This window comes from Hevea brasiliensis, chromosome 16 (genome assembly GCF_030052815.1).
Source record: "Hevea brasiliensis isolate MT/VB/25A 57/8 chromosome 16, ASM3005281v1, whole genome shotgun sequence".
Taxonomy (NCBI): Eukaryota; Viridiplantae; Streptophyta; class Magnoliopsida; order Malpighiales; family Euphorbiaceae; genus Hevea; species Hevea brasiliensis.
This window is the reverse complement of record NC_079508.1, coordinates 41,518,616-41,590,704: the sequence shown is the minus strand read 5'-3', so window position 1 is coordinate 41,590,704 and position 72,089 is coordinate 41,518,616. Positions and strand designations below refer to the sequence as shown.

The window sequence follows — 72,089 nt, the reverse complement described above, 5'->3', positions numbered from 1 at the left end:
ATAGCATGGATCGATTGGTATACCAATTAGAGACTACAGATTGCAATACTGCCCATATGAATGATCATTGATAGACAATATCTGTCTGATATGGTTATTTTATAGGCTTTATACCTGCTTGTTGACCATTGTGCTCGATTTGATTTCTGGCTTTATGCATGTCCGCTGGCCTTGTGCCTGACCTAACTGATGTATACATGATAGACATACAGACGTCTAACTAGTATACTATTGCACTCATTTCATATAGGCATTTTAGGGTAGTTTTACATCCATTTTGCCCTTATATTTTAGTATATTTTATGTTTTTAACTTTATTTTAGCTTATTTGTTAACTTTAGTTACTTTATATTTGATTTTTGTAATTTTGTCATTTTTTATAGGTTTTTGTGGCAAATTGAGGGCCAATGAGTGCATTAGGAATTGATTTGAAGAAATTTGGAGTCCCTTAAGCATGAAGGAAAGTTGAAGAAATCAAGCCTTGGAAGATTTAGTTGGCTAAAATTTGCTTGAGACTTTGCTTATGATGTTGCTCAGGGTATGTCATATTGCTTAACCTTCAGCCTAGGCAAGCCGCAAGTGAAGCACAGCTTAAATCCAATACATTCAAGCTTTCATCCCAAAACTTGCCAAGATTTGCTTAGAGTCCTGCTTAAGGTGCAACTCAGGCCAAGCTGGAAGTCAAACATGAGCAGAAAAACTCATTTTATCCCAAACCTGCCAAGATTTGCTAAGGGTTTGCTTAACCTTAAGCAGACAGTGCATGCAGAGGCTGAAAATTGCTGAAGATGTTGCTTAGGGTAAGCAGTACCCTAAGCAGACTGCCCAGAATGTGAACAGCTTTGCTGGCCTAGATATTTTTACACCTCATTTTCTATCCACTCATTGGCTCTTATCTATTTTTAGGGCAACTTTTGGGACCATATAAAAGCATCATTTTCTAGTTTTTACCACAAGAAGAAGAAGAAGTGAGGAGAAAGGGAGAACAACGAAAAGAAATGCAAGAAAAGAATAGGAAGGAGAAGGAGCACGCCATTTCTGCTAGAGAGCTACTGCTAAGTGATGTCCACCTGCAGTTTTTCAGAGTTTTGGGCTCTCTTTCCCCTAGGTTTTTCTATTCTTAGTCTATTTTTATATTTCTTTTGTTAGTTTTATCATTTCCTCTTGTAAATTTTATCATGATAGAATAGTTTTTCTAAGATTTCAGAGTTGAGTTATAATGTTTTGAATTTATTTGTGGATTTGGATTGGGTTTTATCTAGATTTATATAAATATGAGTTTTAATTCTTTTCCTTGTGTGCTTTAGGACTTACCTAATATTGGATCCCATTAGGTCTAGTTTTTAATCTTTGATTGAAGGAACGAAAGGTGAAAATTATTGATAGATAATCAAGGATTAGAACTTGAAATCACCTAGATTTAGAAATAAACTAGGGTTTTAAGAGGATTTATTGATTGGTTACAAAACTTAATAGGTTTTAAATTAATCAAATATCGTACGAAAGTAGGTTTGGTTTTCTTAAAATACTCTTTGGTTTGCTTGAAAAAGATATCAAAGGATTTTAGAATCAATCACCTTCAAACTCTATTTTCTTTTAAAATTGGATGACCCAAGATAAATCCCAATAGATTTTATTCATAAACCCCAATTCTGAAATTATTTTTACTATCAAATAGTCTTTGTTTTTGGTTGCCCATTATTAATTTAGTTAATTTTTGCTTAGATTAAGATTTTATTTACATTACCTATTGCCTATTTTCTTTATTTTGTATTTAAATTGCTGTATTTAGTTAATTTAGTTCTTACAAATTGCCATTAGTCTAAATAATCGAAACAACCATAGTCTAGTACTCAAACACAATTCCTCGTGGAAACGATACTTTGCTTATCACTTTATTACTTGATACGGCCTGTATACTTGCGGAGACACATCAAGTTTTTAGCACCGTTGCCGGGAAATTGTTGTTTGATATTAGATGATTTGGTTGTTTGGTTAGTTTAGACATTTTCTTTTTAATTTTCTTTTATTATTACTTTACTTTGTGTTTTTCTTTTTAAAATTTTCTTTTATATTTCTAATTTTGTTTCCATTTGCTTATGTTTTGAGGTATTTCGAAATGTTTCATGTACAAGTCTTCACAAGTTTTGCTTAATTGTACTTGGAGCCCTTTTATGCTGCTTGGGGAAGATTAAATGATATGGTAGAGAGATTTTCCAACCATAACCTTTCAAATCAGTCTCTAATTATTTATTTTTACGATGGTTTGGATGAAGCGACAAGAAATTGGGTAGATTATGGAGCTTGGGCAATAGGTGATCATGTTCTTCAAAGAGGGCATGAGGATGTCATTCATTTGTTGAATGACATGGCGGATTTTGATTACCATTGGCATTGGGACCCTTCACTGTAGGGCTGGAGTCACCAATATCCCCTATACGATAACTAACCTAATATTTCACTCCAACCATTTGAGTTTGAAGAAGAGAAGGGAGTAGGACATGAAGAGGCAGAAGATAAATTTGAAAATCTCTTTAACTAATTATTGAAGATTCAAGAAGACCAAGGAATGAAACTTAAAGAGATGGTAGCTAAATTGGATGATCTTGAGACATCAATGAAGAAAAATGAGCTATCAATCAAGATGATGAATAGACTTTATAAGGAGGAACTAAATAATCAAGGTGGGGACAATGGGTTAAGCTATGACATTGCTTCATGGGAATTTGAATCTGCAGAAGAAGTGGAGCCTCAATCAGAAAAAGAAAAATCCCTTGAAGATGAGTTACCAATAGAGTTTCCACAAGAAAATGAGTTACTTGAAGAAGAAATAGGACTTAAAGTTGAAGAAACAACTCTTTTATCCTTGGAGAGTCATTAGCAGAGGGCTTATATGGAAATGAGTCAAAAATGAAGTTGGTGGTTAAGGAAATTGATAAAACCATTAACTTGAGCTCATTGATGGATCTTTCACATACACCACCAGAAGACCCTTTCTTCTCATGGATACCTCCTTCATCATTTTATATCCTCCATGAGCTAAAGCTTTCTTCATCCTAAGCATGTGATTTAACTCCAAGTGTTGTTCATGCTACATGCAAATTTGCTTCAAATCTAGCCAATCTAGAGGGCACTTTAAATCAAGACCCATATGTCATATTATATGATAATTATTATGGAAGGAAACCGCTTTTTGATTGGCATATCTGAATGGGTTAAGCTAATGACCTTAAACAAGCGCTTCTTGAGAGGCAACCCAAGTTTACTTTTAGTAGTTTGATTGTTTTCTTGTTGAGTTTTTGAGTTTTACCCCATTCAACTCAAAAATGACATTTGTTTATCTTTTGTAGGTTATTTATGAGGATTGGGCAAATTGAAATTTGTTACAAAAGACAAGAAATGCAATGTAGCTATTTAAGGGAAGAAATTCTGCACTTTTGTTTCTCTGTGAACAGTAACTTTCTTGAATTTGTGTCTCATTGCTGATATTGGAAAATTGAGTGATGATACATGTTCAAATATATGTCTTTTTGTATTTGGTTGAATGCAACTTGAGTGAGGATTAATTTTGATATTTTGGACTAGTTTGAGCTTTATTAGAGTGCCAAATTATGTTTGTTGCAATTTTGAATTTCTGGTATATATGGTATTTTTGTTTGAAAGTAAATTTTCATGTTATTGTTTATATTACTTTAGGTGTTGCTGTTCTTGTTGCTGATATAGTTGTTAATGTAGATTTTGGTGCCTGATGTGAATTTCAGCTATTGATATTGTAGATATAGTTATTGAATTTCAGTTTTAATTGTTCTGGATTTAATGTTTGCATAATTTTCTTGCAGAATGTGCTTGAATTTGAGCTGCTTAACTCTTAAATTTGCATTTTCAGGATATGTTTTACTAGTTTTTGGAAGTTTTTGGGTTGAGTTTTAGTATTCTAGTGTAAGTGTGCATTGGGTATATGCTGGAGATCAGGATAGTCCTTTGGTAGCATTTGGAATGTTTTTAGTGAGCAAAATCTCTGTTTGTAAATAGACCAGCCGAAATTTGCTAAATCCTCTGCAAATCTTGCTTAACCCTAAGCTATATCCTAAGCTATATCCTTTGCAAATCTTGCTTAACCCTAAGCAACAGGTTAAGCAATTTCTTAAGCAGTGCAAATTCATACATTTGGGATACTTTTTCACATTTTTCTCTCTAAAGCTTCATTGTTAATATCATTTTGAGCTTAATTTTGGAATTCTTGAGCTTATATTGATTTAATCCCCAATTGTATATATATTTCATTAATTGATTAGTTCACACAATTTTGCCCATCTTTGCATTCATTTTAGACATTGAGGACAATGTCTCATTTGAGTTTTGGGGTGAGGGCAAAATTTTTGCAAAATTTTTAAAGTTTTTTTTTTATCATTTTCACTCATTTATTGCATTTCATTCATTCATACATAGTAATCCCATATACTTATACTTATACTTATACCACACATATGTCTATACTCATACACATACACTTGCATATAGCTTTCATATAGATTATACTTAATTTTAATTTGATTTACGCATTCATTTTAGGACCATACATATCATAAAAATAAATTTTTACCTTGTCCTTTGAGGATTGAGAGTTGCTTTGAAGAGTAATTGAGCTTACTTTTAGAAGGGTTTGATGGATTGAAAGTTCTGGATAGGTGCAAGGTTATTAGATTCTTGCCTTAGTTTATATCTTCTTAGCGAAGGGCCACCCAATTAATTGCATTAACTTTGAGTGCCTAGAGAAAACTTTAGGGCAAGAAGTAGCTAATTGATGTCTCACTAATCCTAGAACAATTCTTTTAGACCTTTTGAGGCGAAATCCTAGCATGCACTTGAGAAAGAAGTGATCTAGGCATTCTTTGGATTTTAAACCCACATTTTAGCCTTAGCCAACCTCACTTTAAAATTTCCCTTTGGAACCAATTTGAGCCTACATTTATCCCTTTTATTTCTTTGGAACCCACATTAATGCCTAGCCATAAACCCAAACACTTACCTACCCTTCATGAGAATAATTCTTTGAGTGATAGATACACTTAAATAATAATAATAATAATAAAATTAAAAATATATATATATATATATATATATATATATATAAAAGAAAAAGAAAAAAATATATAATAATTAGTTGGGTGAAGTGACTAAAGTAAAAATGCTAGCAAATTCAATTATAGGATGTAAAGTAATTCACCACCTAAGTACACAAAGAAATGAGTTTAGAGGTGAATTAAAAGGGACAATTATAATTCAAAGTCAATGTTATTTATGTATTCTCTCCAAAAGCTTCAAAATTATATGCTAGCATTAGTGAATAGTTGTAAAGTTCCTTCTCCCACTTAATTCTTAAAAAAAAGAAAAAAAAAAAGAGAGAGAAAAAAAATTGTGTGTCTTGATCTTTTAACAATTTGATTATTCTCATGTTTTGTTACCTTTATCATTTTTTTTGTTAGCCACATTATCACCCCCTTAGCCCTATTACAACCCTTGAAAGTCCTTTTGATCTTTTGATGGTGTTTTGCTACATCAGTGGAGATTGGAATAGGAGAATTGCCTATGGGATTGGGATATCATTCATCCATTCATTTACTTCCATTATTATTTGAGATACTTTAGTTTATGGATTGCTCTAAAGTCTATTTAGGCATGATTATTCTTTGTGATTGATTGGTTTGGGCTTAATGATATGGATAATTGACCCAAGGCTAGGCGGTGATAACTTTGATAAGAATCGAATTCTTTATACCTTGAAAGTGGGTATATAATTTGTTGGTGGCTAAAGGTAAGCTTGAGAGCTTGAATAAGTAGTTTTCATGAATTTAAGAGAAGGTACCCTAATTGCATTAATTGTTTTTAATTTGCTTGAGGATAAGCAAAGGTTTGAGTTTGGGGGAATTTGTTGCACTCATTTCATATAGGCATTTTAGGGTAGTTTTGCATCAATTTTGCTCTTATATTTTAGTATATTTTATGTTTTTAGCTTTATTTTAGCTTATTTGTTAACTTTAGTTACTTTATATTTGATTTTTGTAATTTTGTTGTTTTTGATAGGTTTTTGTGGCAAATTGAGAGCCAATGAGTGCATTAGGAATTGATTTGAAGAAATTTGGAATCCCTTAGGCATGGAGAAAAGTTAAAGAAATTAAGCCTTGGAAGATTTAGTTGGCCGAAATTTGCTTGAGACTTTGCTTATGATGTTGCTCAGGGTATGTCATATTGCTTAACCTTCAGCCTAGGCAAGCCGCAAGTCAAGCATAGCTTAAATCCAATACATTCAAGCTTTCATCTCAAAACCTGCCGAGATTTGCTTAGGGTCTTGCTTGAGATCCTGCTTAGGGTAAGCGGCAGTGCTTAAGGTGCAACTCAGGTCACGCTGGAAGTCAAACATGAGCAGAAAAACTCATTTTATCCCAAACCTGTCAAGATTTGCTGAGGGTCTGCTTAACCTTAAGCAGACAGTGCATGCAGAGGCTAAAAATTGCTGAAGATGTTGCTTAGGGTAAGCAGTACCCTAAGCAGACTGCCCAGAACGTGAACAGCTTTATTGACCTGGATATTTTTACACCTCATTTCCTATCCACTTCTTGGCTCTTATCCATTTTTAGGGTAACTTTTGGGACCATATAAAAGCATCATTTTCTAGTTTTTTACCACAAGAATAAGAAGAAGTGAGGAGAAAGGGAGAACAACGAAAAGAAACGCAAGAAAAGAATAAGAAGGAGAAGGAGCATGCCTTTTTTGCTGGAGAGCTGCTGCCAAGTGATGTCCACCTGCAGTTTTTCACAGTTTTGGGCTCTCCTTCCCCTGGGTTTTTTTATTCTTAGTCTATTTTTATGTTTCTTTTGTTAGTTTTATCATTTCCTCTTATAAATTTTATCATGATAGAATAGTTTTCTAAGATTTCAGAGTTGGGTTATAATGTTTTGAATTTATTTGTGGATTTGGATTGGGTTTTGTCTAGATTTATATAAATATGAGTTTTGATTCTTTTCCTTATGTGCTGTATGACTTACCTAATGTTGGATCCCATTGGGTCTAGTTTTTAATCTTTGATTGAAGGATCAAAAGGTGAAAATCATTGATAGATAATCAAGGATTAGAACTTGAAATCACCTAGATTTAGAAATAAACTAGGGTTGTAAAAGGATTTATTGATTGATTACAAAACTTAATGGGTTTTAAATTAATCAAATATCACACGAAAGTAGGTTTAGTTTTCTTAAAATATTCTTTGGTTTGCTTGAAAAAGATATCAAAGGATTTTAGAATCAATCACCTTCAAACTCTATTTTCTTTTAAAATTGGATGACCCAAGATAAATTCCAATAGATTTAATTCATAAACCCCAACTCTAGAATTATTTTTACTATCAAATAGTCTTTCTTTTTGCTTGCCCATTATTAATTTAGTTAATTTTTTCTTAGATTAAGACTTTATTTACATTACCCATTGCCTATTTTCTTTATTTTCTATTTAAATGGTTGTATTTAGTTAATTTAGTTCTTACAAATTGTCATTAGTCTAAATAATCGAAACAACCATAGTTTAGTACTCAAACACAATTTCTCATGGGAACGATATTTTACTTATCACTTTATTACTTGATACGGCCCGTATACTTGTGGAGACACATCATATACTCTCGTGTATCCAGTCTTTATAGTTTTTGTAGGTTACTTGGGCACAGATATGAGTAATAAGCTTTAAAATTAAATAATTAGATGAAGAGATCACTGATATGAATTTAATAAGACTGAATATGAGATAAATGACCTGAAAAGATCCTGATAAATTTATTTATTCCCAAAGTTTAACAAACATGTAAATGAATCAAAATGTATGAAATTTATATTTCTTTATGAAATTATACATGAAATAATTATCCTTGATTATTTAGTTATTTTTACTTTAATTTATGCACCATTAAGCGTTATGCTTAGCGCGTTGGTTTTACCACGCATAGGTACTGGAGACCATCAGCAGCAGGAGCAGCAGTAGTAGCAGTGCTCACATAAGGATTTGGTTAGATCTGCCTTAGTGTGGGTGTCACCTCAGCATTTTAATTTTGGTAGGGCCCATGTATATTTAGATTTCGCATTTTGATCATTGTACATAAATAGGATGTAATTCATTTTGGTATTGTAAATAAATTGTAAATTGTTATATATAAATTTTATTATTGTAAATGAATTTTATATGAATGAAATGAAGTATTTATTTTACTTGAAATGATTGTGAACAATGATGTGACGTGAATTATGATGACATGATATGACATATAGAAATGTGAAATGAATATGAATTGTTTTTTATAGGTAAATAATGGAACCCGCCATACGCTAATATAACAAAGGAGATTCTGTCCAAGTCTCTACAAAAAAAAAAATATTTTACACATGGGATAATATAAATAAATGGATATTAAATTAATAATATACATGACAAGACAAGATAGGGTGTTTTGACACCGAATGTGGCACACCTTGCTCGGCTACACTGTAGACGGGTAAGGGGCATTACAACGCATGTAGCATCTTTAAGAGTTTTTAAGTGTTTTCATGTGTTTAAGATGTGTTGGTTAGGTTAAATGAGGTTTTGAGTGCAAAAGAATGTAGTTTTTGTAAGTTTTAACAGCTTGGGTTTCTGTAGAATTCAAATTGGGAATTCTAAAAATTCCCAAGTTCAACTACCGAAAACCATAGTTTTGGTAATAAGAGTTGCTGATGCTTTTTAGGAGTTTTTGATGTTTAAGACTTTAGTAGTTAAAGTCCCATACTTCGAATACTGTAGTTATTATTGCCCAAAAAAGGCATTTAAGGCTTGGAACTTCAGCAGCTGAAGTTCCTTAATTAGGCAGCCAAAGTTGGTTCTGCCAACCTTATTTCTCTTTTTGTCCTAATGCTCCAAAACTTATTTTTATGATCCAAAAAGATCTAGAATAAGATATTTGACATGTATATAGATTTTAGAGTTTTGGATAACTCATTAAGGTTCAACTTTTATAGGATCGAATTTAAAGGACTCAAGAAGCCAAGGTTAAGAGAATAGCAACCGTTCATGTCTAGTGGTTGATAGGTTACAAGAGGTGAGCACACTAATCCTAATAAATAGAAACTCGTTTAATTGAACTCAAATTCATTCTCACGTATCATTTCATGATTTATTAGTGTGTATGTATCTAGAACACGAAATTGCTGCATTATTGCATATTTATTATTGATGCACATGGGATGTTGGATGATCTACTTATTTCCCCTATGTTATGGATATGCTAAGTGTTATGATCATGCATGATGTTTTGTGGTAAGGCCAGGTGAGGCCAAATAAGCCTTTGGCTCGCTATTATGAAAGAGGAAGACTTGAGGAGCTTTCTTATGAGTCGAGCACTTTGGTTATGTTATGTATTTAAGAGAAAGTACTGAGAAGAATCTATATGAGCTGGGCAACTTGGTTTTAGGAAATCATTAGTGACAACTCCATCTTATGTGAATTGTTTATGATGTGAAAAACTCATGTGACTAATGCATTGCATATGTATGAGATGATTAATATGATAAATGTACTGGTTTGTTTGCTCACTAAGCTTTTTGAAAGCTTACCCTTTTCCCTTAACTATAGATCCAGAGTTACAGGACTAGATTTATCTATTGGAAGAGGTAACACAGAGTTTTAGTTAGCTTTTGTATGTTGAGTTTATAGTTTGGACATGTAAAAAATCTAAATGGTTAGGCACTATGCTTGGATTCAAAGTTTTGTAATATGTATTGTTTAAATTTAAGATATGTATGTATGTTTATCTTAATCTTTAAGCACACTCAATAATTATCTATGAATGTATGTAAGAATTACACTTTAACATTTATGAATGAAATGAAAGGTTCAATTTCTAAACCATCTTAAAAGAAAATGATTTATGCTCTAATGTAAATGCTAAAGTATGATTGTTTATGAGTTGCTTAGGTTTTAGTTTATATGAAATGAATTATGTTTAACAGGTTTTAGGCTTGCTATTGATTCCAACAACCTTAAGCTGACCCATTCCCTAGTGTCAGTAATGGCTCCTAGTTGGGTCGTTACAACTTCATACTAAATTCCTTTTAAAATTAAATCAAAATTTCTTACTAATATATATATAATTAATCTCTATTAATAGCTCCAAAATCTACATTCTCATACTTTAATTTTCTTCATTCTCAACCTAATATTTAAGACATAAAACTTAAATCTAATCCTCTCCATATAGAAACATCAACTCTTAATTTCACTATCAAAGAGCACACACCTAATAAGCTAGGAAGCTACATTTTTATTAACCTTAGAAATTTATTATTTCAAAATAAAACTTTACATAATAATCTAACATAAAACTAATCTCCCTCATATTTTCATACCATAGAAAATTACCATAAAACAAAGGGATATTAAATTAAACTTTAATAATTTAACAAGAAGGGAAGAAGAGTTTACCCATTTGAAAGAAATTACTAGCCCTTGTAAGTGGGAAATGAGTTTTAGTCCAAATGGTTGTTCAGCTAATAGTTTTATGAGTTTATGGGTTGGTTTCAAAAATGAAAGTAAAAGAAAGAAGGAAGAAGACAAACATTTTTTTTTCTTTGCTAACTTTGACAATTGTTGCCTTTGCTCAAAAATGGGAAGAAAGGTCCATGTTATGGCCCTTTAAAATGCTTCTCCTTCTTTTATGGGATGGGCATAAATAGAGCCCTTAGTCGAAAATGGAGAAAAATATATAAGTTTATCTTCCCCCATCTTTGTTTTAAGTCTCTCTTTTCTTTTCCCAAGTCTCTAAACTTGCTAATTGAGAGTTTGATTAGAAACTTGCATGCAACTTTGGCCTTTTGTTGGAAGTACAAGGAAGCTAATGGAAACAGAATTATGATCTAAGATTGGGAAAGGAGATTAGCATTAACTTCCTTGCTCAAGCTTGGTCAACTAAGACATAGACCTTTTTTCCTTCAAGTTTTTACTTTTCTTTGGTTTAAGTTTGGTAGGCCTGCATGAAAAAGAAAGAAATTCATTAAAAACCCTAGACTTGTTTCTTTGGGACTTTGTATGCTAATGGTTTAAAATCTTGTTTTGAGTTTGTCAAGTTTGAGGTGTGTTTAGGCCTAAAATGGCTAGTTTCCTTTGATGGATCTAAGGGTTTTATGCTAATGCTATGTTTAATGTTAGGTTAAACCTTGAAATCAAGTTCATGATGGATGTATGTGGACTTTGAGCTTGATTTCAAGTTGTTTTAGGCCTTAATTATGTGTTTTTTTTTTGTTAGATCATGTTTGAAAGCCTTGAGATGTGTTTTTGGGCAGTTTGGAGTGAGTTGTTGCAGATTTCAGACTTAGAAATTCTAGAAATTTCTAGGTTTGGTTGCTGAAGACCATTACTTCAGTAGCCAAAGTGGCGACAATCTCTCTGGAAATTTCTAGGTTCGGCTGCCAAAACCTAAGACTTTAGAAGCTACAATCGCCATTGCCTAAATAAAGCATTTCAAGTTTAAGACTTTGGAAGTCAAAGTCCCTAACTTTAGCAGTCAAAGTTGGTTCTGCCAGCTTTAATTTTCCTTTTGTTTTCAGACTCTAAAATCCATTTTTATGATCCAAAAGAACCCATATGATGTACATTAAAGGTCCACTACATGTTTTTAGAGAGTCTAAGATATAGAATTAATATGTTTGATGCTTCACCACTCGATCAGAGTTGGTGATCAAGGTTTAAAGAAGTTGAGCCTTAAGTTAGTTTGATATCAAGGTCTAGGGAATAAGAGTAAATAACTAAGTACTACAAGTGATAATAATAAAATGCTTAGGTTAAATTCAAATTCCATTTAATTACTTTAATTACTGCTTTAAGCATAATCATGCATCATGAAATATATTTGATATTAGGGTATAATGCATTAGAACCATACTTGATGTAATTGCATATATGTTTATAATGTGTGGTAGATTATGGATGACTCACTGACTCTCAGATAGTATGTGACATTATTTTATGTATATTATGGATCCAAAAATCTAAGCGAGGTCCCTACGAGGCCCCTGGTACATGGCACATGTCATGTTTTAAGCAAAAGTTCTGAGGAGCCTCTGTATGAGTCAGGCACATTGGATATATTAAGCAAAAGTCCTAAGGAACCTCCGTATAAGCTGGACAAATTGGATTATAAGGGAGTCACAGGTGACATGACTACCATGTTTGCATATGTTTGATGATTGATGCATTCATGTGATTGACAACCATGTGTATATAATTAAAAGTATAAATAATTGCTTTAAGAAGTTTATGCTTACTGAGCCTCCCAACTCACCCTCTACCCCAACCAAAATAGTTTTTATAGGTAGCAGGAGCACAAGAATCTAGGAAGGGTTATGGCATGTTAGAAGAACAGATGCTGTAATAGTATTAGTGATCAGCATGTATGCACAATTGTTTTAATAGTATAGAAGTATGTATTTATTTCCTATCTTGGTATCATGTAAGTTGAATGTATTTGATGTTTTATGGTTGTATATTTTAGGTTTGTAATGTAGGCATGTATGTCTATTGTATGATGGAATGAAAATGTGCTTGCCAATAGGTTGGTATAGATGCATGTGTCAGAGAATTGTTTCCTGTAGAATGAAATGGAAGAGCTTAATAATGTTTTATAGTTTTAGATGTAATGGAATGTGCTGTCCTAGGAAAGTAAATAAATGTTTAAGGGATGTGAAATGTATAAGGATAGGACCAATCAGTTAGGTCCTCTTTATAGCACTTTGATGAATGTTGCATAAATTATGTAATAATGGAAGAATGAAGTAGTGTTCTATTAGTCACACTAAACTTGGAACGTGAAGTGAAAGTCTACTAGGGTATTCAAAGAACCTCCTTAGTAATTAATACCAAGGGCAGACGAATGTTTATAAAGAGGTAGAGTTTAGTGTGATTAGTAGGACGCAGTTAAAAAATAAATGTTATGACCAAGTAAAAGAAATTCCTGAGAGGGACCATCCTAAAGTTTATGTTTAAGAGAGGCTGAACGGCCATAAAAGAGAAAAGTAAGCAAAGGTTTATATGCATGCTCTTCTTAGGGAAATAAATCTAAGAAATCTTTTATTTGACAAAAGAAAGTTATGTGATTCATAATAGTCTTACAAATGATACAGAAAGAGCTTAACTATACAAGTAAAACAAAGTATGGTAAGGAAAAAACCCAAATCAGAAAAAAGAAATTTCTATATTATACACTAAATGTTTTAAGCTCTTTCTGTTGAGTCTAGGCCTTAGGAAGGAAAGAACCACCCTTAGACTTCAAGGAAAGTTTATACAGGCCCTTAGAAGGTCAAATTTATTAGCCTTAGGCTTGGTCCGAGTTCAGACAGCCTTAAACTGACCTGTTCCCTAGCAACAGTTATGACCCCATGGTTGGGTCATGACAAATTATTCTTTTAATGAATAATGAAAATTAATAAAAAATGGAAGAATGTAAAAAAATTCTTGTAATTGAAAGAGTTATAGTGAATAGAGATAGAACCAAGGACTTAATTGAAAAGTGCTTGGCAAGGAGGGATTTATAGAGTAGTTGTCCACCTCTAAATTAATAATGAATAAAAAAAAAAAAAGAAAGAGAGAACATTAAGAAGTCATTCCCACATCTCTCTCTCTAATCACCATCATCTTCTTTCTTCCTTCCGTCCTTTCTTTCTTCCTCCTGAGAACTGAAACTCTCTCTTTCACTATCTAAATTTTATCTTCTTCCTCTATGAAATATCTTATCCTGAAGATTTCATCCCAATACCTCATGAGTGATTGAAAAAAAGTAAAGAGGGGTAAATGGGGCATTTTGAATTTTGGCCAAGGTGAGGGTCATTCCTTATTTAATTGTTCTCTCTTTTCTCTTCTTTACTTTGCTCTCATGATTTTAAGTATTGGTTAAAGGTGCACATGGGGGGCGAAAGTCAATAAGCTTCAAGACGAAATTCAACTTAGGGCTTTGAAATTTAGAAATGTGAATGGGTTTTCTCTTTTCCTTCCTATTAAAATCTCCCTTAGTTGTCTTATTATTTTTTATTCTATAATGATTTTAGAGATGGGTATGATGAAATTCATAACTTGAGTAGGGATCATGAAAAATCAATTGTAAATTTATAAAAGTAACTTTTCTTTGATGGGGTAAGATTAGGTAATGTGAAGAAATATTAGGCTAGGTATTATGAGAAATTTTGATAAGATAGTAAAAAGTTTACACTATTGTAAAGAGTTGAAAATTAAGCCATATTATGATTCTTTTAATTGTTCCTTTAAGATTTTTGTTAATTTTTCCCCATTATGCCTAATATGTGAAATAGGAGAAAGTTTTTTAACTCTCTTGTAGTTATGTATAAACATGAAATTTTGAAATTTTATAAGTGAGACTGGAATTATTAGGAATTATTATTTTGAATATGTGAATTGTGATTCAGCTCTTCGGAAACAAAAAAAAAAAAGTTATGGATTTAGTGTGTGAATAATTATGTATCGGATTTCAAAACTTAGAAATTCTTACCCATTCAAATTCTTGGATGTAAAAGATAAGTTTAGTTTGTTGAGTTGAAATAGAAGTATACACACACACACACACATACATATATATACTTTGAATTCTGTGATTATGTTTATTATGTATGAGATTGGTGAAGAATGAAGTAAATTTTATGATTTGGTAGTGTTGGCTTTGTGAGTTAGAAAAGTTGTATGTGAGACTTCTCTATGAAACAATTTATTTGATAAAGTTGTGTTGATATAGTAGAATTTACAAGTAAAATAAATTAGTTATGATATGTATAATAAGGGTAACACTCCATTTTCTCATATTTATACAAATTTTGTTGGAAATATGCATTTAATTGCTCATGATAGATTTTAAATTCTATTTCTGCAAATTTCCAATTATGCTATGAAATGATAAAGCACAGTAAATGATTAAGAGTTGGTTTACTTGTGTTATAAGGGGATATTTAAGTCTCCACTGTTTATCATTATAAGTCATATTAGTTAGTTTATCTACCTTTATTAGTAGTAGTGGAAAGATTATGTGTTTCCAGTATTCTATTGTTTAAGATATTTTTGCTTTATGTATACTCTCGAAGGTTTGGATCCAACACCTTAATTGCTTGCTTCTAAGTGAGTTAGTCTCAAAAGTGGTGTATTATAAGTGTGGAATATGTGTTAGTTGTTAAAAATTTAAGAAAGCAAAGAATCTGGAAAATTAAGGTAGTTAAAAATGCATTCGGATAAAAGTAGTTAGAAAGAAATGAAACAGTTAGCTAAACTTTAAGTATTGCATAATTAGCTCCAGCAATTCGTTACCTAATTTCGCTTTTGCCAGATTTGTACTTTGAAAATTTAAGTTTTTGAAATAGGCTTATGAAAATTGTTTTAATCAATAAAAAAACCTTTTCGATAACATAAAAACCATTTCCAAATAGTTAAATCTAAAAAATAAATCATGGTAAGCCTGTTTCGGCAATAATTCTCTCAAATCTTGGACAAAAGTCCTATGAACACAACTCATATATGATTCTATGGCCCAGCTATAATTTTAATATTATTTTGGTGGCCTAGCCATAATTTTGATTTTATTCAGGTAACCTGCAACGCTTCAAGTTGCTTTAGCACTAATGACACAACTAAGATTTCACCTTATAATATTTATTCTTTTCAAATCAAATCCAAACATGTCTATCACTTATTAGAAGATGTTTGGATGGATGTATAGGTATAAATTAAATTTAGATCTGATATGCAAATTTTATCTTCAAAAGCGAATTTAATGAAGGTAAAACTTTATAGTCTATTTTATGATGTCTTAAATTGAAATTTATTTTATCAAATTGAATTGAAATAAGTTGAAAGCTAGGATGTGGGATGAATTAAGAATTTATGGAGATTACAGTTGAGCTTATGATGAAGTCAAACTATATAGACATTTAAGGTTAACATTTATTGCATTTTGTTAGCATTTAGTCTCCTTTTGTGTTTATTTTTATGTGTTTTTATTATTATTTTAGAAAACATATCAATCCAACTCAATTCATTGATTTTTATATTTTATCAGGTGTTTTTATGTGGTTCTAGAATCAAAGATGAGTTTGGAAGAGATTTGGAGGTCAAAACATGAAGAATACAGGGCCAGAAGCATTACACGGGTCGTGTAACCTGTAACTTGCCTCGTGTAACTTCCTGGACCCCGTGCAACTTTCTGGACTGAAGAAAACTTGAAAAACAAAGTGGCAGAAAGCTACACGGGGCATGTATCACTACATGGCCCGTGTAAAGTCCCCTGACAGCAATTCTGATGTGGCTTTTCTTGTTTCCAACCTGACCCGGATTGACACCTAAGGCTTCTAGGACTCTGAAATTAGAGTTTTTAAACCAGATATAAATATAGCAAGTCAATAATTGAAAGGGGGAGGAGAATTTACATTCAATTATGCACATCAACTTCAAGAGAGGCAAGAGAGAAATAAGATCTGCAAGATTACTAGAAGGGATTTTTAGCTAAAGTTCCAAAAGTCCAAAGCTGCAACTCTCCTTCTGGGTTTTTTACTCTATTTTCTTCTCATGTCTTCTCTTTATCTTTTTATAAACTTGATTATAAAACTCACCATGCGTGAGTAGTTTCATTATTCTAGGGTTAGGGATGTAACAATCTCAATTTAATTATGGATCTGATTTGATTTTATTTAATATATTGGGGCTTTTGTTCTTTGATTTAATCTCTTGTGTTCTTAATGCATGCTATGTGTTGGTACCCGCCTAGCTATGATCTAAGATACTAATTAAAGAACTGAAAGTTGAAGATTAGTATTAGAAAATCAGGATTTTGAACTTAGAAAATCTGACCTAGAGATAGATAAATGACCATTGTGGAATTCCAAAATTAATTAAAGATCTTAAATGATTTTAATTAATTTAATCACCACGAAAGTAGGGTTTAGGTTATTTAAAATACACTTTGAGTGCTTTGAGAGAGAACTTAAGATAACTTAGGATTAATTTCCATCAAAGTAATAATCTTCCAATTATTGAATGAATTAGATTGATTCTATAATTGATTGAAGTGTGAACCCCTAGCTTTAGAATGTTCTCATCCATTGGTATTTTAGTTTAGATAATTGTTTTAAACTTTATTTCTTTTAGCTTGGATTTAAATATTATTTCTTTATAACTCGATCGTCTAGATAATTAAAATCACTATAGTTATTACTCAGCATGGTCCTCGTGGGAACGATACTCTACTCATCACTTTATTACTTGTTAGTGATCCGTATACTTGCGGTGGTTGTAAAACTAGCAAACAAGTTTTTAGCGTCATTGTTGGGGATCAGTGCTTGATATTAAACGATTAGTGATTTGATTACTATAGACATTCTTATTTCTTTTATAGTTTATTTCTTTTTTAATTTTATTTTTACTTATTTTTCTTGTGAGGTATATTGAGATGTTTCATCAATAAGTCTTCACAAGTTTTCTTCAACAACACAATGAACCATTTTACAATGCTTGGAGAAGATTCAATGAATTGGTAGAGCAATTTGTCAATCATAGTCTTTCAAATTATGAATTCACTCTCAATTTCTACAAGGGTTTGGATGAAGTGACAAGGAATCGGGTAGATTATGGAGCTTGGGCTACTGGTAATCACGTTTTTCAAAGAAACCATGAGGATGCCATTCACTTGTTGAATGACATGACAGAATTTGATTACCATTGGCATTGGGATCCTTCACTGTAAGGTTGGAGCCACCAATACCCCCCACACACCTATCAACTTAATATTTCACACTAACCATTTGAGCTGCAATTAGAGAATAGAGTGGGACTTGAAGAGGCAGTAACTCTATTGGAAAATTTTAACAATCTAATAGTAAATAATGAACTATCACTTTATGAGGAGGAATCAAATGAACAAAGTTGGGAGAATAAAGAAGCTTCATAGGAATTTGAACCTTAGAAGAAGTTGAACCTCAAGAATAAAATTCCTTTGAAGATGAGTTACCAGTAGAATTCCTAGAAGAACATGAGTTATTTGAAGAAGAAATTAAACCTAAAGTTAAAGAAAACAACTCCTTTATTATTAGTGGGTCATTGGAAGAGTGCTTACATGAACACAAATCAGAGATTAAGGTGGTGGATGAAGAAATTAATGAGACTATCAATTTAAGTTCATTAATGATGCTTACACATGCACCACCAGAAGACCCTTTTCTATCATGGACACCTCATACATCATCATATGTCCTCCATGAGCTAAAATAGTCCTTATCCCAAGCATATCATTCCAAGCCATTTGTTGTTCATGCTATGTACAATCTTGTTTCAGATCTTGCCAATCTTGAGGGTACCACAAATCAAGACCCATATGTGGTGTTACATGACAACTACTATGGACGAAAATCACTTTTTTATTAGCAATTCTAAAAGGGTTCAAGCTAATGACTTTAAATTAGTCTTCTTTGGAGGCAATCTAAGTTTTAAATTTAATCTTTGTATTTGTATATTTATTTTATTTTATCAACCTCCAAAACTTATTTCGATGTTTGTTCACTTTGTAGGTTCGAGAAGCACTTAAAAGGAGTAATGAAGATTAAACTCGCAAATCTTCGAGGGAAGGCACACTTTAAGGGGGAGTATTCTATATCCATTAGCTTTTCCTTTATATTTATGATGTTGCTCTTGACCTGATTGTGATATCTTGATGACATTGAGGACAATGTCAAATTTGAGTTTAAGGGTGCATTTCATGCATTGCATTCATATATTGCATTTCATTCTGCATCACTTTATTATGTCTATATTATATTTGTGTATTAAAAATCTAGAAAATTTTTGCAAATTTTAAAAACTCTGGACTTTTTTAAAAGGCTTTTAACTTAGAATTATAACTAAAACCTTGATAAGCTAATGAATGGACTCTCTAGGAATGAGAAATGAATGTAACTAGATGGGCAAAAAGGCTTCAATATGTTGCTTGTGAAAAACTAAATCACCTAAGTGGAGTTAAACTAGTTAAACCCTTTCATAGCCATTAATCTGTCACATTGAACTTGCAAAATTAGGAGAAAATTTTTGAAATATAAGCAAACCTAAAAATGCCTCACCAGCTCTAGAACATGTCTCTTGGACCTATCAAAGCAAAATCCTAGCATAAGCTTGATGAAGAGATGATTAAGGCATTCTTTAATATAGTCTCACGAAGCTTTGGCCACCCCTAATTAAAATATATATATCCTTTATAACCAACTTGAAGCCTATATTTATCCCTTAGAATTTATTGCTTACTCATATTATTTACCTAGCCCCTAGCCTAAACACATACCCTACACTTTTGAGGAAGCTAAATGCATAAGTAAAAAGTATATTAAGTGCAAAAAAAAAAAATGGAGAGAGGATGTAGAACTCAAGAAAGAGTGCAAGTGTGCATTTGAAATCAAAGAAAAAGTTACCTTTCCAACCCAGCAAAAGCAATGAGTTTGGGGGAGAGGACAAAAGGGACATAAAAAGAGAGAGAGAGAGAGAGAGAGAGGGAGAAGAAGAAGAAGAAGAAGAAGAAGAAGAAGTCCCAAGATAAGTATCATGGAAGCATGTTTGGCACTATAAAAAACTAAAAGCCCCTTCTCTCCATATAAAATCAATAGAATAAACTTAGTATACTTGGTATTTTATGCATACATGCTATCCTGATATTTGCATTCCCCAAAAACCTTTCTTTAGCAACCAAGTCATTATCCCTTTAGCCCCATTACAACCCTTTTAAAGACATTTTGATCTTTTGAAAAGTGTATGCTACATTAGTGGAGATAGAAAATTGAGATATGCCTATGGAGTTGAAATTGAGTCACTTCATCACAATTATCCACAATAGAGGTAAATTTAGGGGAGCAAGTGTTTCTCAAGTCTATCCTAATAAAACAAGTTATTTAAAGCTTATTAATGGCCTTGTATATAGAAATAATTAGTTGAAACACCATAAAGGGGGTGAGGTTTTAGCAAGCAACTATTAAGGTCTTTATGTCTTGAAAGTAGGAATTTGGTATGAAAGTTGAAGAGTGTTCAATTATGTGCTAGTTAAGTTTTTGGTTATGTTTTTAAGTACCCCAATGAGTTTTATAAATTTTTATTTTGCTTGAGGACAAGTAAAGGTTTAAGTTTAGAGGTATTTGATAAAGTCAAATTATATAGACATTTAAGATTAACGTTCATTGCATTTTGTTAGCATTTAGTCTCCTTTTATGTTTATTTTAATGTGTTTTCATTATTATTATAGAAAACATATTCATCCAACTCAATTAATTGATTTTTATATTTTATTAGGTGTTTTTATGTGGTTCTAAAATCAAAGACGAGTTTGGAAGAGATTTAAAGGTCAAAACGTGAAGATTACAGGGCCAGAAGCATTATACGGGCTGTGTAGCCTGCCCCGTGTAACTTCCTGGACCCCGTGCAACTTTCTGGACTGAAGAAAACTTGAAAAACAAAGTAGTAGAAAGTTACACGAGGCATTTATCACTACACAGCCTGTGTAAAGTCCCCTGACAGTAATTATGATGCGGCTTTTCTTGCTTCTAACCCAACCCGGATGGACTCCTAAGGCTTCTAGGACTCTGAAATTAGGGTTTTTACACTAGATATAAATATAACAAGTCAAGAATTGAAAGGAGGAGAGAATTTACATTCAAAGAAAGAATTTACATTCAATGATGCACATCAACTTCAAGAGAGGCAAGGGAGAAATAAGATCTGCAAAATTGCTGGAAGGGATTTTCAGCTAAAGTTCCAAAAGTCCAAGGCTGCAACTCTCCTTCTGGGTTCTTTTACTCTATTTTCTTCTCATGTCTTCTCTTTATCTTTTTATAAACTTGATTGTAAAACTCATCATGCGTGAGTAGTTTCTTTATTCTAAGGTTAGGGATATAGCACTCTCAATTTAATTATGGATATGATTTTATTTTATTTAATGTATTGGGTGTTTTGATCTTTGATTCAATCTCTTATGTTCTTAATGCATGCTATGTATTGGTACCCACTTAGCTATGATCTAAGATACTAATTGAAAAGCTAAAAGGTGAAGATTAGTATTAGAAAATTAGGATTTTGAACCTAGAAATCTGATCTAGAGATAGGCTAATGACCTTTATGGAGTTCCAAAATTAATCAAAGATCTTAAAGGGTTTTAATTAATTTAATCACCACAAGAGTAGGGTTTAGGTTAATTAAAATACACCTTAAGTGCGTTGAGAGAGGACTTAAGATAACTTAGGATTAATTTACATCAAAGTAATAATCTCCCACTTATTGAATGAATTAGATTGATTTTATAATTGATTATAGTGTGAACCCTTAGCTCTAGAATGTTCTCATCTATTGGTATTTTAGTTTAGATAATTTTTTTAGACTTTATTTCTTTTAGCTTAGATTTAAATATTATTTCTCTATAACTCAATCCTCTAGATAATTAAAATCACTATAGTTTGGTACTCAACACGGTCCTCGTGGAAAGATACTCTACTCATTACTTTATTACTTATTAGCGATCTGTGCACTTATGATGGTTGTAAAACTAGCAAACAGCTTAGACATGTACTAAATAAGGCTGTAACTTATTATTAAATTTTGTGATAAAGATTGAATTAAAATAAAATGTAAGATAAGAGAGTCATATTAATATGCACATTAGATTAAAATAAATATTGCATTTCTAAATATGAGGGAGAAAAACTTTGATTCTGGTGGACTATCCACAACTCTAATTCTGGTGGCCTATCCACAACTTTGATTCTAGTGGCCTATCCATAACTCTAATTCTAATGGAACTCTAATTCTAATGGCCTATCCACAACTCTAACTATGGTGGCTTGTCCTCAAACTCTAACTATGGTGGCTTGTCCTCAAACTCTAACTCTGGTGGCTTATCCACACGCTGTTAATACTCTAATGGCTTTGCCCCAACAAGCTCTGATCTAATAGCTTAGCTAAAACTAAGTTTCCCCCTCAACTCTAAATGGGTATATATATGCACTCTGGTATGGAAAATACGATTATTAACCTTAGATGGTAATTCAGGAAGAATGAGAAAAATAATAGTGGTTCATTGAATTTCTGTTAAATATTCAAAGGAGCAAGCTATGTGAAGTTGTAAAGGGTGGCTCTATCGTATTTTAATTATGTAGTAAAACACAGTGTCAAGTTGCATTTGATAAATATTGATAAGGAAGAAATGGAAATAACATTGAATCTCTGAAAGAAGAAAAAAGAGTACATTTAAGGAAATTTAATGGTTTACAAAGCATACACATATATTATCAAATTTATTAATAGTATATTTTGATTTCTGTGGGAATTGTCAAGTGAAAGTATGTCAGCATATTAATGTCATTAAGTCTTGGGTTCAAGTTGAGAGAAGATCGGTACATCTTCTGAACATAAAGGCCAAAATGGGTTCGTCAAATTTTGGCTTATTTACTACATTAATTACATGCATTATTGATGTTCATGAATTTAAATATGTTAAACTAATATTTAGTGTAATTAAAATTAAAATTTTAATTCATGCAAATGTTGAGTGCGGTAGGATGTTAAATAAGCAAATCAGTATATTTTTATGAATTTTGAAAGATAATTTAATAATATAATTATTATAAGTATTGAACTGTGAAATTTTCTCACTAGGGGATTTACTAAGTTTATGGGGAAAACTCTGTCAAAATTTCATTAGAATCTAAAATGTAATTAATTAGTAAAATTAATATTAAAAATTAAAAATTTCATAATGAGTTTTTGATAGACTATATATATATATATATATATATATATATATATGGGAAAAAAGAAAGGTCAGCTTGAAAAGTAATTGTTGTTGAATAGTAAGGTAGGGTTTTTGGGTGTGATAGAGTCTTCCTTCAATCTGTCGTTTCCACTTAGCCTTTAGTGTTTTCTGTGTTTTGGGCTTCTATATGCAGGTGTCAATATTGTATTCAGCTAAAATCATAGGTAGTACTTATGGTGGTAATTCTTGTGGCATGCTCTATTAATGTAGCCGATTGTTCTTACTACTCTATAGGGTTCATCTCTTTTTCATTAATGGTATCTTTTGGGTCTATAGCCAGATTAAGTCCATTTATGGCTAACTCCGGATTAAGGGGTGTTTGGTTTATCTGTTGGGTGTAGTTAATAGTTGATAGACACCCAAACAAGTAAATTATGGTTTTTAGTAAGTTTAAAAAAATAGAGCTGATAGCTGATAGGCAACTGATATGACACCTATCAGCTGCAGTTTGTATCAACTCTATTTTTAGAGTTGTTTCTCATCAGCTGATAGCTGATATGGTTTTATTTTTTATTTTGACCATATTATCCTTTTTTATTTAACTTGAAAATTAATATTATTAATATTTTTATTTTTTTATTTATAATTTTAATATTTTAATTAATGTATTTCAACTTTGTTAAAATATTTTTTATTAATAACATAAAATATAAAATATTTATTTATATCCCAAAACTTAAAATTAATTATAAATTTTTCTATTAACAATAATAATTATTTTATTATTTTATCTATATTTTTAAAATTATTTAATTATCTTAAAAAATAATTATTTTCTTATTTCAATAATAAAATAAATGATATAATATAAAAGATTAATAATTATATATTTATTTAAATAATATAATATATTAATTTAATAATTATATATATAATTTAATAATAAAATAAATAATATAATATAATAAATTTATAATTTTATATTTATTTAAATAATAAAATAAATTATATGATATATATTTTTATTAGTCATTTCACATATTAACAGCAACAGCTAAATATAATTTTACCAAACACTTAATTAAAACAGCTATCATCAGCTATCAGTTATCAACTATCAGCTAACAGTAACATCTATCAACTAGCAGTTATCAGTTGTATTCAACAGTTAATTCAAATAGGCCCTAAGTCCCAAACAGGCCCTAAGTCCATTTATGACTAACTATCTTGGTGAGTTGTTATGAGTTGTTGGAAAAGCTCTTCCATCAACCCCTTGATGGGGCATCAGTTTTGGCCTACGATGCCACTCGGTTCCCATGGCCTATGCTTGCCATTGGTTCTCTTATGGTTGCTTAATTTTTAGTGCGAATGATTATGGACTCAGCTTTGTAATTGTCGAGAGGAGCCCTTGCTATTGTGCAGAATTGCTAGTTTCCACTTCATCCAGGTTGTTCTTTCCTAGATCTTCCTTCTGGGTCATAGACCTAGGGCTTGCAGAGAAGGGCTTTGGTTTATGTAGCTGTGGGCTTGCGTCTGTATACTTGTAACTAGGTTTCCAGTTGTTCTGGCCTTGTTCTTGGCTTTATTATGTTCTCAGCCTTTTTAATAAATTCCAATGTCTTTTGATAAAAAACAAAAGCCCATATAGAGCCAAAAGAACAAAAATCATAAGCAAGTTACAAAGTCAATAACCCTTAAAGACCCTACTTTGACAAAGTAAGTTACATAATTTGCTTCTCTTAAAAGATGACAAACAACAATGAAAGGAAGAGCATTTGAACCACAGATGACATAGTTTATAATTAGAGTTAAACGCCGAAGAGATGAATCAAAACAAAGGACCCAAGGTACTACATTCTTTGAATCAAATTCAATGTAGATGGCAAAGGCATTCGGACATGTATAAGGCTTTAAGAGTGTCAAGTCGTTGTCTCTTTGAATTTCCATTAACTTTGCTACATTTGAATCTTCCATCCCAGCTAGAAAAGAAAAGAGATAAAGAAATTTACCACTAGAATCTCGTAATACACCACCTACTACACAACGTCCTAGTTTCCCCAAGGATAAGCCATTCATGTTTCACTTGAAGCAACTCGCAGGAGGTGGTGTCTAATTGACCGTAGGCCTATTTCACGCATGAGGTTATAGCAAATGAAGATAATAAAAAAAATCTAAATTTAAGTAAAGGAAACTACAATCTAAGGCCTTCTTCCATAAAACCACTCGATGGAGAATTAATGAACACAAAGAAGGAAGAGGGACTTCTTTACCATTTAAAATCATCTAATTTCTAGCAAGCTAGATGAACCACATGATTTAACAAAAAAAAAAATAAAAAGGAAAGTGATTAGCTTGTAATTTCTATTGAAATTTGCCTTGAACCATATATATATCCATTCTTGAAATAGACTCGAAACAGAGGATATGATGGAAATTGATGCTCCACTATCTGATAAACCATCCCCATACAAATCAAGATGATGTGCCGAATTATGGGGCATATTCAAACTTCTCATTTGATGTCTCTAAACACCATGAACATGAGATTGACTAATTGGCTATGCATGGAAAGTGCTTATTGTGTAAGGGAATGAGAAGTACAAATCATGATGAATTAAGCTTGTTTGGGTTCAAGAAAACTAGGCCTATGTGGAGCACTCAAATGCACATAAGAAAGTGGGCGTCTAAATGGCATGTGCGTATGAAGAATTGGGCTAGAAAGTGTTAAAGTCCAAGCCTAACAAGGAAGTCAAGGGTGGCGTGTAGTCTTCCTAAGGCTACATGGATTTGACAAAGTCAAACTAGCTTTACAATAAAGGAAGATAGCTTTTAATAAAAGAAGATTAGCTTTTAAATAAAAGGAATTTTGGAGAATCTCTTTCAATTATGGAAGTATTTTATTCTTAAAAAGGAAGTTGGCATTTATAAAGGCACTCTTTTTATTCAAATTCAGCCAAGCAAGGAGACTTTCTCCATTATGGATTTGACTTCCCAAATTGATAAGAACTCCTCTCCTTCCCCTTCATGGATTCGGCTACCATGTGGATGGAAGTTTTTTTCTTTTATTTTCCTATTATGTAATGTAAGTAGTTTAGGTTGTTCTAATAAGTTCCTATTTAGTTCTACTTATTTTCTTGCTAATTAAGTTCACGTAACTTTGCCTATAAATAGGTTATTTATGTAATGCTTTCTTATGTTTTTTGGAGATCAATAACAAAGTGCTATCAAATTCTTAACAAACACTTGTATTTATGGTGAATTACATTGGACTTATCATATTCCTTTTGTTGGAGTGTGTGGAATCTACTTTGGATGATTATTTATCTTCGTGTGAGACTTCCTTATCAAAGATAGCAATTCCTTGCTTATCTTATATTAAAATTTTTCTTTTTTTCTTTTTTAATATTTGGTTCAACCCTTAAAAAATAAAAAATAAACAAAAAAAAGTTCTTTTTCTACCTTTCTTTTACCCTTGTTGCATTTTTAACGCATAAAAATACTAAAAAGATTAAAGTGCTCTGAAGCATAGCCATGCTATTTGGGCGTGCACCAAGCTATCTAGTTTTGAATTTTTCTTTTTTTATCTTAATTTGACCATTCTTTTCCTTACAGCAGAATATCCTATCAATCATAACCCATCTCATTTGCAATTTTCCCTCACAAGGCACACCATCTTAATGTGAAATGGTCTCATTATCATCATTGCATCTTGGACAAAAGGTATGATGCGGACAAAAAGTATTATAGCAGAATACTGTCTTCTTGTTGCTTCTAGATTCACTCAAACCAAATGATGCCCTCCTCTCAAACTAATCTGTATCACCAGATAAATACATTTAGAAGCTGTTTGGTTTGATGAAAATGGACCCAGGAATGAGAATGGGAATGATGGATTCCCTTTCTTACTATTTGGAAGCCCCTCATTTTTATTTCCATTCCTATATGTAAGGGCATGAGATTCCCAAAAACAAGGGAATCAATATTCCCTACTTTAACCTAGGAATCAAAACTCGGAAAAAGATTTACAAGAAAGTCCATTGGTCCTTTAAAAATGCTGCCCTACTTATTGCCGTTGCCGTTCACATTCTTTGGCTAGTAACACTGATTCTCTTTCCTTTCATCCACTTCTACTATTGCTCTTGAATGTCTGATTGAATCTTTGTTGGATTATTTCATAAATCACAGAACCCAAATCTTTTTATACAGTCGGCACTCTACCCTTCCCCTGATTCTCTAACTACTACCTATGAAATTCTTACAGCAGCATCGCATATCCTAAGATTTCTAACCCAGAAAAGCTTATTGTCATTATATGCATGCTGTGTCAAGTATATGAAAATTCTCTGTCTTTTGATTATGTTAAATGCCGAAATTTCTGATCTAGCTTATGAGCATGTGATTTCATTAGCCAAGCAAATTTTTGTTATCATTCCAAACAGGAAGACATGTTTCAAAAAAGTTTTTTGTCATTCCCAAAGAGAGACACGTCTCTCCTTCATATTATAGTGCTCATCTTGTTAAGGTGCTAATACTTGAAATTGTTTAAGCATTTATTACCAGTAATAATTCATACAGAATAATAGATTATGAAAAGAATTTTATATTATTCAGCATAAAATCATGAAATCTTGATGACCGGAAAATGTGTTGTGCATGAGTGAAAGGCTGATTTAATTGGTATAATAACAAAGTAGTTAATAATCAATATATAGTAATGATTTAATTTTTTTTAAATATATATATATATATATATATATATATATAGTAATGATGTCAGGATTTTGATTTCAAATATGCCAAGGTTCTTTAGCTATTGGGTTAGATGCTAATAATGATATAATACCATTATAAAAGGTGGGTTAACTAATGAAAGAAGGAAATATAGGACTGGATGCACAACAAAAAGGGAATATTTTATTCAATGATATTATGGATTTTTTAACTTACTTTTCATTATTTTTTTGCCTCGATGGATATTAATTTTTCCATTTTTTTCTAGTAAGCAAGTAGCAATTAATTAAGTAGTTTAATAAATTGCTATGAGCCTGGTTTAATCAATTATTATGAGCTAGGTTTAATAATGTGGTAGAACACTTTAGTTTAATAAATTTTTATACGGCTTTTTAATTATATTTACAGTTGATTTTTATTTTGTGAAATGTGAACAGAAATAGCTCGTTTTCGTATGTCACTACAAAGAAGGAGACAAGTACAACAACTCCATTTCATGATTATCATGATACAAATTGTTGAAGTTGCTTATATGGAGTGGTATTTTAAGCGTGTCCATACACCTCAACTAGAAAATAGGAAAATGATTAAGAAAATGAATAGATTAGCTAATTTAAATGCCATAATTAGAGAGAGTGATTTTACATGTAAGAATGAAATATGCATGAATAGGCATACATTTGATGTTCTTTGTGAGATGCTAAGAGATATTGGAGGGGTGAAACAAACTCGAAATATGGAGTTGGAGGAGATAGTTATAATGTTTTTATACACATTATCTCACCATAAAAAAAGGGACAAATGCTAATTATTTTATTAGGAGTGGAGAAACTGTGAGTAGACAATTCAATCTTTGTCTTAAAGCTATCTTGAAATTGCATAATGAGTTGATGAAGAGGCCTACACCTATAACGGATAATTGTTCATATGATAGGTGGAGATGTTTCAAGGTACATATATATGTCCCAAGTCATTGAATGATCATTAAAAGTCCTTCATTAACTTAATGATTTTTCTTTCATTATGATCCTTTGTTTATATTTTTTGTAGAACTGCTTAGTAGCATTGGATGGGACATATATTAGTGTGTCGTAAAATCTGACGAAAGACCAAAATATAGAACAAGAAAAGGAAATCTTACAATGAATGTTTTAGGAGTTTGCTTTCCTAACATTCAATTCATATACGTGTTACCTAGCTGGGATGGTTATGGTTCAGCACATGATGGTCGTGTCAATCGAAATGCTATTTCTAGGCCAAATGGTTTAAAGGTATCTCAAGGAAAATATAATTGAGACCAAAACATATAGTTTCATTAAAAATTTTAATTTAAATTATATATGATATAATTTGAACTATTTTTATACATGTTAAGATTGTTATTACTTGGCCTATGTGGGCTACACTAATTGTGAGAGATTTCTTACCCCTTATAGAGGGCAATGTTATCATTTTAATGAGTATAGGGTGAAAGGCAACCACAAACAGCAAAGGAGTATTTCAACATGAAACACTCCAAAGCTAAAAATGTCATAGAGAGATGTTTTGGTTTACTTAAAGAACGATGGTTAATCCTTAGGAGTCCTTCATTTTATCCAATGCGAACTCAAGGTCGTATTGTTATGGCATGTTATTTATTACATAATTTGATAAGAAAATTCATGCCAATAGATATGGAAGAGAAAATTCTCGATGATGAAGATGGACAGGAAGGAAGTATCAATGATAAAGTTGAGTTTCATCAGCATTATTCAAACATCTTACCATTGGGCATATTTTGGGAATTCCTTAGCCCTACAAATGTTTAATAATTTTAGAACTCGTTCTGTTAAATGTTGAACTTATGATGAACAATTTATTGATGTTTGATTATTGTAGTGTGTTGTTTCTGGACTTGTGATAAGTATGTCACTATAATTGTAGTGTGCTTTTTTATGGACTTATGATAACTTTTTCATTGTATCAGTCAAAACTATTGTCATTTTCCAAATATTTATCTAACATAAGTGCATATATATATATATATATATATATATATATATATATATATATATATATAACGGCCCGGCCCACTAGTGATATTGTCCACTCTGGACCGAAGCCCTCACGATTTTAAAACGCGTCACTAGGGGTTACGAACCACCAACTTATAAATTCAGCATCTCTCCCGTGTTTTGCCGATGTGGGATTTGCCTAGGTTGTTACAATCCACCCCCCTTTCGGGACTCAGCATCCTCGCTGAGGTTTGCCCCACCATCGCTCAAGGTTGCACGCGGAACTGCTCTGATACCACAAATGTAATGGCCCAGCCCACAAGTGATATTGTCCGCTCTGGACCAAAGCCCTCACGGTTTTAAAACGTGTCACTAGGGGTTATGAACCACCAACTTATAAACCCAGCATCTCTCTCGTGTTTTGCCGATGTGGGATTTGCCTAGGTTGTTACATATATATATATATATATATTCTATCATATTTTATAAGATGGATTTTGTTGAAAGTAGCCATGTCACTCATGCTAGAGGTAAGAACAAGAGACTATGGTCAAGTGAGAGGATAATGCCTTGGTAGAGGCATTACAAGACGTGGCTACAGATCCAAAATGGAAGAAGGAAAATGGATGGAAGAATGGCTACCTACTTCGGGCTGAAGAATTGATCAATACACAATTACCTAATTGTGGTTTGAAGGCTAGTCCTCATATTGATTCCAGATGGAAAACCTTGAAGGCAAAATATAGTGCAATAGCTGAGATGTTGAACAAATTAGGATTTGGTTGGGATGAAACAAGGAAAATGATATAATGTGAGAAGAGTGTTTACGATGAATGGTACAAGGTAAGATTAGTACATTATGAAAGTACTTGTCAAGTATTTATTTTTTTCTTTCAAATGTAGTATTTGTGAAATTTGATCATATATGTTTTTGTATTTTTTTTTTCATGGTAACAAAGTTATAATGAAGCTAGAGGATTATGGAATGTAGCGTTTCCTTTTTTTGATATGATCTGAGAGTTGGTAGGAAGGAACAGGGCAATTGAAAAAGGTGTTGAGACTTTTGATGATGCCATAGAGAATATGGAAAAAGAAATGACGGTTGACCTTGACAAAGATTACTTGTTTGAAGATATAATTGGAAATCATTCGGTAAGTCAGCCTATAACTCATTCTAACTCCAAAAGGCCAAAGCACCACAAAATTCCAAAGAAAAGAAATCAAAAGTCTCACATGATGATGGCATGCCTACTAATTTCAATATGTTTATGGAACAAATGAACACACACTTGGGTATCATTTTTTTAAGGAAAAAGAAATGATAGTTGACCCTGACAAAGATTACTTGTTTGAAGATATGACTGGAAATCATTTGGTAAGTCAGCCTATAACTCATTCTAACTCCAAAAGGCCAAAGCACCACAAAATTCCAAAGAAAAGAAATCAAAAGTCTCACATGATGATGACATGCCTACTAATTTCAATATGTTTATGGAACAAATGAATACACACTTGGGTGTCATTGCAAATGTGTGGGCAGATCAACAAGCGATTGAGAAAGAAATAGCAGATGAGAATAAAAGGGTGGCTGAGCAGAAGAAAATGGTGGTAAATGAATTGCTTGAAATTGAAGGTTTGACTGAAATTGAAGCTATGAATACAACTGTTATTCTCAAAGCTAAGCAACATAAGCATGAAGTATTTTATAAACTCCCTTCCAATTTAAAAAGAAATTTATCATCAATCTTCTTAGTGAGTGCACTTAAGAGATAATCCTCCTACATGTTTTGTGAATCAACACATCCTATAATTTTAGAAATCACTATTCTTAAAACTTTATCAAGCTTTTTGTTATGGATGTTGTTTCAAATTTTGGATGGTTTGTTAAACTTGTCATGGATATATTTTGTTAGAAAATTATTATGGTTATATTTATCTAACACTTTTTCATTATATTAGAATGAAATCATTAGCTCTGAATAATATTATTTAGAGCTTATTTTTACTTTATTTTATTTGAATGATGGGATGATTATTATTTAAATTAAATTATTATTTAAAATCTATAAAAATTTTACATTAATTTTCATTCAAGTACAAAATAAAAAAGGACAATCCAATTCAACAGCTTATATATATGAACCAAACAGCTTGAAAAGAAATCTGATTCTGATTCCGCAGTGAACCAAACACAAATGAAAATTCACCATTTTGATTTCGATTCCGATTTCAATACTGATTTCAATTCCAATGTGCGAACCAAATGGGCCCTCAATAATTCAACAATTAAATTCACCAACTTAGCCATTGTCCATTGATTTCAGGTAAACAAAACAAAATCCTAAAATCAAACATACAACTAGCAATTCTTTCCAAAAAGATTCACTCATATTTTCATCATAAATACGAGAAAATAAAACCTAATTGAAACCCAATAGATTCACTCAACACCAACAGATTCAATCAAAACAGAGATAAATTCCAACACAACCAAATTTACACCAATCAATTTCAACTTAATTATTCAATCTAAAATCAAACAAATTTATCCTAATTAATTTTAGCTCAAAATAGATAAGAAGAAGAAGAGGTAGAAGAAGAAGAAAAAGAAGAAGAAGAATTGAGATTGGAAATTGAAGACCTTGGTTTGTCTCAACATGAGAAGAAACAATAGTTAACACTCAAGTGACACCAAATGCCCAGCAAGATATTGTTCCACTTCGTTACAGACCACAGAGGCAACAAGAGCAATAAACAAAGATGCGGGAAAAACATGTTGCAAGGTGATGCATGTCTTCGATGCAGTGAAGATTATAATCAACTTACATGTTAAGGTGAACCAACGAACTCTAGTCCCAAATGACAATTTGTATAGCAAAAGAAGAGAATAGAATCACAACACTTAGAACAATCAAAGACGCAAAATTAATGGTTCTAATCCAAAGGAAGGGAGAAGTTGATAGTAGCAGAAGCTTCAATCGACCATTAGAAAGAAGAAGAAGACTTCTCAAGATATCACCCATGTTGGTATTGCTCTTGCCTAAGTATATTTAACTTCAGAGTTTTGATAAATTATTTATAAAATATATTAATAAAAATATTTATTTTTATATTTTTTATTTATTATTAATTTGTTATCATTAAGTTAATTTTTACTAAAGTTTAATTTAAATTTTAATTTTTCACAAAAGTTAGAAAAAATTTAAAATATACATAAAAATATTAATTTTCTTAGAAAATTAGTTTTAAAATCAGTATTTGCTCATTAAGTTAATTTTTACTAAAGTTTAATTTAAATTTTAATTTTTCACAAAAGTTAGAAAAAATTTAAAATATACATAAAAATATTAATTTTCTTAGAAAATTAGTTTTAAAATCAGTATTTGCTTCAAAAATTAAATAAATAAATTTATTCCAAAAATTTTTTTTATTGAAAACTATTATTTTGATCTAAAATTTAAATTTAATTTTATATTTAAAATTTAATCAAAACGAAATTAATAACATATTATTATTATTATTATTATTATTATTATTATTATTATTATTATTATTATTATTATTATTATTATTATTATTATTATTATTATTATTATTATTATTATTATTATTTCCAAGATCTTTCTTCCCTTCATTTAGTTCCATGTAAGTGTATACAACTCCTTGCCTGTATCCCCTCTCAATTTTTCATCATTCACTTAATCATATATTTTCTTAAACTATTGTAATATCAGACTGTCACAAATATTGTAAATATTAAGACTTCCCAAAAGATCATGGATTTAAATACTGTTTTCACCTAAGTGCGTTTAATTTTGAAGTTCTAATAATTTATTATAAAATTTATTAATAAAACATTTATTATATTTTTTATTTATTATTAATTTGTTATCATTAAGTTAATTTTTACTAAAGTTTAAGTTAAATTTAGATTTTTTACAAAGGTTAGAAAAAATTTAAACACACAACTCCTTGTCTGACAATTATGAGGATTTATTAATTCAATACCTATCAATAATGATAGAACTGATGAGATATATTTAGAATCCATTCTAAATGAAAATAGATGGGGGGATTATTAAAAAAACACAAAAAAAAAAAAAAAAAAAAAGAAAGATTGCCGCCGATGAAAATACTCACCCATGGTCATGTAAAGAGGAGATCAAAAGGAGGGAGAAGAGGAGAAATAATGAGAAAAATGAGGAGAAATTTCTAGAGAGAAATTGAAAACTACATAACTCATTTTTCATATAATCGTTATATTAACAGTTATAAACGGCATTAAAAGACATACATTATTTATATAAAAAAAGGAAAATTATTAATTAAAAACTTAATTACTGAAGTACTAAATAATTACATCAAAATGACTTGATAAGTAGAATAGGTGGACAAAGGAAATTGTTTCAAGGAATATAGAAAATTTTACATTGTTTGGCCAATAAAATTTATACTTTGAACAATAATAAGAAAGGTCAAAGAAAAGAAAAGAATAGTAATCACTGATATGCACTTGGAAAATTGGAACTCTAGCAATAGTAATGGAAGGAATGAGATCAACAGGAATAGAATAAAGCCATTGCTCATGGAGTTATGAGATGTACAAATTTTGTATAATATGGTCGGATATATTATGTAAAACATATGCTTAATTAAATTCTATTTTCCAACTTTATAAATTATCATATTTTTGTGACTTTCCACCGTTTCACATATTTTAAAATAATATTTCAGGTATGAAATGATCATGAAATTTTCTGGTTCTTTTGTTTTTGTCTTTTTCTAAAATCTCTCTATCCACAAAATGAAATTTTCCTTGTTGACTAAGTTCCTCCTTTCACACAAGTGGTACATTTAAAATTTAAATTTTGTGTAAATTCAATTTTACTTTATTATTAAATATATTAATTAAATTTTATTTATTTATTTAATTTATGTATAATATAATTATTAAATATATATTTTCATATTGATGAATATATTTATAAAAAGAGAATTAAATTAATTAATTTCTTTATCAAATAAATATAATAAAATAATCACACACACACACATATATATATATATATATATATATATATATATATATAAAGCATCACGAGAAAAAGACTAGGGGCTGTGCAAATGGTTGGTTCGGTTCTGAACCGAATCGAACCCATAAAATCAAAAATTGAAAATTAAAAATTTTAAAAACTGAACTAAACCGATTAATAAAAGAAAATTAAACCGAATTAAACCGATAAATATCAGTTCTGTTCGGTTTTAAACCGATCAAATCGAAATTTATAAATTGAGTATTTGATTTCTAATTGGGTTTGGTTCGGTTTTAAATTGATCAAACCTAAATCTTATGATTAGGTTCGGTCTTCTTTGATTTCCTTTATATATATATATATATAAAGGAAATCAAAGAAGACCGAAATAATTTAGGTTCGGTTCAGTTTTTTTTTATTTTTAATGAAAATAACCGAACCGAACTGATTAATCGAAATTATCAAAATTATAAATCAAACAGAACCGATTAAATTTTAAAATCAAACTGATTGAACCGAATTAACTCGATTCGATTCAGTTTTTTGGTTAAAACCGAAAACTGCTCTCCCCTACAAAAGACAACCTTTAATTGACAAATAACTTGACGTGTGACAATTTTTTTCCCAGTTGCGCATGAATTTTTTTTATTAATTGTCTTGCTTTTTTTTTTAATTATAAATGTATGAAATAATTTGCGGCCCGTAACCCCATCAAATTAAAAGTTATGGAGATTCAAAGCTGGAGTGGTCTTCCACTGGAGCAAATGTATTGTTTTTACCTAAATTAAAAAGTATATCTGTTACTTTCAATTCAAATATTGCGAATTTCACCGCAATTATGTCGACTCAACATTTCGACCCGGAATTCTAATTAACTCCAACGGTAATTAACCGTTCGAGTTGAATGAGTTTAATTTTTAATTACTTTAATTTTAATTATTTTCAATTCTTAAGTATTGGATTTTTTTTATTATATTTTGAATTGAGTTGACTCAAATTAATTATTGGGAAAAGGATTTTGAGTCTGTTTGAAATTCATTTGTGAGTTGTATATTGTTTTAAATTATTTACTAATATAGTTTAATTGCTTTTTTTTTATTTTTAAAATATAAAATGGTAAAATTTTGAGTTTGAGTTTTTATATTGAATAAAAAAATTAAAAACTTAATTTTTATTAGAAAAATTAATTTTTATTAATTCAATTTTAAATTAAAATGCACGCTAATCAATCAACTCGAACGACTGAGTTTCAAGTAGAGTCATGATCACACAACTCGATCCGACATCATCCCAAAGCATCAACAAGCTTATGTGCTGACTCCTAAGATCAGGAAGAACTCCCCAATGAGAAGACAATCACAGCACAAATACAAGCATAAGAACAAGAGAATGATAATCCACCATTCCACCAGTAGTGAATCATGATTTGATCTACCATATGTAACAACACAAGGGCTGAAGCTCAAATTTAACAATACAACCATGAAATAGATTTTTCTGGACCATGCATTGTTAAAGTCATTGCACATGCACAAGTCAATATGAGTGCCATTATGAAAGAATAGCGTACATAAACAGCAGATGCATCCTAGCTAGGTCCCCCACCTTAGATCACTACAGCCCATGGACAGAGAACACAGCCCATGGAGTAAATTGTTTTAAACTGAAAAAGTAGTAAAGGATGTGGGCAAATTTATTGATGGAATTTAAATTTAAGGATCTAAATTTTATTTTAAAAATGTATAAAAATTCCTTTGCTACAGATTTTTATTTAATTAACCTAATACTAAATTTTAATATTAAAATCTCCCTTAAAAATTTTTAAAGTTTCATTAAAAAATATATGAATTTTATTAAAATTATAAATAATATTTTATATGAATATAAATAAAAAAAATAAAAATATGTTTTGAAAATTTAAATTATAAAAATAATTTTAAATTTTATTATATAGCAAAAGCCGTGGAAATATAAGAATTATAAATGAAAATTTTATAAAATTAAAATAAAATTTTGTTAATAAAATTAATAATGAACGCCCAATCACATTAAAAATTCAAACCTTTTAGCATTTGATAATTTAATCTAATCATTTCAATTTTATTTATGGCTTTGTTATTTAAATTACAGGTAGAATATTATCTATGATTTTAATAATATTTTTATATTTATTTAATGACACTTTAAAAGAGATTTTGAGGTTAAAATTTAGTGTTTAGTTAGAAAAGAAAGCAAAATTTGAATTATTTTCTGTGTTTAGTTGAAGTAAAGAAATTTTTATATATTTTTTAAACAAATTATATGAAAATTTACCATGTCTAGCAACTTAGCCCAATTCCGGTTGGCACTTATATAATGTCTCAAATACATATCCAGCAATTTAAGTTGATAAAATTTTTATAATATTTTATTTAATTTATATATTTTATAAAATTATTTTAGTTATTTATTTATTAATAATATAAATCAATAAACTTATTTGTTAAAGTTTTAAAATTAAATTTATTTATTTAATAAAACTTAACTGACTTTTGGTTATTTTTTAAGGGCTTAAAAGAACTTTTCTGTCAAATTATTTTAACTAAAAATGTAAAATCCTAATTAAATTTATAAGAGAAGTTCAAATCAAAGTTTTTCATTCAATTAGGCATATAAAATTTTCATTACTTAAAATTAAACAAAATCACAAAAAAAATCGAAAATTTATGATTTTCTTAGTCATTAGTACTTTAATTAATATTCAAATAAAAAAAGTTTTTTAATTAATGACTTGAACTAAATTTCACGTTTATTTCATAAACCAGCAAAACTTATTCTAGCCAAACTTGGACACAATTAGATTCATTTGTCTCCAAGGAAATAAAATTGAAAGGGAAATCCTTCTGGACTTCCATTTCACTATTCAATGGTGAATTCAACAGATTCAGAGTTATGCTTCTCATATTGCAGAAGCATCTCAACAACTTGTCTCATGGTGGGTCTCGTATCTTTGTCTTCATTTGCACATTTTAAAGCCACCCCAACAAGAATTTTCATCTGGGTCTTGTCATAATTTCCTTCCACATCAGGGTTTACAATCTTTTCCATACTCAAATCCATTGCAGAAGCTCCTTTAATATTTTCTTTTACCCATGTAACCAGTCTTCTGTCCTCTATATCTGCTGTTGGGCTTTTACCAGTTACCATCTCCAATAAGACCATTCCATAGCTATAAACATCCACCTTGGAAGTGATGGGCAGATTCAAAACCCACTCTGGAGCAATGTAACCTCTAGTACCTCTAATCCTTGAAAGCCTTGAAATTCCATGGCTATCTGTTTTCAGTGGATGAGACAGGCCAAAATCTGACACCTTTGGCTGGTAACCAAGGTCTAGCAGTATGTTTTGAGGCTTTATATCACAGTGTAGAACCCACTCCAGGCACTCTTCATGTAAATAGGAAAGGCCTTTGGCTACACCTAAGGCAATGTTAAACCTCTGCTTCCAATCAAGAGTGTTAGAAGAGAGATTATCTGCCAAGGATCCATGCTCCATGCACTCGTAAACCACAAGCCTGTGCTTTCCCTCCGCACAATATCCCCACATCTCTATCAGGTTCATGTGATTAAGCTTCCCAATCACACTAACTTCGGCCCGAAACTGCGCTTCACCTTGGCTAGCTTCATCGGTCAGTCGCTTTACTGCTGCAATTCTATGATCAGATAGTACTCCTCTGTAAACAATTCCTCCTGCTCCTCTTCCAATTTCTTCACGGAAACCATGGGTTGCCTTTTCCAGCTCGGTGTAGGTGAATTTTCTAAAGCCAGTTGCAACTTGAAGGTAATCTTGCTTAACTACGACGGAGGTCTGGTGTGTTCTCATCAAGAAACACCATACCAAGAAAATACCAGTGAACTCAATTGCTCCAACAATCGAAGCAAACCAAAGCAGAAACTTTAGTGTTCCATTTTCAGGGATTTTTGTATACACTCTGTCTAGCTTGGTAATTTCAACTGCGCAATGTAACCTTGATTCTTCCACCGGTGCAGGGTAGGGACTTGTTATCGGCACTTTCAAGTAAAAATCATCTTCAAAACTCGGCGAACGAAACCCGTTTAGCAACCGGAACTTCACAAAACAATAAGGAGTGTTATTCGGATTACCATGCTTGCTGAATCTGAATTGGAACCCAGGGCAATCACATCTTTGGGAGCATACTTCTTTACACCTATCTAAGGTGTAATTCGGATAGAAGCCATAGTCATACCCATAAAATTGCACATTAGTTAGTCTAAGGAAATTGGTCTCATTTGTTAAACAAAGCTTGATTTCTGGCTCACATCCCAAAGACCAGTCAGTTACATCCTTCATCTTGAATCCCCGGAGGCAGGAACAATTCCTACCAGAACTAGGAACATAGTTGCAGACGCTATTTGGTCCACAAATCCCATGAATACTGCAGGGTTGAGATATGGCCTGCCATGAAACAGTCCACGCTTCTCGTTTATCTTCTCGACTGTACAATCGAAGATTTCCATCGCTATCTATCGTCAATCTTCTTTGGAAGTTAGCTCCATAATCCGCTGACTTAGAAAAGAACTTATCTGATGAACTGAAATTGCCCAAAGGATCAAAATAAGCCCTTCTACTGTTGTTGTAAGTAGATCTTTTAGCTTCAAAGACCAAGAGCTCAGGATCTGGCCAGTAAAGGCTTGTGATACTTGGACTAGCAAAAAGAAGATGGAGAACGTTATCATTGTCGAACAAAAGCTTGTAGAATCCTGAACTATAGTTGGTTTGACTTCTTGAGGAGACAAGCTGCTTATCTTTGCTTAGTGGCTGAAGCAGAAGGAGAGTATTCGTGGGGAAATCGAAGCTTTGCCAAAGAATATCTCCTTCCGAGTTGTTCAGTACAAGATTGCCACTTTCCTGAAGTTGTAAGTGCACTGAAGATTCTGAAACTGTGTCCGTAGCCCAAACTGTGATTCGACCAGCATCAGTTAAGATAAGATTACCAGATTTTAGCAGAGAGAGCGCGGAACGTTTCCCATTAACTGGTTGGTCACGGTTTGCCATCCAAACTATAGTGCAATTGTTATTGCAGAAAGGTTCATCAAACCATATGGCAAAGCAGTAAGCATTATCACCGACGGGGAAGAATCCGGCAATGAAAGTGCCCCTTGGTGAAATCAAAAGATCGTTTGTGTTCTCCACTAATAAAGATGAGCCTTTGGTTAGACTATCAGATGCTGAAGACAATGATGGAGAGTATAAAATCAAAGGCAGAGCAAGCAAAGGTATTATTGCCATGAGTTTGTGGAAATTCAAACAATTACCTGACTTTTCTCTGTGCTCCGTGCATGTATTTATAATTAATAAAAATGGCAGTAATGTACAATTATGACCCTGAAGTATTTGCAAAATTCATATATATCAATTCTTAATTTATTTAATTTAAATATTTATATTTTTTATAATATTTTATTTATTTTATAAAAGGGTAATTGGACAAAAAACACTATACATTTTCATCAACTTGAAATTTTATCTTAACTTTTTAATTTTGATATTGTTATCTTAATGTTTGACATTGGGTGTAATTATGTCTAATATTTAAAATTAAATTTATAACTAGTCATAAAAGCCAGTCCTTTGTTAATGTGATTTTTGAGCTGGACTCTGTTGTTCAAACTATTCATTCACATGGAGAAGATTGGGCTTAGATCTTTGATTGGTGATTGGGTTTATCTATTATAACAAGGGTTAGGTTAGTCTATGTCTTGGGTTAAGGTTTTCGCTAATAATACCGTGCATTCTCTGGCCAGATTTGCTTTATTTTTGCAAGCGTTTACTGTATAATATTCTCCACTTAGCTTGTATTGTTCTATCTTGTTTAATGAATTGTTTTCCTAGGCCTTTCACCAAAATTAAAAATTAAAATATAAAGCTTCAGTTATTGACTTTTCTTTATTAACTATTCCACATTGCTTTCCTAGGCCTTTTGCCAAAATTAAAAATTAAAATATAAATCTTATCAAATATAAAAGCTTCAATTATTGACCTTTCTGTATTGACTATTCCACATCACTTTTCTAGGCCTTTCACCAAAATTAAAAATTAAAATATAAATCTTATCAAATATAAAAGCTTCAATTATTGACCTTTCTTTATTGACTATTCCACATCACTTTTTCGTTGACCTTGATGATACAGAAGTGATAGGATTATTGAAAATTCAATAGCCGTTGGCTCTACCAGAAGAGAGAAGGCCAATTGGACAAAAAAAAAGTCAAACTTATGTCGATTTATATTTATATTTATAATTTTTAATTTTGATTAGAATAGTTATACGTTTAAGATTTATCATAATTGCACTCAATAGACTGAAATTTAATTTAAAAAATTAATAATAAATTATAATATAGTATCAAAAATTTTATTTGATTAATAGATAAAAATTTTAAATATAATCATGATTTAATATAAATATTTAATATTTTTAATGAATTGATTAAATTTTATACTTAAAAATAATTTTATTTTATATTTATTTTTAATTAAAACTTTATGCTAAAAATATTTTTATTAATTTCAATTTATGTAATTATCTTTTGAATCATGGTAGATAAATTTATTTATCTGAATATAAAATGTAAAAAGAAATTCAAATATTTTTATAAAATAATTTTAAAAAGAATATATAATAAATAATATATGAATTTTAACATCCATTAAGTAAAATATGTATTTTAAATATAATTTATTCTAATTAATATATATATTTTATTTATCGTGCTACATTTCATGATAAATTAGTTTAAACATAAATTTTTTTTTCATTAATTTTTTACTAAATTTTTGAAAAATTCGTTAAAGAGATCAAATTTTAATTAAAAAAAACTCAATGCAATATATATATATATATATATATATATATATATATATATATATATATCCTCTTTTCACCAAAAAAAAAAGAAAAAACAATTAAAATTTGTGAAGAATTCGTATATTTTACTTTTTCATTTTCATGAAATTTGTAACGTAAAGAACTTATATAAGTTATATGATTTATATGTCTTAATATTATATATCATATATTTTTATCCACACAATAAATTAGGTTTACATATGATTTTTTTTTCAATTATTACTCACTAATTCTTTAAAAAATTTACCAATGATTTTAAATTATAATTCAAAGGAAAATAAATAAATAAACTCTTTGCAAAAATATTCATGGTTCTACACTTCTATTCACAAGGAAAAAGAAAGAACAAGAAAAAAAAAAGTCAGTGCAAAAAATTTATGTTTGAAACTAATTTATCATAAATTGTAGCATCCATTATATAAAATACATAAATTAACTAAAGTAAACTGTATATAAAATATACATTTTATTTAGTGATTCTTACAATTTATGTGAGATATATTTTTTTCAATTATATATATATATATATATATATTAAAATAGTTGTATAAAAATATATCAATTTGACTTTATATTTTATATTCGGATATACAAATTTATTTAACTTGATTTAAAAGATAATTACGTTAATGAAAATTAATAAAAATATATTTTTTATAAATTTTCAATTAAAAACAAATATAAAACAAAATTTTACTTTTAAATAAAAGTTTAATCAATAAACTAAAAATGCTAAATATTTATATTAAATCATAATTATATCAAGAACTTTCATTTGTTAATCAAATAAAACTTTCCGTACTATATTGTAATTTATCATTAACTTTTTAAATTTAATTTCAGTCTATTGAATATAATCGTGACAAGTCTCAATGGTGTGGTTATTTCAGTCAAAATTAGAAGTTATGGATATAAACATGAATTCACAAAACATGTGGCATTTTTTATCCAATTGGCCAAGAGAGAATATTATTTTTATGTAGATTGAATTTTGGATATGTCATTATGGACCCCAAATTATGACTCAACTTGAAAGTTTCGCACTATGACCCAATTGGGATAAAAAGTGAGATCCGTGGTAGAGTTGTGAGATATTCGGTAAACACACAAGGGTTAGACTTTGAGAGTTCTGAGTGATTGTATCTTACTTTTTTATCATAATGGAACTTTTTTTTCTTATCTTACTTATGGACGTAGACCTTACGGTTGAATCATGTTAAATCATGTGTTGTTCTTCTTCTATCATGTTCTATCTTTGCACTCTAATATTTATGTTTAATGAATGGTTTCCTAGGTCTTTTGCCAAAATTAAAATTTGAAATATAAATCTTATCAAATATAAAAGCTTCAGTTAATGACCTTTCTTTATTGACTATTCCACATCATTCTTTCCTTCAACTTGATGGTACAGAAGTGACAGAATAACTAAAAATGTGATAGCCTTTGACTCTACAAGAAGAGAGAATGTTATTTTTATATGGCTTGAATTTTGAATATGTCTCTATGGACTCCAAATTGTGACTCCACTTGAAAGTTTCATGCTGTAACCTAATTAAAATAAAAAGTGAGATCTATGGTAGAGTTGTGAAATATTTGGAAAACACACTGAGGTTAGGATTTAAAAGTTCTGAGTAATTGTATCTTACTTTTTCATTATAGTAAAAAATCCTATGTTATTCTTCTTCTATTATGTGATTGTGCAATTTGTGTATGCCTTAGATTTGCATGCCTGCTATAATAGAGAAAATGCTTTTTCAATTTTCTCTCCATCTGTTCTCGTCAGAAACACAAATCAATAATAATGCATGTACAGATGGGGATTTCCTGTATTTGGATGGTAAGTCCAATCCAGCCCCAACTTCTATCCCTCCAGTTACACCTCCAATTGTATACTCAATCCTGGACCCAGACTCGCTCCCCATTAGCATCGGCCATCTAATTGATGGTAAGTTCTCCATATTACAAATGGGTATTTTTTTTTTATCCACTTTAATCTTGTATTCCTTTTAATCTCTATTGCCTTTGCTCTCGAGACATTATCCCATCTGGGTTCTTTCTACAAACACTTATTGGATACTAAAAGGCTCTGTTTGTTCAATTTCCTATCTAAGACTCTATGTGTAATATTCTCATTTTAGCTAGTCCGTACAGTTTACTGTTCTGGTGACCAATGTCGGTCCAGACAGCTAGAACGCCCGGAAAAATATTTAAACTAAAGTGAGGAACCAAAATTAACTCAAATATTAATAAGAAAAATTTAGAAAAAAATTTAAAAATAAAATAAAACCAAGTTAAATGAGCCGGTGCCCTAGCGATGGGTAACCTAGTGAGAAGTTACGGTTCTCGCAACTAGGAGCCCTAGACCCGGGAGAAAAATTATAAAATAATTTCTAGGACTCCAGAGCAGGGTCATTGAGGTTCTTATGGCATTAGAATGCCAAGAAAATACTTAGAAAAATTTTTCAATCGGTACAGACAATTTTGGCTCGTTAAGCCAAACGGAGGGCATTTTGGTCATTTCGTCTTCAGAGATGATTTTTGGCCAACTTGTCCAGTTAAATAAATAATTTATATAATATAAAATATGAATAAATATTGTTAAAAATTTAATTGCAATTAAATAGACAAGAAATGAAGAGTAAATGAAGGAAAATGGACTTATGACATCATAATGATGTCATTAAAAATCTCCCAACCAATCTTGTCTTGACACATGGCATAACTTTATATAAAAGAGACTAAATGAGCTGAAAATGAAAAAAAATCAGAACCTCTTTGTTCTTCTTCTCCTTGACGTCAACCATTCCTCCATGGCCACCATGAACATGCTTTTTCAAGCTTGATTTTCCCTAGCTTTTTTCCACCAAAAACCCTAATTGTCAACATAAAAACTTGCTCTTTCATCTTGGTGAAGCTTTTGGGAGCACAAAGAATTAAAAAGAAAGAGTTCTTACAAGCTTTGGATTAGCTCCCTAAGAGGTTAGTGACCTAACTTTAAATTTTACTTTAAATTCATGTTTAAGGACCATGAATAAGTGCACATGACAAAGAAAATTGAGGAAATACTATTGGTATGCTAACCCTAAATTTTGTCAGCCTTGGTTGGGTATAATTATGATGAGTTTTATGGAGTTAAAATGATAGTTTGGCTGCCCTTAATATGCATGAATTGAATGGATTGATGAAATGCAATGATAATACATAATTTGTAATGTTTGAGTTAGGGTTTGGGGTGGAGAAATGGGACTTTGACCATGTGATGACGAAAATAGGTATTAATGGTCAATTAGTGACCATTTAGTTCTATTTAAACCAAAAATAAAGTGTGTTGAGTGATGGGATTTAGGTTTGGTGTGGCTGCCCTAGGTGACCTGTAGAATTGGACATGAGTCCAGCAGGTTTGGGTAGCCATAACTTGAATTGTAGAGGTTCAATTGGTGTAAGGCCAATTGTATATGAAACTAGACACATAATGGCACAACTTTGGTGAAGAAACCATGCCCATAAAACCAAACCAAGTGGACCAAAAGCTTGCCCTAATCCGGGTGACCTGCAGTCTACCTGGGCAAAATGACCAAATAAACAGTATTTGGTCATTTGGCCATAAATCAGTGTAGAAAGGTCCAATTGATGTGAAATTTTACCAGCAACAAGCTGAGATATAGACCAACAACTTTCATGAAGAAACCTAACCCAAATTATGACCAGAACATATTCAAAAGGTGAGTTGCAGTCACTGTTCCTAACACTGTAGATTTGGTCAGTCCAGAAATTCTGGAAAAACTTTCAATCCGGCCAGTTGTGGTTTTTGAGCCATAACTTGAGCTAAAAAACTCCAAATTGAGTGATTCGAAAAAGGAAATACAACTAGAAAAAATAAGGAACAACTTTCATGTTGATCATTTTGCCAAATTCCCACTGTAAAAATGACTAATGGAACAGTAAAGATAAAGCATGAAAACTGAAAATTCTGTCCAATTAACATTAAGCTTAGAAATGGTATTGGCAACCAATACCAACAAATTTAAAATGCAAAATGTGGTATGTTGATGATATTTAAACCAATATACTTATTATCAATGCAAAAGTCAACATTTTAGTTGATCAATGAAATAAATAGTAGCCATAAAATTTCAATTTCAAAGAATTACATAAATTAAAAGTGTTAAATGCCCTAGTAGGCCTAATGTGATTGGTTTGGATAGGTTGACATGCCAATAGGGTTCTGTTAGTAGTACTGCATATGGCTTCATGCCATTCTGTGTTTCATGGCTTTCCATGCCATTCTGTGACATAATAGCCTTTGGCTATGTTATTTGAGTTGATATACTTGGGTTTTAACCCTGATAATTATTACAGCTTATTAGTTGTTCTGTTGCACACCGGGAGATACAATATGACCGATGGTGTGATAGTCCGAGGTACTTAGTACCCAGTGCCAGTTTACCCGTTTATCTAGTCCAGTCGACTAGTATGGGTTACTCGGGCAATGTTAATAAATCTTACCAAATTTAAATCGAATATTACTGCAAATAATATCAGAAATTAAGTCTACTAAAAAAATGTAAACATACATTTTGCATACTTATTTTTATTATTATTTTATTTTATTTTATATTGTTACCACTAAGCAGAATTGCTTAGCATGTCGCTTTTGCCACGCACAAGTACTGGAGACCTAGTTGGGGAGCCCAGCAGACATCAGACAGGGTGAGCCTTCAGAGCTGCATCCGGAGTCCCGAGTCACCTCACACCTACAGTGCATATGGTAGGACATAGGATTTTAGGAGCATTTTGTATTTTGGCATTTTTTATTAGTTTGGATTGTAACTATAAACTCTTATAATTATGTATTAATGTAAATATATGAAATTTCATATTATTGAAATTTTCTGCATAATGTATGTTGATAAATGAAATGTTGAGAAAAATTTTTGAATATTCTTCAAGTGATGAAGTGAACAGAAAAGTTTTGAAAATAGTATTGTGATTTGAGATTGACTTGAAATGTGTATAATGGAGTTTGGATTGGGAAATTATATTGGAAGTGTTTTTAAACAGGTTCAGAAGAACTGTTTTTCCAAATTAGAGCCGGCACTCTGCCGAATTTTCTATAAAATTTGTGAAAAAATTTAGATTTATCAAAATTGTAAATAAATGAATTAAAAAGGGATAAATTGTAAATAGAAACATAAATTGGTGCTCCGGCACACTGAGTGACATAATTTGCTTGGCTACACTATAGACGGATAAGGGGTGTCACACTATGTATTCAATTTCCTATCTCATCAGGGAATACATCTTTTATGGGTAGCAATGTCTCCCACACTAGTTAGCTCTTTATGGAAACCACCAATCTTACAAGACAGTTATCTCAAGTGAGTAGCGTGATTGTTGCTATCTAGTGCAACAATGCCACCGAGGACAATGAATTTTCAACTATAATTTAAGATGAGAATCTTCCTGATGTAGGAACTACATAAAATTCAAAGTTGAGAGCCTTCACCTTTGCACACTTGAAAGCTACAGCCTTTAACTTTAGAAGTGATATGGTGCTAGGAAGAGGAGGTTTTGGCAGTGTTTATAATGACTGGATTAGGGAGAACACTTCTTCAGGTATTAGGAAATGATCCATTACTGTTAAAAGATTGGACGCAAGAAGCAAGCAAGGATTTAGACAATGGAGAGTAAGTTTGTTTTATCAATGACATTGCAAATTGAATGGGTTTGTATGGTAACCATTGCCACACTCGAATACCCTGTTTTAGATTTTCAGTAATCATATGACCAATTTTTCCATATCATGAATAAAATTATTGTGTACTTATTTGGTTATCACTTGTTAATATAGACAGAGGTTGGTTTCTTAGGAAGGCTTTCTCATCCTAACATTGTAAAGCTATTGGGATGTTACAAGGAAAATGAGAATTTCCTTATTGTATATGAACTCATGCAAAGTGGCAACTTGAATTACTATTTGTTTGGAAGTAAGAACTAACAAATATCATTAAATTCTAGAGTTAGTGGCCAAAGTACCAGCATTTCCTACACTTTTTTTTTTTGCCAATAAAGAACCTTATTTTTTGGTTCTCTATGCACTACTTCTTTTGACTTTTATAGAGAGTTTAAATCAGTTACTTTCATGGGAAATAAGGGTTAAGGTTATGATAGGAATGGCTCAAGGTCTGGCTTACTTACATATGATGGAGAAGCCAATAATTTACAGAGATTTCAAGTACTCAAACATATTGCTTGATCTGTAACGCCCTCACTTTAAGTGGTCTGTATATTCTACTGTTCAGAGGACTAATGTCTATTGGGACAGCCATAATGTCTAGAACTACACTTAAACTATAGTGAGGAGATATAAATTGATGGAATAAATTTTAAGAAAATATAAGAAAAATTAAGAGACAATAAAGAAAATGAAATGTAACTAGGTTAAATGAGCTAAGGTTCCGGCGATGGGTGATCATACCGAGAAGCGACTATGAAGACAGTTGCCGACCCCAGACCCCTGAGGAACTCTATGAAATAATTTTTGGGACTTAATTGAAGGTTTACTGAGGTATAAATGATATTAAAAATTTCACAGAAAATTCAAGAAAATTTATTAATCGGTACAGACAAAAATAACCCGACAAGCTTAACGAAGGGCATTTTGGTCATTTCACCCTTAGAGTGAAATTTTGACCTAAATGTCAATTAAAATAAGAGAGATTAAAACACATAAAATAAATTAAATTGTGAATATATGTATAGAAAAGGGGAAAAAGAAAAGAAAAGAAAGAAAATCAAAATATAAATGAATTATGAGGTGAGCATGATGTGTAATGACCTCATTAAAAATTGGTGACCAATGAAAATTCAACAAATACTTATAAGAGATAAGAAAGAAATTTAAATGAGACAAGAATTAATTAAAGTGGTCTTCTTCTCCCTTGTTTCTCTCTTGGCCGATTCACCATGGAAGTCTAACTTCTACCATTTTTGTTTTTTAGAAGCTTGATGTCTCCTCCTTTTCCATCCTAAAACCCTAAGTTTACTTCACTAAAAATTGAGTCTACACCTTGGAGAAGCTAATAGTAGCAAAAAGAAAGGAAGATATTGAAGATTTCTAAGCTTGTAAAATTCTTTGATTAAGGTTACTACCTAATTCCTCTCCTTTCTTTTATTAAACATTGAATTGAGGTTGAGATGAGTGGGAATTGTATGAAATTATAAGAAATTGACATGTATATGAGAGAGGAAAAATTCGGCAGCCTTGGTGACCCTAAGGGTTTGATGAATTCTTGAAAATAAATATGATTAGTGATGTTGATTGATGAAGTTATATATATTAGAAATTGAATTGCATGGAATATGCTTGAGATTGATACTTTGAGTTAGGGTTTTGACCTAACTATTGGGGATTTTATGCTATGTTCAAAATTGACCTTGTTGAGATGAATTTTTGAACAATAGAAGTGCCATGTATGCCAAATTGTAGTTTGGGAGATTAGAGAAAATGAATTGGGAGTGTACTCTTTATGCAGGTTGTGAAACTCTTTGAGTCCAGTGTTGTTTTTGACCTATAACTAGATTTGTGTTGCTCCAATTAGTATGAGACTAATTGGAGATGAAACTAGGGCCAAAATACTCCATTTTTTATGAAGAAATTATGCCCAAATTCTATCCACAAATTGACCTAATTACTGCTTGAATTCGGCTTACCAAATCCTAAACCCAGAAAAATGACCAAATAAACATATTCATTTGGCCATAACTTCCTCTAGAAAGGTCAGAATGACCTGATTTTTATACCATTGGAAAGATTAGATATAGGAGCACAACTCTCATGAAGAACACAGAACCTAGAAATGCCTTTAACTAAACCAAAATGCTAGCATAATTTAGGTCACAAAACTGACTAGAGCCAAACTGCCCAGAATTTTCTGGACATGAACCTACCCGACCAGTTTTGGCTAAAATGCCATAACTTGGTCTACAAAAATCCAAATGCAATGAAACCAGTGGAAAACTTTTCTTGAGATATAAATCTACAATATTAGTTTTTGGACCAAAACTCAGAAACCAAGAGAACTAGGTCAATTGGCTAGGTCAATTGGCTAGGTCAAGTTAGTATACAAATTCTGGAAATCGCCTAAGTTACCACTTCACCCCAGAACAGTTTTTAAGTCATATCTCCCACTAGGAAACTCCAATTGGGATGAGCCATACTTTTCTGGAAACCTAAGAAACAGGGCTTCAATTTTGGTTTTGAAACCTTCCTCAAATTATGAGTGTAAGGACCCTAAAATTTGAGTCAAACCCACTGACCTGAACTGGAATCCTGTTGGCATAGGGTACATGAGTTCAGGCCAATTAATTGGCTGTAATTAATTCTACAAAACTTGAAAAATTGAAATTCAAAATTCTGAGTGATCACAAGACATAGGGTAACAATTTCTATGAAGAACCTTAGGCCTAAAAGTGGCTGCAACATGTCCAATTAATTAGGTAAATTATTACTCCAAAACCTGCCTAGTTATGGAACCAGAATGGGGAAATGAACCAGTTGTGGTTCTTTGGCCATAACTTGAGTTCTAAAACTCCAAATGATATGATTCAAAAGGGAAAATAAAGAATGACATAGAGGAACAACTTCCATGAAGGGAGTGTGGCCAAACAGTGGCCATATATTGATCAAATTGATAGGTAAATATAAGATACCAAAACTGAACCTAAAGAAAGGTTCAAGAAATTGCTTAATATTTGACATGTAAATCACCTACAAGAATTGCTAATGTATAACTTACATGAAAGAGGTATGTGGGACCTACTTTCCCATTACAAATTGACATGAAAATTTCTAATAAGTAATTGATAATTGCTTAATTGCCCAAAGAAAACCTAGGCTTATATATATAGCTTGGATTGATTGGTATACCAATTAAGGACTACAGATAGTAGTACTGCCTACATGAATAATCATTGATTGGCGAAATATGTTTGATATAATTGTTCTACAGGCTTTATGTCTGTCCGTTGGCTAGTGTGCCTAATTTAATTTCTGGCTTAAATGCCTGCTCGCTGGCCTTATGCCTGACATTACAGTTGTATACAAGGTAGACATATGGACGTCTAACTAGTATACTCCCGTGTATCCAGCCTTTATAGTTTGTTATATGTTACTTGGATATTGATATGAATTAATTAAGACTGAATATGGAATAAGTAAACAGAAAAGATTCTACTAACCTTAATTGTTTCCCAAAGTGCAGTAAGTACATAAATGACTTAGAATTATGAAAATTTCACATAAAAATATTGTTTTTAATTATTCAATTTTCTTTATTTTAATTTATACACCACTAAGCAATTCGCTTAGCGCATTGGTTTTCCATCGCCTAGGTACTGGAGACCACTCACAGCCGCAGCAGTAGTGCCCTGACAAAGATTGACCAGATCTGCCAGTGTCTACTAGTCATCTCAACAATATTTATTTTGGTAGGGCCCTTGTATTTAGATTTTGCATTTTGCTCATTGTACATAAGTAAATAGAGTGTAACTCATTTTGGACATTGTAAATTATAATGTAATTATATTTTGGATTGTAAATAAGATTTGTAAATTTTTGTATATGAATTTCCATATGAATGAAATATATTATTTTCTTGAAATTTACATGAGCAATTATGATTGACATGATGTAAATGAATATTAATTATGTTAACAGGTGAATAGTAGAACCCATCAGATGCTAATAAAACAGAGGAGGCTCTGGCTAGGTCTCCACAGAAATAAATTATGTAACAAAAAAAAAATTCACACATGAATAACATGAGTAAATGATGTTTAAAATTTACAATGAATATGACAAGACAAGATAGGGTGCTCCGGCACCAAATGTGGCACACCTTGTTCAGCTACACTGTAGATAGGTAAAGGGCATCATTGAAGGAACGGAAGCGTGAAAAACACAAGTTTATACTATTGAATTCAAAAATTTTCACTTAGGGTCACATGCATCATTCAAGATTTATTTTTATCTATTTGATTTCAATTATAAACAACATATTAAAACTCTTTTAATATGTTTTTGGATCTGTATTTGCCATTTAAGATTTTAAAATTAATCAGATTAATTTTAGAACCCTAAATTAAACAAGAACAAACACGCTAACCTCTTGATACACTGCAGCATATTTGCGCCTTTGAGATTCATCTTCAGGACACCAGATGTTGTCCCTCTAGCTTGTCCACACCAAGAACACCTATGTCAGCCCTTGAATAGCTTCTAAAACTTTTTCTATTATTTTGAAAATCAAGTTCTGCCTTTTAAGAGATTAAAGATGTAAACAAGACACTAGAAACAATTTCTAGTATCTTTAATTCAAGCGATTGTTTGCTAATCTCTTGGAATGAATAAGAGATGAAGAAGAAAAGCAGGGAGAGGGAGCCAAGGGGTGGCGGCACCTTTGGGAGCAGCAGCTTGTTTGTTTTATTTTCTCATAACAACACATATATAGCTAGGTCATCACTTAAATCCTTGTCACATGTCACCCTTTAATTGGTTCTAGGTTTAATTGACCCAATCACATTGTGCCAAGTGTCAAACCTATATTTAATCTTAATTTTAATCATCTTACATGATTAAAAGACATTTGGCAAGCTTATGTGTAATGCCATGTGTCACCATCTCATGGTGCCACATGTCACCCTGTGAAATGACCAAAATGCCCCTGTATCTTAATTTTGAGTTCTTAACCCAAAATAATTATTTCTCTTCTTCTAATCAATTTATATTAAATATAAATTAATTAATTAATCTCTATTAATTAATTTCTCATTAATTAAATTCATATTTAAACACTTTGAATATAAATTTAACTTATACTTTACATCCAATAATCTAGATTTAGTTTTAAGTCATGCTAGGGACTTTGCAATCTAATTGCAAACCAAACCTATTTAATTGATCAATTAAACTTTTTAATCAATTAATTAAATCATATTTAATTAAGTGATAACTTGTGTATGTGTGTGACTTACTAGGCTCATCACTAATTGGCAATGAGATATGATATTAACTCTTAATATCATCAGAACTCTTTCTTACCATAAATGATTTCTCTAAATCATTTTATGCATCTCATAGACTATGGTTAACACCTAGCATAGCATGCCATGGCCACCCAATTAGTAATAAGGTTTACCTTAAATGAACCTATAATCTTATGTTACTATGCACTAGAATCTCTCTGTTACAAAATCTCAACTCAAGCTGGAGTCATGGTTTATGTCAAACTCCATTTACTATGAATATTATGTTCTCTTTTAATTCTAGTTCTTGATTAAAAAGATTTTCTCATCAGAAACTCTTTTCTGATTAAATCTATCTGTCCTGGCCAGGAACTTGAAACATCAAGAACAATTAAATGAACATAGGATTTTATCTCTATTTACTTAGAGGAATAGATTCCATCTTGATAAACACCTACCTCCATATATAACTAGTAGGATCCAACACATGCCCATATACCCATACACAGTACAAGTATGAAAGCAATATCAAACTCAAACTACCTATATACAAGATAACTGTGCTATCTCAAGTCTAAAGATTATATGCACTGATATGATTTATGACAAAACATTGACAAGTGTGAACTCCATGTGCCTGTCATAAGTGTCACTGGTTCAGCCTACCTATCATTTATGAGTGCCTATCATGTTTGTCATATGACATGAGACTCACCATTCCATATTATTTATATCTCATATAAATAACTTGGAAACAAACATGAATACAATCTTTCTGGATAAGTCATGTCCTTATTATGAAGTATCCTCGATTGTGAACCTATTTATGATACTTTGTACTAGAAATACTGTCACTCATATTCTTAACAACTTAAGAATAGAATTTCTAACAAAATATCAATGGACCTTTTCTATTACACATAAATATCTTATGTAAACGAAAAAGTGGAAATGCCTTTTATTAATAAAAACATGTACAAGATACATACTAAATGATATACTCTAGGACATACTACTAATAGTCACATGATCTGATAAAGTTTTGTATGATTTCTAAATAACATTGAGAAAAATTCAAGAACATAATCGATGTTAAAAAATTAAATAATGTAATTTGTTTAAAACTTCATTACTAAAGTTAGTTCTATTGCTGATCATTTTATTTGTGGTAAATGGTATATTAAAAATGATCTTATTATTGGTCTAGTGCACCAAATCTACATGGTTACTTGGTACATTGAGTTTATCAAATAATGCATCTACTTGAGTTGCATTATAACAGGGGGTTATTGGTGGTGAGCTAAAAGTAAAACAAAGGAAAAGGAATTTGAAATAGTTGTTGTTCTTCTCAATTTATGTATAATTTAAGAGTATTGAGAATAATTTAATATAAAAGAAATGTTCTCAAATTCAAATTCTGTTTTATAGTTTTAAGCTATGAATTGTTAGGATGATGCGAATTCAAGTTGGACTCAAATAGTACTATGAATTTGTTGGCTAAATTGTTGGAGTTAATGCAATTTTGAACTAACTATGTCTTTATTTATTTATTTTGTAAATGATTTTAGATTTTTTAGAGTTACTTCCATAATCATGTGATTGTGGGTATAATTTGTTGAGAAATTTTAAAGATCTTTTTATCTATTAGTTAGTGGTGCTAATTTTGAGCAATAAGCACAAGATTTGATACTGTATAAATAAAGTCTTTTTGACCATGAGAGTTTGAACTTTTGATAGCTAAAATAGAATCTATGGCTGATAATAAGGGTTAGAGGAAGACCAAATGTCAGAGATAGTAAAAGGTCTGGTGGGTCACAAATCAAGTCTCCTTCTAACCTATTTGAATATTTGGCCATGGCTCACATCTAATGACTAGACTTGCTCCTCCAAAGTCACCTTGGTCTAGGCAGTCATTCATCTTAAGAAAATAAACTGGGTCTAACTCACCCTCAAAAGTTAGCTCAATGGGAGAGGAGCGCCAGATCCATTTTTTTAAAATGGCATCAAATCCTCCCTAACCAATATTTGGGCCTCTTATAAGTATTTCATGCTCTAAGTGTTCGGTCTTGGACATGAGGAGGGTGTGTGTTAAGATTCCAAATTGGTTTGGGATAGGAGTAATGTGCCCCTTATATGGCCTTAGGCACTTCCTAAGCTACCTTTTAAGAGTGAGTTAGTCCCGACCCATTTTTTTTAAGAGTTTGGGCACGACAATGCTTTGTTTTGAAGAATGAAGGTTGGTGAGTGGTAGGAAGTTTGGGTAGTAAAATGTAATTTTAAGGTATTAAAGGGTATATTTTGTATTTACTTTAATTTATATAATTCTTGGGTGTGATGGCTCAAGTATAATGATGTTTCATGTAATCCTAGGGTGTGATGGCTTAAGCATAGTGTTGTATTCTCTTATCATACCCCATTGTGTTCCTAATGCTCTTTAGGAGAGAGTGACTAGTTGACTATCGTAAAGTGATAGGTATAACTAACCACTAGCATGGTGAGTCTCTGTCCCGCTACTCCTTGTAGCCTTTGATGTTTGGGATAGATACCAAATTAATGTAGAACAAGGAAGAGACAAAGATTAAGAGAAACAAATTCTCAAGATTTAAGAGAAATAAATTCCCCAGAGAATTAATTCTCAAAATCTTTATTTAATTGTCAATAATATCATAATAATAAAAGTTACTGAATAATAGAAAACCTAGACCTATTTATAGAGTTTTGCAACCCTAATTATATTAGAATTAGAAACCCTCATTCAATTCTAATTAGAAATCCTAAACCTCCTATTTTGAATTTAGAATTTTACAAGAATTTATTTCAATTGATATCTTTTTGGTTAATTCTCATATTTGGAATGAAAGAATTTAATTCTTTTTAACTTAAATAAAATTTCATTTTCAAAAAAATAGAAATCAAGAATGATTGTATAAGAATTCAGTGAATTCTTGTTATGGACTCAACATCAGTTATATTTTAATTATTGCTTCCTCGTTGTGTTTTAATTAATATTTCTTATCTAATATAGCTCCTCCTACTGGTTTAGGATTCCTACTACTAGTAGGATTCCAATAAATCTTGTGTAAGCCTCTCTTATAAAAAGGGTCACTTGAATTAATAAAATTAAGAAAAACTATTTTCAATTAAATTCAGATCTAGACTTTCTCTACTCTAATGAGTTAAGGCTAGAGCTCCCTTTGAACAAGCTCATATTTTCAACAATAATAGGTCAAGGAAAGAATTGAGATAAAGCAAAAAATTTTAACTTTTGAATCAAATTTCATTGTTAACAGGGACGAGATCGTGGACATGAGAACATAACAAATTGGCATTAAAACCTAATGTCATGGGTGATTCAAACCCATAAGAAGAACTAAAGATACTTTTCCAAGAAGCACAAGCATTGATCGAAGTTAGAGTAGTTCAAGCAAAATCCAGAATAGAGGCAGGGGTGGTGTAATCAAAGGCAAGATAAGAAACCTAACTGCAGAATTTATCCAGGCAATTACAGGAATTCATTCTTGAAATTAGTAAGAACCAAGGAAGGGAATCAAATAAAGGAATGAATAGTAATAGCAATAACATAAAATTTGGCTATAAGACCAAAGGAAGAACAGATGAATGCCTCGGAACTGGAATGGTGTCACGATATGTTAAGCTGGATTTTCCAACGTGTGATGGAACAAAGGACCTGCTGAGTTGGTTATGCATATGTGAGCATTTGTTCTCCAATCGGTAAACACCTGAGGGGGATAAAGTAGGACTTGCAACATTTTATATGATGGGAGAGGAACAACTCTGGTTCTACAAATTAGTATAAGAAAAACTCAGACTATTGTGGAATGATTCAAAAAATATTGCAATTTGAGATTCAGGCCTCTACTCAGTACCAATCCTTTAGGTAAATTGGTTAATCTAAATCAAACAGGGACGATGGAAGAATACCAATGTCAAATCTAGAGCCATCTAACCCGTGCAACAATAATTTGGTTAGATCAACAAGTTGATTTGTTTACTATAAGCCTAACAGATTCAATTTGGATGGATATAGAGATGCAAAATTCCTCAAGTTTGGTGGCAGCTATGAACCTAGCAAGGGCCTTTAAAAGAAATAGCAGTTGGAGCGAGACTTATGGTGAGAAAATTGGACAAATTCGTGGTTCAATACAAGAACAACACCCACTTCATCAATTCCACCTATATCCAAGGTTACTGCTAATCAGACCATTAGTACATCATAGAATTCTAGTTCAAGAAGTGTTTGGTTTCCCTTTGTTAAGAGATTGAGTCGTGCAGAAATGGCTGAGCATAGAGAAAAGGGACTTTGCTATAATTGTGACGAACCATATTCCTTCATCCATCTATAAAAGAAATTGTTTTAGTTAGAGATAGATGACTCAGAGGAAGACACAGGGAAAAAAGACTATGGATGATTCATAGTCTTATCCTATTGTTGAGCTTGAGGATAAGATCTTTCTCCAAGAGGGGAGTAATGTTATGGATGCAACACTAGTTATATTTTAATTATTATTTCTTTATTAATATTTCCTATGTCGTATAACTCTTGTTGGTTTGAGATTCTTATTATAACTAGTAGGATTCCAATAATCTTGTGTAAACCTCTATTATAAAAGGGTCACTTGAATTAATAAAATTAAGCATAATTATTTTCAATTAAATTGAGATCTAGACTCTCTCTTCTTCTACGAGTCTAAGATTAGAGCTCCCTTTTAATGAGACATTTTCGGCAATAATAGGTCAATGAAAGACTCAAGGTAAAGTAAAAGTTTTAGCTTTTGAATCAAATTTCACTGTAAATAGGCTTGTGATGAGATCCTGCACATGAGAGCATGACAATTATTGTCTTGTAAATGATTTATTCCAAATGAAACCAAACAAACTTAAACTAAAATAGTAATAATAAATTTAATAATAATAAAATTCTTAAATAATAAAACTCTAAATTTTCTAATTCTACAATGACTATAATTCCTATATTTAATGCGCTTCCAATACTGCATTACAAGTGCTCCAACATTTCTAATTTGGTTTATTTATTTATTTATTTGTTCCAAATGAAACCAAACAAACTTAAACTAAAATAGTAATAATAAATTTAATAATAATAAAATTCTTAAATAATAAAACTCTAAATTTTCTAATTCTACAATTACTATAATTCCTATATTTAATGCGCTTCCAATACTGCATTACAAGTGCTCCAACATTTCTAATTTTGTTTATTTATTTATTTATTTGTTTAGGTTTATTTATTTATTTATTTAAGTTAAGTAGAAGTAAGAAGGAATATGTGTAGTGCAAGTTTAGCTCTAGTGGGACAAATGGAGTTGAAGTTTGTTTGGATGGAGTTTTGGTGCCAAATGCAATAAATTCAAGTATCTAGATTTATCATACAAAAGAATGGAGTTTTAAAGAGAATGTAGCTTATAGGATCAATATAGGATGGATGAAATGAAAGAGTGCGACGAGTGTATTATGTGATTGGATGATTCCTAACAAACTGAAATGTAAGCTCTATAGGACTATGGTCAAACCAACTATGTTGTTTGAGAGTAAATGTTGGACTTCCAAGTTACAATATACCCACAAAATGAGTATGGCAAAAATGCATATATTAAGATGGATATTTCATAACACGATAATGAATAAAATTAAGAATGACCACATCCGCCAGATAATGCATATAGCACATATTAGAGATAAGATGAGAAATGATCGTTTAAAATGGTTTGGCCATGTATAATGTAGAGAATCAAATGTGTTAATTCAGAAATGTGATAAATTAATAGGAAAGGAGTGAAAAGGGGAAGTAGAAGGCCTTTACAAGTTTTGGATATTGAGGCGGACCTAGTGTTTAACGAAGGTGAATAGCGAAAAATTATCTATATAGTCAACCCCAATTAGTTTCGGATTAAGGCTTAGTTATTATTGTTGTTGTTGGTTTGTCATGATCTTGTGATTCCTTCTGCTTTGAAATTGGTTACTTATATACTTGTATATAAGGAGATTATTACATTAACAAAAAATAATAAGTTCATTCCATCTTAGAATCTCTTAATATGCTTCTTCTTTATCAGTGTTCTTTTTTCCAACATAAAAAGCATATGCATAACTAAAATTAGTTTTGTTGTTAATGAAGTTGTAGTCACTCCAGAAGGGCAACAAAAAGACTTTTAACTATGAAGACAATGTAATTAAGTGATGTTTTAACGTTTAGTCTCCCTCTAAATGATGCTGTAGTTATTAAATTCTATTTGGTTGAGTTTTGGTTCTTTGCTTGTATTGGTAGATCTTTATTCGTTTGTATTGTTTTCTATTTAGCTATCCTATCGTACTTCTCCCATGTTTAATAAATCAGTTTTCATGTTAAAAGAAAACCACCACCACCACACCACCGTGCCAGCGCGCCCCCGCGGCCCCCCCAACCCTAACTTCATAGTTATCTCCAGTCTTATGATGCAAAGATATCAGATTTTGGCTTGGCAAAGTGGGGACCTACAGCTGGTAATTCATGTGTAACAGGACATGTTATGGGTATAGTTGGTTATACTGCTCCTGAGTATGTTATCACAAGCAATTCTTTGAACCGTCTAAACTCTGTTACATGGTTTGTTGACCGGTTTTTTCTCCAACTTGTGGCCTTAAATTTGGGATTTTTTTTTCAAAAGAAACTTTACCGTGACATTGATATGATGCTGAATGATCAGGAAACTTGTATATAAAGAGCGATGAATATACTTTTAGCGTTGTTTTGGTCGAGATGCTAACAGGCTTGCGGGCTATTGATAAAAAAACGTTCATCTGGGCAACAAAGCCTGGCAGAGTGGGTTAAACCTCTTCTGTCACACAAAAGAAAGTTGAAAAGCAAAATGGACAGCAGATTGGTAGGAAAATACTCTTCCAAAGACGCTGCGCAAATTGCTTTGCTTGCCTGTAAATGTCTTAATGCAGATCCCAAATACTGCACATCAATGAAAGAAGCTGCAGAGACATTGCAACATATTGGAGGGCAATGTGGAATTGAAGCATAAAATTCATATAGATTCATCATTTATGAAGAAGTTTTGATTGTTGTTTGTTGATGTGAAATGATAAATTTATTAAATTTTCATATATTTCTACATGTTAATTTGGATTTAAAAATGCAAAGGTGGTAATAATTATTTTCATTACAATAGCTGAGCTAAATTTGAAATAAAAAAAAATAATAATAAAAATTGCATTAAGAACAATTTATTTTCTCAGTTTTTCGTATGCTACTCATCACCCACCATGGCCTGCCACCCCCTCTAGCACTGCAGTGGCACCACCACCATAAGGCCCCATTTTATGAGACGCCTAGTTGTCATCACCAAAATAAGCATTTGGTCAGATAGGGATTGACAGCAAACGAACCCAAATTAGTAAATTTAGATTTTCACAGCCTCTTTAAATCTTCAAATATTCTGATCAAATTATGAAAAAAGAGTTTGACATGTTAGTATTGGTGAATACTTGTCTTTTTTTCATTTGGGGAAAACTATAATTTCTAAATTTTTGTCAAAATTCATTAAATCTTCAATCTAAAGAACAATTTTTATATTGCTTTCAAGAAAATAATGAAATGATGAAATTATTAAGTGGGTTGGTACATCGAGTTTCTATATATTACCAAATTAATTTCTATATGAAATAACTATTGGAAAAAAAAAATACAATGATTCGGTTTTATTGAGTCCAAAAGCTCAAATTGGCATGATAAAAAAAAATAATTAAAAAAAAACTCAAATTGGCTTCATTTAAATATCACTCAAAGGTTAAAGGGCTTATTTAAAATTTATTTCTTTTTCTTTCGAAATTATTTTTTATTCACTGTTCCTCAACATTAAAAATTATTTTATTTTCATCTTTTAAATTTAATTTATTATAAAAAAATCTTTGAATTTAAATTTCATTTAAAAAAAAATAAACGTTTTCATTTATCACTCTAATCAAATGAAATCACTTTTTTACTTTTCACCTTTTTCTTTTCTCCCTTTTTCAAATGATTAAATTAATTAATCGTTATTTATTAATAAAATTATATTTTTTAGATTTTCTAATAAAATTATTTATTAAATTTATATTTTGTATTTATTATTAATTTATTATAATTAATTTAATTTAAATTTTATTTTTATGTCATTTATAAATAAATTTAATTTTTACATGAAGATGTTAATTTTAATTAGAAAATTAGTTCTAAAATCGTTTGAAAATAAATAAGTTGAATTTATTTTTTTTACTTTTTTTAAAATTAAAGTTTAACAAAAATTATAGAAAATTTAATTTGAAAAATAATATTATTAATAAATTTAATCAACAAAATTTTGTTATGAAAAAAATAATTTTATCAATAAATAATTATAAATTAAATACTGAAAACTATATCAATTGAAACAAAATAAAAATAATCAAATTAAAAAATAAAGTTTCGCATAGTTTCGTATCAACAATATGAATATGTCTTCACCTTTTTTTCTTATTTTTAAAATTATTTTTTTTCATATTATTTACTTTTATTGAAGTGAGTGCAACTTTTGTCTTTATCCCCTACCAATATCTGATCATTCATCCAATCATATACTTTCATATAATTTAGATAATATTGGACGGCTATAAACATTATAAATATTGCATAACAGCGTAAAAATAATGGGAAATGAAAACTAAATAAGTTATTATTATTATTATTTGATTTGAAAATAAATTTCTAATTTTCTAAGGATGGTATTTATTTTAATTTAAAATTTTATATTTTTTTTAAATATTTTAAAAATAGATTTTAATAAAATTAAATAAATAATAATAATAAATTAATAGGAAATCGAAAAATAGATCAATAAATAATTTTATTAATAATTGTAATTAATATAAATTTTAAAAATATATAATTTTATTAATAATTAATTTAACCATAACAAAATAAAAATATAAAAGAGAAGAAGAAAGAAAAAAGATAGGAAATAAGATGAACAATCAACACTTGAAATCATTCAATTTTATGAGTTATTTTTTAAAAATCATTTAATTTTAATTTTTTTTCTTTAAAGCTCATTCAATTTTAATTTGAGAATCATTCAAGTTATTGTGAACACATATCACAGATTTTTGAATTAACATAGACTAATTTTCGCTTATAATCATTCAACTTTACATGTCTTTTAGGCTCTATTACTTAACTTTAATTTTTTTTTTCTTAAAACACAAAATTTCCTCAATTTCAATATTAATAAATACTTATAATTGCATATTTACAGGTTATTGTAAATAAAAATTATTTCTCATTTCACATCTCTCCTAATTTTAACTTTTCTAGTCAAAATTTAATAAATTTCAAATATGCACACTAATAATATATATATATATATATATATATATATATATATATATATATATATATATATATATATATATATATATACTCTTTTTATCTTTATTTTTGTTTTTCATAAAAAAAAATTATCATATATACCAAACATAAATTTTTGTCTAAATATTTTCAAATTTCTAAGTAAAATCTTATATCATAAAAAATTAGCTATCTAAATTAAAAATTTTAAAATTTTGGTAATGAACACTCAAAGGCAAATCTCGCCTACCTTAATTTTATTTTTCTTTTCCTCCATTTGTTTTGTTAAAAATATTTTTTTTAAATTATTTTTCACATTTTTTTAGTATTTAAAGTATTCAATAATATGAATCAATAAAAAATATTTTCTAAGTTAAGGAGAAAATTAAGTTATTTTTTTATTCTATTTATTTCACAGGAAAATAACTTATATGTGAAAAATATTTTTTATAAAAAATATTTTCTTTTAAGTTTGGTTGCAATATCAAACGAATAATATGCATTTATATCATGCATATATAAGTGTTTTCGTATTTTAATAAGATTATCAAAATTTAAAAAATGACTTATTTAAAAAAAATGAAGTATTTTTTCTTAAAAATAATTTATTTTTTCTTTAATTAAAAAAATATTTTTTATTAACAGATTTTTTGAATGTGGACTAAAAAATATGAAAAATGTTTTTAAAGAAAATATTTTCTCCAAAATAAATTGAGTATTGTAAATAAAAGTTTTTTGTGATAAGAATTTCTTTCAATAATCCCTTGCAATTTCATTTTCAATCATTTTTTTTTTTTTACAAACCCTATTTTGCAAGTTCAGGTTGTAGAAAAGCAGTAAGAGCTTATATACATGGTATGGAATGTTCTTCAATTTTTGTAGAAACATGTGCAAATGCTCCAGAAATATACGTGAGATTGACAAAGTCTTCAATTACAGCAAGGTTTGTACAACCCCCTTATTTACTGGCACTATGTTTACTATCACATTACATGGGAAATATAGGTTTTCTATTTCTATATTGAGGAAAACTATTTTTCAAAAACTCAGCCAAAATTTACTTATGAAAACCTATAAGCTTTCTTTGAAATAAATAATTTGTAAGAATAATTTAATTGAATTCTTAAATAATCATGCTTAATTTCTATTTCTTTTAAGATGAAAATTTCTTTGAAATTAAAAAAAAAAATTTAAATTCTTTTATTCTAAACATAAAAATTAATAAAAAAATTAATTAAATTAAATTTTTATAAAATTCTAATTTCTAAATTGAGGGATTAATGCTGAACCAGTCATTTTTGCCGTACTTTTTAAGGCGACTCTCCATCTCTCTCTCACACATACAAGTACAAATATTTTCGAGTACTTGGCTAACGTGTTACATTTGACACGCTCTGGTAGGATCCTCAAATTCCATCACATTAGTCCCCAAAACTGTGTCTGGTTGGCGGAGCCCATAACATATTGATGCTAACATGATTGCAATATCCCATCGAGCATATTTATTTTTTAAAATATTTTATATATTTAATATATAAAAATTTTAATAATAATACTTAAAAACCGTTATTGACGCATGTATTTTTTTTTTTCTCTTACTTTCTTTATTTTTTAATTGGCATATATTAATTAATTTAAAAAATAATAAAAATATTTTACGAATTAACTTATTTAAAAAATTTAAAATTAAAGTATCTGTTTGTATATCTTTTATTAAATATAAAATTATTATAACCATTGCTATTTAAAAATTTATCTATTAATATTTGAAATAAAATTATAATTAATTAAAAATTTTATCATTATAATACTTCATTATATAATTTTAAAAATATAACAAAAATTAATATAAATTATATTATTAAAATAAAATATTAAATAATCTGTGTAACACGGGGTAAACAATTAATTAGGTTGAAAAGCAAGGGAACTTGGGCTATGGACAAGAAACTTTTAATTATTAAAAGATATTCCTTTATAATGATCTAGAATTTTAGAAAAATAGAATTAGTTAGGTTTTATGTATATACACAAATGGATGTGGGAAAAACGCTGTAGTTCTTAAAAATTGGTTCAGTTTGGTTTTTTCATTTTTTTTTATCAAATTAATTGTATTAAATCAAAAAATTAATTTTCTTAAAAATATTAACCAAAACTGAATGAATTAACTAAAAATAGAAAAAAAAAAGAATAAAATTAGTTTAGCTCTTTAGTTATAACCACTAAGTGCTCATCTCTAATATTCATTTTTATGTTGAGAAAAAAAAAAAAGCTACATCTTATTGTGTAATCTATCATTTATTATTCAATTAATTGTGCTTCTATTAAATCCTATAAAAAAAAATACATTTTTAATGCGTCGGATAAATTTCAATAACTGTCTTTAAACTTATGCGATTGTAACATCAAAGTCTTTCAACATAAAAATATAACATAAAACTCTTTCAACTTTAAATTTTGTATGGTAAAATCCTTATGACCTTCAATTATAGATTTTCTAATTAAATGCTGACGTGAACAAATCTAATGTGGCACTTAGTCAACATTTCTCTCATCTCTCATGTCACGTGTAACAAAACAATCTTTCAACTTTACTGGTTATAACATCGTTGTCCTTCAACTTTACTATTTGTAACACTATTATCTTTCAACTTTGTCATTTGTAACACCATTATCTTTTAATTTTATCATTTATAACACCATTATCGTACAACTTTATATCAAAATAACACAATCATTAATGTAACACCATTATGGTTTAAGATCATATTCTCATGATCTCATCAAATATAGATATACCATAGGTAGAATTTTTAATCTTAATTTGTCTATTAATCAATATAAATTTTAATATATTTTTTAAATTTTGTTAATATATTTAATTTTTTATTTTTTTTATTATAATAGCATATTGTTAAAAAAATAAAGAAACTATTATTAATTAGTATTTTTTTAATAATATATTATTTATAACAAAAAATATAAAAAATAAAGATACTAATAAAATTAAAAAAATATTAAAAAATTATATTGCTCAATAGACAAATTAAGATTTAAAATTCTATGGTATATCTATGTTGAATGGAATTATGGGAATATAGTTTTCAAAAAACAATGGTATTATATTAATGATTGTGTTACATTAATGTAAAGTAGTAGGATAATGGTACTATAAATAATCAAGTTGAAAGAAAACGGTATTACAACTAGTAAAGTTGAAAGATAGTCTTGTTATACGTAGTATGAGATAGAAGATAGAAATACTTACTAAGCATCACATTGAATTTGTCAAAGTCAGCGTTTAACTAAGAAATTGGTGATTGGAAAATGAGGGATTTTACTGTGTAAAATTTAAAAATTGAGAGAACTTTATATTATATTTTTAAGTTGAGAGACTGTGATGTTATAATAGTATAAATTCAGAAACAATTATTAAAATTTATCGTTATTGTGTCTTTGGATTAAATTAAGCTTAAAATAAAAAATCCAAATTTATAGGCAAAAAGATAATAAAAGGTAAAATGTAATTAAGGGGACAAGGGCCAAGTGTTGCTTTCACTATTTTTACAACTAGTAAAAGTAACCCCTCCCTTAGTGTATTAGGATAATAATAAATTAATTGAATTTTTTACTTGTTAGCTAAATATATTTTCAATTTTATTTTTTGAACTTAAAAAATCATTAATAAAAATTTGATAATAGTAATTTTATTAAATAAAATAAAAATTAGATATAACAAGTTAAAATCAAATAATTGCATTAAAATTTAGGGATAAATTAAATAATCAAATTTAAAACTAAAAATATGTATACATTGAGATATTACTTTTATCCATTTTATTTTTATTTTTTATTTTAAAATTCCTTTTAAAGTATAAAATTATTAAAATTAAAATTCTTCATTTTGCATAATTATGAAACATATACTTCTTATTAAAAAGCTATCACAATCGCATCTCATTTTTATTTTATAGTTAACATTCATGACTAAAAATGTTAATTTATAAATTCAAAAAGAATAAAAGATGGCATTTATGAATAAATAAATAAATAATATTTAGGATAAAAAAATAAAAATTAATTAACGTATAATATAATTCTCTTTTATTATATTGTACTAAAAATAACATAATACGTGCTTTTGTATTTGGGGCAATCCCAGAAATTGCCTAAAAAAATGTACTTTTCAATTGTTTTGGGCCCAATACTAATAGCCTAGTTTAAGGCCTGAATATTTTGATGTCGCAGTCAAAGGAGAGAAAAGGAAGCCATCTTATTCATTTTGCCTTCAATAGGTAGGTAAAAGGCTAGTCGAAGAAAGAAGAGCAGGTGCATTACAGGATCCTATTTTGTCAGCTTAAAAATGAGGGGTAAATTTGGCTTTTCAAGTGTTCTTAAGAACAATAAAAATATTTGTGTTTAAAAAACTAAGTACTATTAATTAATTAAAAAACTAAAATGAGATAGATATTTATTTTAGCTTGTGATTATTTTAAATTCTTATTAATTTTTCATACCTTCTCATTTTTTACTTAATAAATAAATAAATTTTCACTTATATAAGGGAAAAGCTTTATTTTATATTTATTAATATATTAATTGTTAAAAATTTATTATGTATAAGTTTTTTATAGAATAGAAAATTGTATATTTTTCTAATTTTTCTCTTAAGGATAGTTTAAGAAATGAGAAAAAATAAATTTCAATTATAAAATTATGCTAAATATTAATTAATGAAATTCAATTAAATTCTGTATTTTAATTTATATCATATTAAATAATGAAATTCATTTAAAATAAATTCTAACTAAAATTCAATTGAATTCTATAAAATTTTGCAAAATAGAATTCAACCAATATGAGTACATTAGTATAATGAAAAGTTGAGAGTATAGTTGAACTTTTCACCTAAAGTTTAAACATTGCAGAGCCATCGTAGACAAAAGCAACGCAGCAGCTTTTTTTCATCAATATATGGACCATGTAAAAGAAAATGAACCAAAATATAAAAAGAGACCACCACCATTATCACTATCATCACCTTTATCAATGTTCCTAATTATCATGCATTTTTTCTTATGTAATAATAATAATTATTATTTAATATTTTAATTGATGTCATGAGATTTTTTTTTAATACACTTTTAATTTGAAAAATAGAGTTTTATAATTTGAAAATTATATTGTTTAAAATTTTAATGAGTGAAAGAGTTTAATTTTTTTTTTAATTTAATGATGCTCTTCTAGACTCTATTGAGAATCTGTTTAACAGAGGCTGAAAAGTTTATATTAGACATGTTTACAGAGAAGTAAATTTTTGCGCAGATTAGCTGACCATGAACGGTCAGATTGTGCTGCATCATTCTCCAATTAATTTTCTGCTACTACATGGTGATATTGCTGGCGTCACGTTTCGGAGGAGAGTGTCCTCTTAGTTTTTCTGTTTTTCTCCTTTTATTTGTCTAAAATAATTATTTTAAAAAGAATAAAAATTATGTAAAAAATAATATATATAATTGTATGAAAATTGAATTTTTTTTTCTTATAATGATTAATTATATAAAAAAAAATTTCATTGTATATATTATCGCAAAAGTAGCCATGCATTTTGGTTTTTGTTTTGTTTTATAATAATTACATTAAATTTTAGACACTTTGATAGTAAAATTATGAAATTTTCATTGTATTAATTTAAGTATATCACATTTTAAATAAAATCATCACGCTCTAGGCATTAAAATTTTAACAATAATTTACATATTCGGCGGGAAACACTCTCTATTCAACTCCACCATCCTTTAATAAATCCGATCTAAAAACCACTAAACTTTCTCATCCTTATAAATAGAAAATCTGTAATTTTAATTATTACACTCCTATTAAATAATAAAGCAAATCAATTAATAACTCTATAATAAAAAGACAGGTAGATTCTTGTAATTAAGGAAATAGTAAATCCTAAAAAAAGAGGAGATACAAGGAGAACAAATTCTCTCAAAATAGGCGATAAAATTTAAATATATCAATGAAATAGAACGAGAATAAATACATAAATGTTCTAAAAAGATATAAATATAGAAATTATTAGGAAAAACACAAAGAAAAAAAAAATAAAGAGGGTTAATCACCGGTGAAAATACATTATCCAAAAATCTCATAAATAAATAAAGCAAGAGAGGAATAATGCCATTATTTTAATAATAATTTAAATAACAATTGAAAATAAATTCTAATGTTTGCTAAAATATAACTTATTTTAATTAAATTCTATATAATTTACTTATGATATAATTTTATAATTGAAATTTATTTATTGTAATTTCACAATTTTAATTTATTTATTATTATTTTCTAAATTACACTTAATTAATAATATTCAAGTAAAAAATTCTATTTTTTATTATAAAATAATTTTGTGTTTAAAAAATTTATAAAAATTAATAAAGCATATAAAATAGAAGTGTGTAATAATAAATAAAGATAGAAGAAAAAAAGAAAGAAAAGAGAAAAAGTGAGAGAGAATGAATATTTATGAGGAATATATGATATGATATGATATTTTAGTTCCAAAAATATTATTATTTTTATTTTGTGAAATTTATTTTAAATTTCATTAAATTTAATAAAACGTTATTTTAGTTATAATTAATTTTCATGAAATTAAATTTTTAAGATTGAATTCTATTTTTTTATCTAAAAATATAAAATATAAAGTCATTCATAAAATGGAATTCCTTTAAAGTAACTATTTATTAAAGGCCTATTAATTAATCCAAAAAAAAAACTAAACCTTTTGGCATCTTTAAAATTTTATACAATACTTTTAATTTTGATAAAATTGATAAAAAAAAATTTAAAAAAACACGAAAAATTTTGTACAAAATTGAAATTGAATTTAAGGTAAAGTATTTTAATATTAGAATGTGAGACTCACAATGCATATAAGTAATAAAAAACAAATAAATCGAACGTTGTTGACAATTTAACTCAAAGATATTATTGTAAAATGCAAAATAAATAAACCGCCCGAACTAAAAAAAATATTGTTCTTCACTCTGCCGCTATTCCTTGATTTGCTTAATTAAAAGAAATGAATTCAAGAATGCATTTTCTTTGACAGAATTAAATGTTGCTTATGCAAAGCTTAGCTATATGGAAATTGCAAGTTGCTTGATTGATTGCCTGTAAAAGATATGGTGGCTTGGACTGCAATGGTTACAGGCTTTGCAGGGAATGCTACGCAAGAGAGGCAATGGAATTTTTTCGAGAGAATGCAGGGTGCTAGTGTTGGAAATGCTGAAGTAACTTTAGTTGGTGTTATTTCGGGTTGTAATCAATTGGGTGCAGCTAAGTATACTGATTGGATTCGTAATATTGATTGGAACACCAGCAGAAAGAATAAAATTCTTTAAGTTCAATTGCTAATTAGGGTCAATTTTTTTTTTTATTGCTTGTTTGTGTCATGAGTCTCGGGATAGCTTAAATTCAGTTCATCGTATATTCAAAATATAAAATATATAGTAAAACTCAAGTATTAAAGCTCGCAATAGTTTTATATAGTGTTTTTATTATTATTTAAAGATTAAAAGAATGATTCATAAAAAGCTACTCTAAAAAGAGCATTTTGATTAGGGACAATAATATTTTTTTTACTATTTTTACATTTAACATCTAATTTAACAGTTATTTTTATTAAATACTTCTATTTTAACAGTTATATAAACAGTTAACTACTAACATTTAATATATAACAGCTAACGATTTATAAAATAATTGATAGTTATTACAACAATTAATAGTTATTAAAACAGCTAATATTGCCTAATAGTGTCTAAATATATAGATATCACATGCTTGTATCTTAGGTTCATGATAGATTAAAATACCAATTAGGATGAGACAAATTTCTTCAAATTCAATTTTAATTTTGAATAAAATTTTTATAAATTTTAAATTTTTAATTAATTCAATCACAAACACAATATATAAAAAGTTCAACATATTAAAATAAAAATTGAACTATTTAATTGATATATTTTTTTTACTAAGACAATGTTTGAAAACTTTGTAAGAGAGGAAAGAAAATAAAAGAAAGAAAATAAGAATAGAAAATAAAAATTATTTTAAAATTATTTTCTTTCTTTTGTTTGGATAGTAGTGAAGAAAATAAAGAAAGAAAATTACTTTTTAAATAATAAAATATTTATCTTGACTTTTTTATTTAAAATTAAAGTAAATAATTATAGAGATAAAATGATAATTTTATTTATTTATTACCCATTTTTTTCTCTAAAATAAAAAAAAATAAATAATAACATTTATTTATTATAATCCAACCTTATTTTTCATCTTCTCAATTTTTTTTCAAATACCATCGTAATAACTATGTCCGCACGAACCAGAACAGTTAGAAAGTAATAATAAAACATGGATGACATGGAATAAATAGACCATGTGTTTGGTAAAAAAAAAAAAAAAAAATAGACCATGTGAATTTTATTTTTGGAAAAACAAGATTCTCCATCAATCCATCATGCTTAATCATAAACAATAAAAATAATAAATTAATGAAAAGGAATAGTGGTTCAATATTTTATAAAAAGAAATCTAGATAAAAAAAAAATCACTTCCATTTCGGCAAATCATGAAAAATTTTATAATAAAAAAGTAACCTTAATCATCAATAAAGTACCCCTTCCGTTCTTTTCTAAATAATAATTAAATATATTTTAAAATATATTTATCTCAAAATATAAAAATTAATATTTACAAATAATTTATTTATTTCTTATCCATCTTGAATAATGAATATAGGACTCATTAAATCTTTTTTTTACCTATTTATTGGTAATTTAATTGTTATATTTTTAATTATTTATTATGTTTTGTTTTCAAATCCATTACATTTATATTCACAAGGACATACTATTTTTCAAATCATTTCTATTTGTGTACATAATTATTGATGCCATCACAAGAATTATTGATGCCATCACAAGAATCTCTACAAGTATGAATTAGCAAAACAAGAAAGTATCAGGTGGGTTAGTTGACTGCTGCTCCGATGCCTAAGTCAGTATTTGAGTTTTTGGAGAATGAGAGTGGAGTTGAGAGAATAAAAATTAGTATTTCATACCTGCCAATCCTCATATATATATATATATATATATATATATATATATATCAGTTGGACTCCCATTGGGTTTAGGAGTGTTGAGTCATAATATGGGTTAATCCCTGAATATCTTGGATTATTGTGGCGATAGAGTTCTCATTGATGTAGGAGTCATTTTTCTGTTTGGATTTCAACTCATCATGCGAGTATCTCGAAATCCTGTCTTGGGAGGAGGAGGTCTCCCATATCCAAATGTCCTTTATGCCTAATGGGCGAGAATAATTTGTGGGCGAGTGCCCTTATACTTGTTAAATGAGCGAATGCCCTGCAGGCGTGATTCATGGGCGAAAGTATGTATACCGATTGGACGAATGGATGCCCCATGGGCGGTAGCATCATTAGTTCCCCTCCCCCCCGCCCCCCCAACATGCATCCGAATCTTTAGGTTTGGGTTTCAGAATTTTAAAATTATTGGTTTAGATTGTGCCACGTCTTATGAGAGTCAGATGGTTTTTATCCTTCTAGCTCCCCAAAGTGTCTGTTCGGTATTTAAGGTCATTAAATGACCGTCTACATAAGCTATGGGTTAGCCTCATGCCTTCACTTTACTCTTGTTTGTTTTTGTGTTTAAGAGCATTTTCGCAGGCGATTCGTTTATTCTTCAGTTCCCACCAAGAATAATTTCTACCGTTTTTTTTATTGAAGCTTGCTTAAAGTAATTTCATTTAACTTTACAGGTTATGAACTCTCCCTGAGACTCTCAAGAGGCACTTAGCAATGCGTACGCACGTACTTTTTTTAATGATGGTCCATATGTTAAACTTGAGGCTTCGCCAAGTGCACTATGGTGAGAGACTAATGTAACTGAGAGCAGCCCTTCTCGAATGGGAGAACAAAGGGTAAACCTCACGATGGAGGCTGGGCATGAAGCTGGATACCCTACCAAGGCGAGTGAGATTACAAGGGCAAGTGGGTTGAGGAGGGCAGCTCCTTCTAGGATGAAAGATAATAGTGTCAAATTTGAAAAAAACTCAGTTGGTGCTAGAGAAGTATGACATG

The 72,089-nt window shown here is 29.8% G+C and overlaps 1 protein-coding gene and 1 pseudogene across 1 annotated transcript; one reads left to right on the top strand and one right to left on the bottom strand.

Moving 5' to 3' along the window:
- Nucleotides 1–37,375: 37,375 nt before the first annotated feature.
- On the bottom strand, nt 37,376–40,003 carry LOC110641717 (putative receptor protein kinase ZmPK1). The gene has a single exon (XM_058138092.1). The coding sequence runs from the start codon at nt 39,879–39,881 to the stop codon at nt 37,491–37,493; it is 2,391 nt and encodes a 796-aa protein (XP_057994075.1). The 5' UTR covers nt 39,882–40,003; the 3' UTR covers nt 37,376–37,490.
- Nucleotides 40,004–46,844: 6,841 nt separating this feature from the next.
- Nucleotides 46,845–59,576, top strand: LOC110641721 (probable serine/threonine-protein kinase PIX13; annotated as a pseudogene).
- The last annotated feature ends 12,513 nt before the right edge of the window (nt 59,577–72,089 follow it).

What these genes read in the sequence shown, in the direction of transcription:
- LOC110641717 (XM_058138092.1), bottom strand. Translation starts at nt 39,881, where the DNA reads ATGGCAATAATACCTTTGCTTGCTCTGCCTTTGATTTTATACTCTCCA.